This window comes from Primulina tabacum, chromosome 8 (assembly GCF_025594145.1).
Source record: "Primulina tabacum isolate GXHZ01 chromosome 8, ASM2559414v2, whole genome shotgun sequence".
NCBI classification, from domain to species: domain Eukaryota; kingdom Viridiplantae; phylum Streptophyta; class Magnoliopsida; order Lamiales; family Gesneriaceae; genus Primulina; species Primulina tabacum.
The window spans coordinates 11,788,320-11,849,285 of NC_134557.1; the positions used below are offsets into that span (position 1 = coordinate 11,788,320).

General features: G+C 37.2%; 1 protein-coding gene across 5 annotated transcripts; it reads right to left on the minus strand.

The window, feature by feature from the left end:
* Positions 1–849: 849 nt before the first annotated feature.
* On the minus strand, positions 850–35,510 carry LOC142553751 (uncharacterized). 5 transcript variants are annotated; one of them, XM_075664223.1, is made up of 18 exons: positions 35,183–35,510; positions 34,980–35,022; positions 34,143–34,264; positions 33,398–33,505; positions 20,170–20,314; positions 19,983–20,074; positions 11,706–11,799; positions 11,088–11,571; positions 10,353–10,495; positions 10,088–10,219; positions 9,879–9,994; positions 9,403–9,567; positions 2,464–2,754; positions 1,956–2,363; positions 1,815–1,874; positions 1,652–1,737; positions 1,281–1,368; positions 850–1,116 (listed from the first exon to the last, which is right to left on the minus strand). In XM_075664223.1, exons 1-18 carry the CDS (start codon positions 35,357–35,359, stop codon positions 1,039–1,041), a joined length of 2,832 nt encoding a protein of 943 aa, XP_075520338.1. In that variant the 5' UTR covers positions 35,360–35,510; the 3' UTR covers positions 850–1,038. The 5 variants fall into 5 exon arrangements, with proteins under 5 accessions (XP_075520338.1, XP_075520337.1, XP_075520340.1 ...); XM_075664222.1 differs by having other exon boundaries at positions 9,879–10,000; XM_075664225.1 differs by having other exon boundaries at positions 1,830–1,874; positions 9,879–10,000; positions 35,183–35,509.
* Between the last annotated feature and the right edge of the window lie 25,456 nt (positions 35,511–60,966).

Consider the following 60,966-nt stretch of genomic DNA (forward strand, 5'->3'; position numbering starts at 1 on the left):
TTAAATTTCATATGCAATACTCAATTTTAATTTCAAAATTTACTCCTACAGTACATGTACATTCACAAAACTCTGGGAGATTAGATGTTATGCACATTAATTGATATATCAAAGCGAATTAAGTAAGTTTGATGATATAAATTTGGGGGGAAGGCCTGCAAATAAAACCTACAAAATTCTCATAGCCTTAGTTCCGAATTCAAAAGTGAATCGGTTTTAAAACCTCAAATCATCAAGAATTAAAACCTAAGATCCCGCGTCCTTGGTGTCAAGGAATTTTGTCGCTCCCATCAAATGAATTGGGTTGGAAGTGTGAGCAACTTAGAATCTGAACCCTTGATTGATGTTTATTTATTCTTTTAACTAGTGCACTGACACATGCGTTGTGAGCTTGTATAATATTCTTTATAATTCATTTGGTTTATTTTTAAATGAGGATCATATAATGTAATTATAAAAATAATCAAAGACTACACTGGAAGAAAAAAAATACCTAAGTAGAAATTGATTCTACAATTTGAAGCTTATGAAACAAAGACTTTATTGGCTGAGCTACATGTGACTTGCATTAAAATTTTAACATTTTATTAATATATAATTATCAAAACAAAATGTCAGACAAAAAATTATTTATTCTAAGTGTTTTAAACTTAATAATATAATATAGATTAAAGGCGAAGACTCGAGGGGGAAAGGGGGAACCGCTAGGAATGAAATTTGAGAAATGGGAGGAGAGAATAAAGAAACCGTGATTTTGTTGAGGGGAGAAAAATTTAAAATTACGGTATAACCCAATCTTTTGATTCTTAATGTAGATTGAGGTGGAGGATAAATTTGGACAATCATATAAAAATATTAAAAGCAGTTTTTATAAGGATGCTCTTACTTTATTAAATAGTAAGAGATATAGATTATTTAAAAACAAAATTTCAAAATTGATTCTCCAGTAAGAACAAACCAATGGGATTTCAAATAATATGATTTCCCTCGGTTTCCACTTACAAAAGCAAGGGCTTGAGTAAGTTAAAACTGGTAAATTCAAGTCAAGCTACTCCTTATTCGCACTCTTTCAATAATCATTTGCCGACCGGACAAATCTTCTTCATACCCAACAACCTGAACAAGCAATGCGAACAAGCAATGCAAATCATATTAAAATACCTCAACTTTGATGTATCCCACGTTTAACCAAAATCCCATGTTCTTCACTGAGGATTCGAAAAACGTAAAATTTTCAGTTGGACAAAATGAAAATGCATCAACAACAGCAAGAAAAATACCTGAGAATCAGTTTGTGTTTCGCTGAAACCATCGTGACTGCCCTTCACTGCAGCATTTCCAAAAAGATTGACTTCTCCTTCGTTCGACCTGAAACAAACAATTTGCTTTACCAGTGTAGCTGGTTGAAATGAATCTGAAGTGACAATGTCTGATCACAATGTCATGATGAGAAAATCTAAGGCACCACTCATTCACAAGATAATACGTATAATGACAAAGACGAAAACATAGATGAGAACCTATAGTATATAAAATCATTTAATTCTCTAGATTGGATTAATACCACATGGTTTCTAGGGCATAAAAGAACAATGAAAATGCTGTATAACAAAATCGAGAAATAAAAAATTATGATAAGATGGAAGTTCACCTGTTTACCCAATGCTGTGCTGGAATAGCATCGGAATGGTGAATAGAAGACCTTTGACCAAGCAATATGGAATTGGAAGACAAAATCTGCTAGAATTTAAGGGGGTACCGTTAGCAAGAAACAATGTTTACTTACGAAGAAGTCTGGATAAAAAAGAACTAACAGGGAAAATGGATACGTTTTCATTGCAACCGTTTGTCTCCTGAAACTTCGGATCTTGAATCTGATAAACAAGAAGACCAGTAAAACATGAGGGAACATCTTAACAACCTTTTCACATGAAAATACGGAATTGACACTCTACCTTGCTCGTTTGCTCCAACAAATCTTCTATAGCTGCTGCAACATCAGGAACTACCAAAGAAGCTCCTTTTGCATAAATTGTTGTGCTGTTCTCTGCAAGATTCTTCATGTTGACAGACTTGTCATCTGTGGAGACACAAGATAGTGGGATCTTTACATTATCATTTCCCAAAACTTTTGCTCTCTTACTGTAATTATTTAAATGCTTGGTCTCATCCCTCCCCAGACATTTGTTGGATACAACTGTTTGTGTATTTCTCAAATCCTGTGACTTCATTGGTTGTGAAGCATCATCCTCATACAGCATCCTGACAGATTGCGAAGGATATTGGCTCACAGTGGACAGTGTTTCTCGGTCCAGAGAAGTTAGCTCTTTTGGATAAAATGCTTTCAGATCGACAACTTTGTTCTGTCTCATTATCAACAAGTTATAGTTAACCAAAAATGTGCATACTAAGAACAATAGATTGCGAGCATCATAGACCCAAAAAAATATATGATGAAACCACCTGCAAGACACATTCATGTATCCACTCAGCAGAAACTACTTGAATTCCCCATCGGCAGGCTGCCTCGTACTTATCACCATCAGCATATTTACATATCAGATGACTGGCTTTCTTGGTCAGTTTTTCCACAAGCTTAACTCCAAGAACATAGCACAAATTCCTCAGCAGCTGTCTTTCTTTTGTATCATATCGCGACACACAAAATCGATAACCTTCAAACCCAGGTAAAGGGATTCGGCATGGAAGTGGAGAATAGAGTAGATGACTACCAACTTCCAGCAAACGACCATTCTTCAAACAATAAGAGCTATGCAGGTCAATTTTTTACACCCAAACATACAAAAGTGTTGAATATGCAAAGATTAGATGATAAGATCATAGCTGTTAAAAAAAAGAATAAAAAGAAAACTCTTTGATTTGTTGGTAATTTAGCATTTCATACTCTATGTTTAAATTCAAATTAGATTAGATTAGATAGTAATTTGATTGGGCAGACCTTCTATATATTATGATGTATCGTTTCATTATTTTTAACTGAATAAAATTGTCTTTTCCCCACCTGTCTTTCTTCCATTAACGACATGGTATCAGAGAGGTAGCTGCCGATGACAAAATACGGCATGACATCTCCTTCTTCCTCTGGCGATCCATCAACTGTCAATCTTCGAATCCAGCATGCCTGAACACTGGGCTTCTCGAATCATGATGTTATTCATATACGGACGAGGGAAAGATGATTACCTCTCAGGTGTTGCGCTTCAACCTAAAGCCACATACTCGACATTCAAAACATGAAGATCCAAGAACAACATGGTTATGTCATGGTTATGACTTCCATGAGCCAAAAAATTGCCGAAAATTTCCTCATGTACATGACAGCAGAAGACATCTGGGAAGCCATACGTGATACATGTACCTCCAAGGATAACACTTCCGAAATCTTTGAAATTGAGTGCATGCTCCACGATTTACGACAGGGTGATGCTTTTTTGACAGCCTATCTCGGTCATGGCAGCAACTTGATATGTTTGAAGTTCAAGACTGGAAATGTCCGGATGATGATGCCCTCCGCTACAAGTCAATTATTGAAAAGAGACATACATTCAAATTCCTCTCCGGTCTAAATCAAAATCTTGACAAAAGTGGGCAATCGCATTCTGGGCAACAAGCCATTACTCAACCTTGGACAGCATTCTTCGAGGTAAGCCATGAAGAAAGCCGTTGCAAATTCATGTTGGGCTCACCCACTTCCAAACCACCTATCAACAGTTCAGCCCTTGCTTCTCATCAGGCATTCTTCTCGGATGATTCTGCAAATGTCCAGTCTTCCCAAAATCTGGTTATGGTGTGAAAAATGTAAGAAGCCAAACTATTCATTAGAAACTTGTTGGAAATCCATGGTAGGCCGGTAGATTGGAAGCCCTCAAGGTTAAAACGTGCAAATTCGGCTGCCACTGAGACCATTTCATCTGAACCAGCCCCATTTACTGCGACTCAATTGGAGGCTCTTCAAAGATTACTCTGCCAGGCCCAATCCTCGCCAAATCCATCGAACATTGCCAATGCCAGCACTGCACAAAGAGGTGATTCATCCTTTGTCAAAACACATACTGAGATTTATCCAGTGATTGGATAATTGACTCATGCGCATCTGATCCCATTACTGGAAATTTATCCCTTTTTCGAGCACACATTATTTGTATAGCAAACGGTTCTTGTTCCAGAGTATTCGGTTCCGGTTCAGTGCAGCTCTCTAGGGATATTTGTTTACATTCAGTTTTGTTTATACCTGGTTTGACTTGCAACGTACATTCAGTTAGAATGATGACCTGCAGTTCACAACTAAATTCTTTGTCTCAACTTATGTATTTTTGAGGAACTGTCATCGGGGAGAATGATTGGCAGTACTGATCTTCGTGCAAGACTGTACCTCTTCAAGATGAAGGATCCTCCATGAAGTATGACCTCGAGATCATCCATTTTTATGTTTTCCAATTCTGTTAATAAGGATAATCATAGCCTACTATGGCATTATAGGTTAGGATACCCCAATTTTTTATACTTGGAAAATTTTTCTCCTTTTTATTCAGAAAAATTTCCACTTTTAATTTTCAATTGTCCAAACATACAAGTGCCACATTTAAAACACAACTATACAAACCATCTTCATCTGTCCCTCTCATCCACATTGATATTTGAGGTACATCACATGTGCAAAATATAAACGGCAGTCGTTGGTTTTTGTTATTTGTGGATGACCGTACCCGTCTCTCTTGGGTGTTCTTAATGAAAGAGAAGACTGAAACTTCACAATCTTTAAAATTTCAACACCATGATCCAAACCCAGTTCTCACCAAAAATACATATCCTACGAACCGATAGAGCCAAATATTTCTTGAATTCCATCTTGGGTGATTAATTAATTACTCGAGGAATTGTTCGCCAAAGTTCTTGTGTTGAAACCCCACAACAGAATAGTGTTTCTGAACGAAAGAAGCGTCACTTGCTAAAGGATGCTCTCTCCTTGTTGTTTACAAATAATGTTACCCGCTATTTGGAAGTGATACAATACTTACCGACTCCTTGTTGTTTACAAATAATGTTACCCGCTATTTGGAAGTGATGCAATACTTACCGACATATACCTCATTAACCGAATGCTTTCCTATGTCCTTGACTACAAAACCCTTACCAGGCCCTTCTTGAGTTTTACCCAAACACCCATCTCATTCAAAATATCGCTCTCAATTTTTTTGGGTGCTCAGCCTTTGTTCACATCCACTCCTAACATCGAGGTAAACTTGAACCACGAGCCATCAAATGTGTTTTCCTAGGTTACTCTCCCGACCAGAAAGGATAGAATCTTTTGGCTTTCCCAATTCATCTGTTCCGTCTTCCTGGCATGGGGCCACCGGCTCGTCTTTTATTTTATTACGTCTGATTCATTTCCTGCAAACCTTCTGCAAGTGTTATTCCCCAGTCATCAGCAAGTTTTACATCTTTATGGAAATCACGTTCCTTGAATGAGAACCGCTTTTCCCCAGTTCCGCGATTCAGGGGGAGAATTCTAATAGTGAATCTCTGAATTGGGACCAATCACTATCTCATTTTTTGACTCCACGAACATCCCAATCCATACTGATCTATCATGTGATCTCCAACCTAATCATAATCCAACCCTCACCAATAAACCACTCCAGATTAATTCTCACATAATAGTTACTTCAACTTGGGAGCCAACATGCCCATGTGCAAGATCAACCAGCCAATAGCTCTTATTCGAAGTCACATTCCATGGAAAATGATCGAGGTATTACTTCTTCTGACTCACCTAAAATCGAATATGATGAAAGACCCATTGCATTAAGGAAAGAAGTCAGATCTTGTGTTCAACACCTTTTATAACCATTGATAATTTATTACCTGGATATCAAGCATTTGTGACTAACCTAGACCAGGTACAAGTTCCATCAAATATAATAGAAGCCCACCAAGATCCAAACTATAACGTTGTTGTCTTTGATGAAATAAAGGCACTGGAAAACAATAGCACCTAGCAGATCACCGACCTTCCATGTGGAAAAAGGACAGTTAGATGTAAGTGGATCTTCACTATTAAACATAAGGATGATGGGAGTATTGAACGTTTTAAAGCACGTTTGGTGGCAAAATGGTACACACAAGCATATAACATTGACTATCAAGAGACATTTGCTTCTGTGGCTAAACTTAATGTCGTCCGAGTTCTTTTATCAATTGCAGCAAATTTAGATTGGCCACTACATCAGCTTGATGTCAAAAATGTATTCTAGAACGGTGACCTTGAAGAAGAAGTCTACACGGACAACTGTTCAGGCTTTGAATCAGGAGCCATTTTCAACAAAGTGTGCAGGCTAAGGAAATCGCTCTATGGTCTAAAACAATTACCTCGGGCCTGGTTTCATCGAGTCACAAGTTTCCTAAGGGAGATGGATACAAACAGTGTCAATCAGATCATACAATGTTCATCAAACACTCTGAAGAAGGAAAAATCTCCATCATCGTTGTATATGTTGACGACATTGTTCTTACAGGAAATGATCGGCAAGAAATGACTCGTGTGAAGTTGCTGCTCTCAAGGAAATTTGAAATGAAAGACTTAGGGCATTTGAAATATTTTTGGGAATCGAGGTGGAAAAATCATCACTTGGGATCTCAATCTCCCAAAGGAAATATGTGTTAGATCTCTTAAAAGAAACGGGTTGACACATCCATGGACCCCAACGTGAATAATGGGGTGAAAAATGATAGTCCGCTGGTTGATAAAAGGCGATACCAAAGGCTGGTGGGCAAGTTAATATATCTCTCACACACGGCCAGACATTGGGTTTGTTGTAAGCGTTACAGTTTATGAATAATCCAATTGAGGAACATATGGATGTTGTGTATCAGGTATTGAGATACCTAAAAAAGGCCCTGGGAAATGACTACTCTTCAGAAAAACCCCGTGCAAGGACATCAAAGTTTACAATAATGCAGTTCGGGCGGGTTCTCTAATTGGTACTTGGTAGGCACTCCACATCATGTTACTGCTCGTTTGTGTTGGGAAATCTGGTTACCTAGCGAAGCAAAAAGCAGTCAATAATAGCACAGAGCAGTGCAAAAGCAGAGTTCCGATCCTTAGCTCATGGAAGATGCGAAGGACTATGGCTCCAAAGACTACTCAAAGAATTGCAACTGGAAGACATCAATCAATGGAATTAAAGTGTGACAATCAAGCTGCAATAAGTATTGCCAAAAATCCAATTCCTCGTGATCGAACCAAGCATTGAGGTTGATCGTCACTTCATCCGTGAGAAGATTGATAATAGAATTGTGGGTCTTGAGTACATCCCTACTCAGTTGCAAGTTGTAAACATCCTCACAAAAGCTCTCTTTAGACCCATGATCGAAGACATGATTTCCAAGCTGGGCAAGATTAACATATACGAACCAACTTGAGGGGGAGTCTTGAATATGCAAACATTAGATGATAATATGACTCTTTGATTTGTTGGTAATTTATATAGCATTTTATCCTTTAGGTTTAAATTTAAATTAAATTAGATTAAATATTATTTTGATTGGGTAGACCTTACATATATACTGATGTATTGTTTCATTATTCTTAATTGAATAAAATTGTCTTTCCCCACGTCTTTCTTCCATTAACGACAAAAAGCACAAACATAAAACACTGCATTATTATCTGTTGGAACAAAATTTTCATCAGTTTGGATGATGACAAAGTTTAGTAAATTTGCTCTTCTCTATTAAATTAACAAAGATTAACTAACTGAGACCGCTGAGCATCTGCGATAAATATTTGACAACAGGCAGCAGCAAAGTAGTTTAAGGAAGAACCAGCTGAATAATCATCCAATCTTGCCAGAATATAAGACAAAGCGACAGTGTCAAAGTGCAGCAGCGACAAAGTACAGACAAACAAGAGATATTGCAAAGGTCAGACAATAAATAGATATTATTCCATACAGAAGCAACCGAGACTCGACATAAAAGAGACACATGGCATACAATCAGATCTAACAGCAAAACTCTCTACCATAAGAAGATTTGAAGACCCTTGACCACTGGATATCTATTTAACTACATGACAAAATAGGAAAACAAAACAGGGCTCTATTTGCAGGTTTTTACCAGATTTCATTTGTAAATCAAAATAAAGTTTCACAATCTTACCTAACCTAAGAAACTCGAGAATCTACAGCTGTTTAAAGGATCTCTCTTGCACACAAAGAACACATCTGATACGAGACTGGAAGAAATAGGCCACATATTCCCAGAGAAGCTCGCTATCACACAAGTTTATTTCAGAAGAAAGAACAAGACCAAGGGGCCTATTCTGGAAAGCCCATTAGAATAAACAACAGAGCAGAGCACACTCGAGAGTGAAGGGATAAAAATAAGAGCATGGAATTGGTTGAGAGTTGGTTATGTCATCATTGTCTTTCGAATGTTAATAGCAGAGCTACGGGAAGGCAGTATTTTCCTTTGTACAGGGATTTTTCTGGGAACAATTCAATAATTCAGCTTTTATTTCATCAGATATAGAACTTACATTTCCTTTATCTTGAGGTGCTTTGTCTTCTTGCTATATTTCTATCTCACTTTTTAGGCCATTAGAACCAGCTAGCTATCGACATTTCTACATGCTTAAAAGCCTTAGAAGTATTTGAACTCAAAGAACCAGCACAGACATCAGACATGCACAGAAATTGGCTATATGTCAAAGAGGTTGGTTGATAACACTGTTGACATTTTAGCTGAGAAGTTGGAGTCAATTTCCTGTGACTCACACATCAGAATCTTGTCATTTTCAAGTGTATCAATCTGAGGGAAAAGTAAAACCTAGGCAAAATTTGAGCGCTTTTATGCTGTGTACTAGTACAGCCCCACCATCAAGTATGGTGGTCTGCAGAGCATTGTAGGTGTAAAAGGAAATAATGGATCCCTCTCTTGACAGAAAGAAAAAAGACCACATAACAATCATACTACCTGTGAACTTTAATAATTTATGTTCCATATACTTTCAGGTTTTGTTGTCTCACATTGTTATCTGAAGTCATATTCTAACAGGCCAATTAAGTTTTATAGTCCTTCATGTGACAAGAGCAGAGCTGAGTCAAAGCTGGTTCCAATATTTGCATGTGTTTCTGGATTAGACCCGATCAAGAATGGAGTTGAGCTGGAAGTTCAAATCTGGTCTCAAGATCAGAATAAAATCACTTCAAATTCTAAAATCTACGCAGCGCCCTCCACACCCATTTTCTCGGATCTAGCCGGGACCAGGATTATCACATTTTTGAACTAGTGATACAAGATGCTTTAGCATCCCAAACTTTTCAGGTTGGCTGCCCAACAAACCTACTAAACTGACGTTGAATTCATTAAAAGATATACCTCTATGCAAGAATGAATCCAATGACTGGATACATATGTACATCGGACATCAGTCAAACAGGGTACCACACCATGACGCTCAACAATGAAGTGCACGTTCTTTTTATCTTGATCTGGTGCAACCTCTCCTCCACCTTCTCCAACCCACTGCATAATTTCGGGTCTCTGGAGAGTATAACAAGTCGAGAAATGAAAAGATCGTTATTATGTAATCAATGTCAAAGCGAAATATATAAATTGAAAATATGTTGAATCATGGTAGTAGTAGCAGATGCCTCTTAACAAGCAAGATTAGAAACCAGACCCAGCATAGCATTTGGTTAAACTTATGTAGTTAAAGAGATGGTTCTTGGCATTAACATATCACTCAGTCAATGAAAACAGCGATCTTTAACTTATATGCAAAAACTCAAGGCTATGTGAAATATGTGCTGCATAGACACTTAAATCTCCCAAAAATATACGAAGCAGCTTACCTGTTCTTCAGGAAAAGAACTTGAAAAACGAAACAGCTTTCCGTCAAATACAGCTGAAGAATTCCTATGTTTTACCATGTTGCTCACATCACTTTGCAACTTCAAATCAGCGTCTTCTTTAGCTTTAAAAAAACATAAACTAACATTGATTATAATCATTCTACAGTAAATGAGAATTCATGCCAAGAAAACTCTGTTTTATCCTTTACCTAATAAAACTTCAGAGTGATAGGCTGAGTTTTCCCGGATGTTGTCATCTCCCACAGGCTGGGCACCAGTGAACTTACCCCGTTTCATGCCACTAACGCTTGTTTCGGTCTTTTTATCGAAGAATACAGGATCTATAAACAGATATATAAAAAATTAAAAATGTAATGAATATAGACTCAGAATCATGTCTACTAGCTGATAGATTTAAAGAACAGAATGTCAAGTGAGGTGCATTTTTAGGTGTTAACATGACTTCTTCAGCACCTTTTGGAAGAAGTAAATCATAAGCAATGTGCCTATGAAGCACGGAAACTTCTTTCTTTTTGCGAGTGCAGTCTTCAAGCCATGCTATTTTAACTACATGAATGATTCCATTAGCTGCTAGACTCCTTACCTCCTTCATCTCACTGCAAAAAAATCACACACAATATCAAATGTATGTTTCAGTTGAACAGACACTGTATCTGCACTAGTTAACCATTACACATGTAACGAATATAAACTGCTGCTAGCTCATTAAATTTTACAATGCCATCATAATTAAAGGAAAATAAAATATCAGAATAGTGGCCAAAGAATGTGAGGCTAGTAATAAATTCTTTTTTACCATTCATATCAAATACTTGATTGTTGGAATGACGAGCTAGTCAGCCGCATTTAAATTATACATATGAAATGACAACCACATTTGAGTCGACAAATCAGTATTATACTAAAACTTAGAGCAGGAGTAGATCAACCATGTGAATCCATTAATGAATATCACAGGCATCGACGTAACTACAAAATAAAAATCTATTGACACTTGGAGAACGCGGGTATTGTATACCATCAAATAAATTGAAGTGTCCGTGTAAGTTCACAAAAAGAATGTAAACATGTGTTTCTCGAGGCAGTGACACATTTTGGTTGCAAAAATAACTAGAAGCTTTTTTATTTGGAACAAATATCATGAGATACACTTAGACGTGTATTTCGTGCATAAACAAAACATCTTACGTCTCTGATGGATTTCCAACTACTAAATGCGTCAATTTTTCACTGAAGTACATGTAACGAGAACCACCACCTAAGCGAACCATGTCTACTAGCTTCCGTATTTCAGATGACTCAAAGCCTACAAGTAGAATTCTGCACTCAGACAAGTATAAATCATCATCCTCACTTTGAGAGTCATCAGCAACACAACAGTCAAATACAGAATCACTTTTTTGTTGATGAACAGGAGAATCATTCTCCTCTTTGGAAAATGGAAGAGCTTCGAAAAATGTAGAATGCATGGCTGGCTGAGGAGTCTCAAGATCAGGTTCAGTATCCTGAGCAAACAAATTAGCGTCTGAATCTGAGGCAGTGGCCAGTAATGATGAGGTATACTGTGAATTTCTGATAACTTTTCCATGACTGTATTGTTCCGTTGTCTTTATTGTGCTTACAGAAGATGCAGAACTACTAAGGACAGGATAGGAATCCTCAATAAGGCATGCTGCTTGTCCAAACAGCAACAGAAAAATCCACAATAAGAAGCAAGGAGAAAAAATTGTCAGATATAACTGGGCTCCGATAAAATTAGATTACAAGATAGTTAATGGGCACAAAACAATACACACATTGTGATACCTCTTCTAGCAACAGATTGTTGAAACCATTTTCTGGTTACTATGTGAATGTGACCCCATCGCTTCGCAACCTTGTATTTATCACCTTGAGGAGCTTAAAAAAAATTAAGGATGCCAGTTTGGGAACTAAGGTGCACTTAATGACAAGATCATGGGACATATTTAGGAAATATAGCTAAAGGATAAAGGTTATGCGTTGATATAATTGAAACATTGCAATAAAATATACAGATGTATTTACCTATGTAAATAAGGGATCATTCAGACGTATAACGTATTTGCAAGAAATAAATGCATGTTTTATAACCCTTTCGTCATGTTGCTTGTGAATGTCAATCAAAGGGCTGAACCACGTAGTGTTTGGCTCTTCCATCACCATTCTAAATGAATCTAACATGATGTCATAGAGTCTAATATTTTTTCCCACACGCTTTGTGATGCATGATTTTCGTTCCAATTATCAAGTCACTTTCAAGGAAACTTTGGTCGCAATATCTTTCAAAAACATTTGAGGAGTCATTTTATGCATATTTTCTCCAATTTGTGATTGCTTTATCCCATTTTCATCATCAATAATCATTTGTTGAAGAATTTCGACTGCTGAATGAGAATGGCAGCTCATAAAGAAATGAGTTGACCTTAAGCTCTCACTTGAATAAAAATCAAGCTCGGACTTGCAAATTAAACACATTCAAGCTGGCTCAACTAGATCTTGAATGGATGAATTCACCCTATATCCATTACTGCAAAATCAAATGTTGATCAAAGTGGCTTGGCATTGTAGGATCAAAGTTGAACACTTTGATAAACAAATATCATGTCAAGATGTCAACTTGATGGGAGCACCAAAGATCTAAGAGCTAAGACTTTGATGCCATCGGAACATCCAAGTAAAGTATCATCTCAGATAATCGATTTTGGAGTGATTTCCTCTCTTAAGTAATTTGGTTAATTATAATCCACCTATATTAATATTTTGATAATTTGAATGAACATATCAATAGATATATTCAAGTTTTTTAAAAGATTGTACTGTGGATGGATGTAAGCCAAATGGCCAGACTCGTTTCTAGTATTTTCAGCTGGTAAGTTGTTTTAATAATTAAATTAGATTTGATTGAATGAAATCTAGTAGATTAGGAAAGATTATTTTCCCTGATCTGTAGAGATTTTATTTTATTTTCTTTGGATATTTAAATGTATGCTCAAGATGACATTACCATTAAGAAATAAAACTATAAAAGTATTCTTTCTTTTCTGCCCTATCCAACATTTTCTGCGTGGTATCAGAGCCCGGGAATGAATTTTAAAACTGCCATGGTCGCTGCTAGGTCTATCTCTTCCGACTCCAGCGGCGGCACAGCCCCTTCGACCGGCAGTTCTCAAGCCCCGCTATACATCGCACTTTCTGAAAGTTCCCTTCAAATAATCATCCACAAATTAAATGGAAAAAACTATCTTGAATAGACTCAATCTGTGATGCTTGTGATCGAATTCGACGGAAAGGGTAAATTGGGGTACTCGAACGGCGAAGTGAAGCCACTGGAGTCGACAGATTTGAACAAGCAACGGAGATAGGAAAATTCCATGGTCATTGCATGGTTAATTAATCCATGTAACCCACAATAGGTTAAACTTTTTATGCTTTTACCCACTGTTTGTGAAGTTTGGGAGGCGTTTGAGAAACGTAATCCGATTTTGAAAACTACTATCAGTAATACGATCTCAATATTCGCTTCCGGGCTCCGGCATGTGCAACAAAGAGATCGAGACGTGACGTCTTATTATAATGAGTTGTTTACTATTGGCAAGAATTGGATTTGTTTGAAACCGATGAATGGGAAAGCATTAAGGATTGTTCTCGCAACAAAAAAAATCTTGAGCGAGGTCGTGTGTTTTTTTTCTTGGCTGGATTAAACAAAGCACTAGATGACGTTCGAGGCAAACTCCTTGGCAGCAAGCCTCTTCCAAGTCCGACACGATATTACAGATGAGCCATAAAGAGACAACTTATTGATATTTTGCAGATAGCAATGAAGTAATGGGATGCAAAAATTATGATGACTAACATGGATTGAGCGAAGCCAAATATATGCATTGTTGGAGCAATAAAAGTCCGTGTCAAAAATTTTAATTCATTTTATTGTTTAGGGATTTTATTGTTGTAATATTTAGTTATCGGGTTGTTTGTGACCTCAAATAGGTATTATTAGGCTTTTACTTAGTTTATTTTTGTAATTTTCGTAACACAATAATTTTGTGGGCATTTAGAAGGTAGTTTAGAGCTTATTTTAAGCCCATTATGGTTAGGTCAGGCTTGTATTGTCATATATATATATAAATATATATATGCATTGTACTTGTTATTTTATAGAAAAGAAGATCATTTTGATTGAAATTGATCCTTAGATTTGCGAGCTCCGACAATAATACTGGATTTTCATCCTGATTTCAGTCCTTATAACCAATCATGAACTTATCAAGGTAAATCCTTGTGGAGTTCAAATTTGGATACCTTTGGTTCTTGCCTCAATTATAGGCAATTGGTCAAGGTACGATTATGGAAACTTTTTGGTTCTTGGTTCATGTCTAAATTATCGACAATGGGTTAAGGTGGAATCATATACAGAGGTTCGTGCTTTGAATAACAGACGGGTCGACGTCCTTCTCAAAATATCTTGTTCTTGTCGTTTTTTTGTCTTGTTTTATATAATCGTTATTGTTTGTTAATTCAAGTCTTGTTTGATTTTTAAGTCCTATGCAAATAATCTGTTAAATATTATCATGTGTTTAGCTGTTTTGAGCTTATCAAATGATGTAATGCGAAGGTCGTATCAAAGTCCGTGTGAGATTTTTTCTCAAGTACGGGTTGAGGAAGCTCGACCATGTTATGTTACAGTGAGTCGATGAGCATAAATTGGAAATTGAGGGATCAGTGCTGATTGGTAAAGGCAATAAATCTACTAGTGGGTATCATGATGGAGGAAAGTAAAAACCTTGGTGTGAGAAGTCTAAAAAGTCATGGCATGCCGTGGAAACATACTGGGAGATTCATGAGAGACCAACACACTTCAAGAAAAAGCCGGATAACAATAATAAGATGGTAATGGTAATCATGCATTTCAAACAGGTAGTACTGTGTCTGGAATGCAATCATTGTCCTCATTTGTCCCGTTTCACGAAAGATCAACTAAAGCACTTGTCCAAATTGTTTCAATCTCATTTAGGAAAATCTGACCCTTCTTGCTCTTTAGCCCAGACAAGTAGTTACTCTATAGCAACTGTTGCATATGTCAATTCTAACAATTCTTGGATTTTAGATTCAGGGGTTACAGATCATATGATAAGAACATCGCAATTTTTTTCTAAGGCTATAAGTTTTTATATTAAGGCTAAGGCTATAAGTTTTTATATTAAGGTTCAAAAATATCATTGGGGAGAGGCATATTTTCACAACTTGTTTGATTAACAGATTACCTACAAAAAATTGAATTTTCCGCCACAAATCCAAATCTTTCAAAACTATTTTTTACTACTAGATTCATCTCCGATGTTCCCCTGAAGTTTTTTGGTAGTATAGCTTTTGTTCATAACAATGTTCTAATCGGCCTAGGCGGCCAAAAGAGGTAGTCGGCCAGCCTAGGCAGTAGTGTTAGGAAGTAATATGGGGAAGAATGATTGAACCTGAAATAACCGTTGTTTTTTTTACTCCGACTTCTGAAACTACGGCCACAACCCCGTAGGGATTGGAGGAGATCTGAACGTGGGATTGGGGGACTCCGAACGGGAGATTGGAGGCCTGAGATTGGAGTGAACTACTGGACATTTAGATCTAGCGTTGAGTATTTAATTATGGAGTAATGGGCTTGCTAATGGGACATGCTCATTTACATAGAAATGGTCCTAAGTCCCATCTACTCAGAGAGAATGTGTAATTTGAACACAATTCTTATTTTTTATCATTAATAACATAATTCCTATTTTATCATGAAGCAACCCAGTCCTCCCACCTAGGCGCTGATCTAACGCCCGACTGGCACCTAGCGAATTTTAGAACATTGTGATTAATAAAATCGGTTAAAAAAACGAACTAGAGGTCCATATAAGACGAAGTGAGATCTATAGTCAAAATAGATTAATATAATACTAGACCTCAATTCCTATACAAATCTGAGACCGAAAACGATTTGAACTCTACAATCCTCGAGCTCCAGCATGAAAGCCTGAATTTAATCTTGTCCTAGCACTCCTCAATCGAATCTTCATGATCTTCAAAGATCCTCATATTCATCTCCATCCACATGTACCAGCCCAAACAGTGAACCACCAAATTCCAAAATATTATGCCCCTCCTTCCCAAATCCCGTTTGAGATCAACCTCGAATAAATGTCAAGTCTAAATTAGTTAAAAATTCATCTTCACCACTACTGAGTCAAAGTAGGAGTGACCTTAAAAAAAGTAACATCCATAGATACAATTTTTTTCGTAAATAGGATCAAAGCATTTGTACCTTCGCTGATTTGTAAAGTAGCCAACAAAGATGCACCTATGTGCTTTGGGATCGAGTCTGGTGCGTCCTGGATCATGCTTATAAACCAAGATTCTAAAATTCGTTAGGCACTAGTCGGACATTAGACAAGCTTCTAGCGCCTAGGCGGGGACTAAGCGGCTTCATAATAAAAATAGGAATTATGTTATTAATGATATAAAAAACTAATTGTGTTCAAATTACACTCTTTCTCTAAGTAGACGGGACTTAGGGTCATTTCTATGTAAATGGGCATGTCCCATTAGCCCGCAATTAAATACTCAACCCAAGATCTAAATGTCCAATACTTTCGGAAATCTCACTCATTCAATCTCACGCCTCCAATCTCACGTTCGGAGTCCTCCAATCTCATGTTCAGAGTCCTCCAATCCCTACGTGGCAGTGGCCATAGTTTCATAAGTCAGAGTAACAAAAACAATGGTTATAACGGGTACCTCGCTCTTTCTCATAAATTTCCTCATACTACCGCCTAGACTGGGTGACTATCACTTTTTTGATGCAGTCGGCCGACGAGTACCGTCAAGGCAGCCCGCCTAGGATGAATTTTAGAACACTGATTAATAATTATAATATTGTTTCCCATAAAAAAAGTATTGTACATACAAGGAAGGGTCCATCACAAAGAGGTGGAAAAAATGTCCCACTACAAAGGCATTATTCAAATATCGGCTAAATCGTGACACTTGCAAAGATACTCTGATTGATTCTAATAATTCCACTCAAGGTATACCCAAGTAACCCCTTCCGACCATGTCTAAACTTCATATTACTCAGAGAATGTATTTAGTCATGTATTTTGACGCCCATTGTCAAATGTTGTATCATATGGAAATATGTCTCCCTCCTTTCATGCTCTTGTTTTTCGACTCGACTCGACTCGACTCGACTCTGTTAGAGCGCCTCTCGTCTTGACCCGGCGCGGGTGTTGCGCCTGGGGCAATCCCAAGCGCAACAATTTACTAAGGCGAGCCCAGGCGGGCCTTTAGGCGCGCCTGAGATTGCTTTTTTTAAAAAAAAAAATTCTGTAACAGAGAAGTTGAATTTTGAAAATGCAACTTCTCTGTTTTTCTTAATATTAACTTAAAACGTAAAAGGCCCAGCCCAACCCCAAACCCTAGCAGCCCAGTTAACAAATTAAATAAGCGACAAAGCTGTGCAGACTGCAACAAAATTACAGCGAACAACGTGACGACAGCGTGAATAAGAGAAAGGCCAAGAACCATTTATTGAAGAAGCTCAGGTATCGGTTCTTGATGTTGTCGATATCTTATTTCTATTTTTACTTTTTTAAACCAGAAGTGCCGGTACCTATTTTAGAATTCATGTTAAAGAATGTAGCACATGTGCAGAGAAAGATAGAGAACTGGGAGAAAGGCATGCAGAAATCAAAGCATATTTGATTGGACCGCCTTATTAAATTAAAATGAAATTTAAAACTACACGTCTTAAATCCATAAAACCACAGCTAAAGGGACACGTTATCAATAAGACCAATTGGACTGTTTTTAATATCTTCTAATATTTTTTAATATTTAGACAAACCAGGGATGCCACTTGATTTGGATGATTGAAGAATTTTAATCGTGTTACTTATTATTATGAACTTATTAATTATTTGTTGTTTTGTGTGACATTGTGACTTAATATTTCATATTTTAATATATTATTCTAAGAAAAATATATTTTTTTAAAAAATTAAAAACGTGCGCCTTGCTTCGGTAAGGCGCGCGCCTCGCCTTGCGCCTTGCACCTCAGGCTCCAGAGCCCTTGTGCGCCTCGGTGCGCCTTGCGCCCTTGACAACTATGGTTCGTATTCCTAACAATGTACAGGAAGCTCTAACGATACCTGAGTGGAAGGAAGTGGAGGAACTCTACCTAGGAGAAAGTCGATCTACCTAAAGGAAAGTCCACTACCTGGGAGAAATTCAATCTACCCAAAAGAAAGTCCATGGTAGGATGCAAGTGGCTGTTTACTACAAAATACAACTCTCATGGATCATTGGAGAGATATAAAGCTCGCTTGGTTGCCAACGGCTTCACTCGGACCTATGGGGTTGACTACTCGAAAACATTTTCTACAGTAGCAAACCTTAACACAATTCGAGAGATATTGGTCGTTGTTGTGAATCTTGATTGGCCACTTAATCGACTAGACGTGAAGAATGCCTTTATAAATGGAGACTCGGAAGAAGTGTTTATGGAGCTTCCTCTTGGATTTAATGATCAATTTGGATCGAAGGTTTGCAAATTGAAAAAAATCCCTTTATGGATTGAAGCAATCTTCAAAACATGGTTCGAGGGATTCACAAAATTTGTGAAGGCCGAGAGGTACACCAAGACAGTCATATCACACACTCTTCACAAAAAGGTCCCCCTCTGACAAGATATGCATTTTAATTGTTTATGTTAATGACATAATATTAATAGGAAACGATATAGAACATGAACAGGTTAAGGACGAACTTGGCAAAGGAGTTCGAGATTAAGGATTTAGGACAGTTGAAGTACTTCCTTTGAATGAAGTAGCAAGGTCTAAGAAAGGAATCATGGTGTCTAAAAGAATTATGCGCTGGATCTTTTGAAAGAAACTAGGATGAGCAAGTGCAAACTTGTAGACAATCCATTGGAAGTTAACACAAAACTAGGGGAAATTAAAGACGATATTCTTGTGGATAAAGGAAGATATCAAAGATTGGTTGACACGACCAGACATTGCCTTCGCAATAAGCTTAGTGATGAGTCAAGTTATGCATTCATTATATGAAGAACATCTCTAAGTTGTATATCGAATTCTCAAATACTTGGGAACACCAGGGAAAGGACTCTTCTTTGGAAAAAATGAGGAGAAATTGAAGTTTACACAGTTGAGTGGTCCACCTCTAGATATTTTACAGTTGTATGGGGTAAACTTGTGACATGGAAGAGCAAAAAACGAAGTGTTGCGGTGAGAAGCAATGCAGTAGCTGAATTTAGTCAATAGCTCAAGGTGTATGTGAGGTTCTTTGCTTAAGAGAGTTATGGATGAATTAAGGAGACCGACAAGTGCTTTTATGAGGTTGTAATGTGATAATAAGGTGGCCATAAGTATCACTCATAATCCAGTTTTGCATGAGCAAACGGAACACATTGAAATTGACAAGCATTTTATAAAGGAGAAGCTTGAGGAAGGAACAATCTGCATCCCATTTGTTCCAACCACTTTGCAAATTGCGTATATCTTAACTAAGGGCTTGTCACCATTTGAAGACCAAGTTAACAAGTTGGGCATTATTGATATCTTTGTACCAACTTGAGGGGAGTGTCGATAAGTTATTTTACTAAGTAAATTAGTTTAGATTGGATTTGATTGAAAGAAATATGGTAGATTAGGAAAGATTATTTTCCCTAATCTGTAGGGATTTGATTTCATTTTCTTTGGCCATTTAAATGTACTCTCAAGATGACTTTACCATCAAGAAACAAAATTATTCTTTCTTCTCTGCCCCTAGCCAACGTTTTCTGCATTTTCTTCTCTCCTCATTTTTCCATTCAAATTATTTTACATTAACAAAGAGAAATTCTTACACTCTTAAGAAAATATCGCAAAGATAATCAAAAATCCAACAAGCAATGACCAGAACTATCTAAAGCTGACATCTAATCTTGTGCTAGTTAAACTAGGGCTAACAAACACAAGATATTAGTAGGTAAATTTGGACGTAAGAGAACAAAGAAAGTATAGAGGATATATCGCAAACCAAATGTGAGCATCTTTTTGTCAGCTCAGCAGAATATTTGCCATTGTTCTGTATAACAAGCTTCTCTATTTCCTTCCTCTCGTCTAGACATTAATATCAAACATTAAAAGGACATAATAATAAGTAATAACGAAAAAATTAAACATGTACAAATTAAACCTGTGGACAAAAATCCGACCTGCAGGAATTCCAGTAACACAGATTGTAAGCCCGGAAAAAGGAAGAACACGGTATGACTCCTGAGGAACAACGCGGTGCTCTTTCCAGCATTGAATAAGCCAATGTAATGTGACAATTGGTTTTTTTAGACTGTTTAGAGCCCACTGAATCAGTCAAAGAGAAGATGAAACATAACTGATTAGGACATTGATAGCATGATGGTACACTTGGAAAGGAAAGACGATTAAGTAGAGCAGCAGGTTTTATAGCAAAACAGAAACAACGCTATTTCCACTCTTCTGTTTATCTTTTACTTTCTCTCAAACCGCTGTCCACAAAAAGCTAATTATACATTCACACGGTTTTGTGGAAGCATAAAAATACAAGTTCCAATAAAGAAATCCCTTTGAAGTATAGATTTTGTATTATTAGACACCACCTAGGCACGGAATCCTGCTAGTAAATATAGCAAAAACAGACCAAAAATTACAAATGAGAGAGGCTATACCAAAACCTCTTAGGAAAGATAACAATTTTGAACGAAAGGGAGTCGGTCCAATCCTATCTAATATAATACAAGCCTGGATATCGGCGTGAGGAACTGCCCCTTGAAGTACTGCTGAATTACATTTACAATAAAAGTGCCTGATTTACTAACGTATCAGTAACTATGTTACATTCTCTGTAACTTAGAGAAAAATGAAATGCAAGTGACCAATCAAGTCCATCATTTTGGTGCCTAACCATAAAAGATCCCATTTAATCAAATTGCTCGACTAAGCCCTAGAGAAACAATGAGTCAAATCCCTACCAAACTAACAGATACAATAATCAGAACAGATTTGAATCCCTTTTCACATTGCAAGCGTTTGGCAAAAACATTTGGACTCTGGCTAAAAGATTCCATAAACTCCAAGACAACGTCACCAAGATGGTCTCTCACAACCCACTGCCGCAATGCTAGGCGTAGAATAATGGATTAATATCAGATTACTAAGATTGATAGGATCTTATATGTATTATCTTTTATATTTTAATTATTAGATCCAGTTATCCCTTAGATTTAATAATTTTGGTAACTTTGGAGCTTATAAAGTTCATTGTATATGACCTTTATTTTCAATGAATTCAAATGAAGCATGGATCTTTCTCCGCTACTCTCTCGTAAACTACATGGTATCAGAGAGGCGAGTGACTTCATGAGTCATTACAAAATACGGCATGGCTTCACCGTCCGTTTCTTCCAATTCTTAGGCCACACCTATCTCACCAACAGTGTCTGAAACCACTTCACTCCCGATAAAGAATTACAAATTACACGGAGAAGGTCGCAATCCGTTCTTATGTTCATTCAAGGAGAAGGAAAAGGAAAAGGAAAAGAGGATTTCATCTCTAGCGCATCGGCATGCCCTGCATCAACAAATCCGAAATTTAAGGTGTGGAATTCGGAGAATAATATGACGACGGAAATCGGTACTTTTATACCGTACTGTGAAGGAGATATGGGATGCGGCTCATGACACCTATTCTTCCAAAGACAACACATCAGAGCTATTCGGCATTGAGAGCACCCTTCATGAACTCTGACGGGGAGACTCCTCTGTCACGACTTACTTCACTACCCTTACTCGACATTGGTAGCAACTTGACCTCGTTGAATTCTAGGAGTGGAAATGCCCAGACGATGAAAAGTGTTATCGTGCAACAAGTCTTCAAATTCTTAACGGGCCTTCACAACACACTTGATGACGTGGGTGGTCGAATATTGGGGACCAAACCACTGCCTTCTCTCTGTGCAGTGTTCTCGGAGGTGCGCCATAAAGAAAGTCACGGAAAAGTTATGGTGGGATCTCAGCAACCTATTTCGCCCACAGACACTTCAGCTCTTACTGCTCATAAGCCTTCGTTTCCGCATAATGATCACTCAGGTACTGCACAGTCTTCACAACCCTTTTAACAACAGTGGATATTTGTTGGAAAATCCATGGGAAACCCGCTGACTGGAAGCCGGCTAAAGAAAGAAGAGCAAATGCGGTTGTAAGAGAGAATCAGTCCCATGAACCCCAACCTTTTGTAAAAGAGCTGCTCGACATTCTCCATAAATTGTTCAACCAAACTAATTCAACACCAATCTCTTCACTTGTTAGCACTGGTAATGTGGTACATCGAGGTATATCTACAATTGCTTTAAAACATGAGTTATCAGACAGTTGGATTGTTGGGAAATTTGCAATTCTTTACACATTTTAGTTCTTGTAAGGATTCTCATTTAGTATGCAATGCGAATGGATCATGCTCCCAAGTGGCTGGTTACGGTTCAGTTCAGCTAGCTCCGGATATTTTCCTGAAATCTGTTTTATTTGTGTCTGATCTAAATTGCAATCTCTTATCAGTGAGCAAGCTCAACAACGACCTCAAATGCATAACTTAATTCCTTGTTGATACTTGTGTTTTTCAGGATTTGGCATCGGGGAAGATTATTGGCAATGCTAACCTTTGTGGCGGATTGCATCTCCTGGAGATGAATGTTTCCAAGATAAGCTTGAACAACAATCTGCCCACACCAATTTTTTCATATTTTGCTTCGACTTTGAATTTAGATAAAAATAGCGAGATTTGTTATGGCACTGTCATCTAGGACATCCAAATCTTTTGAACCTTGGCAAATTATTTCCATTTTTGTTCGATAATAAGAATTCTAATTCTTTCCAGTGTGATATTTGTCAATTGTCCAAGCATTCACGGTCCACTAAGCATACACGGATAGCGATTCTGGGTAAGCTACCGACCACAGTCCACTTTCACACCACACGGTCCACTTTCACACCACAAATTTCTTGACTTAAGCACAGAGAGAATTTTTTTAAAAATGCTCTCTCCCTCATTTAGCCTTCGCTCAATCGGGTTCATCCACTATTCAACCAGCATCTTCAATTCCTGAGTTTCGTCGACCGCACCTTCCCTCCGTCACCGGCGCCGGCCGTCGGCGGCCCTCTACCTTCACACCTTCCCTCGCCGTTCTCGCTATAGACACATTTGAAAATGCTTCGCCCCCTGCTCATTACCTATGCTGGCAGCCATCTCTTCTTCTTACTTTCTCCGACTACCTATTACCATCATCGACCATCACCTAACTTATTTGAATTCCTACCGCCATTTCAAGCCATATTTTTAGTTGTGTTTTTTTTTTTCTCCTTTTTTTGTCCGATAATGTCTTTCAGATTTAATGATGACGCAAACTTCAAGTGCCAAATACCTTCTACCCACTACGATCACTAGTGTCTTTCCTTTGTGATTATTTCCGAACCGAACGAGCAGATAGCCTAGCCACGCTTTCTCCGACCTGAACAAGCAGATAGCCTAGCCATTCTTTCTTACCTCATCGCGACTCCAAGCTTAGTCAGACCAGACATCTATACGACCCTCGTAACGACTTGAACATAACTGCTCTGATACCTAGCTACAAACCGAACACAGCCCAATATAGTAATAACAGACGCGATATCAGCCAAGAACAGAGGGATGCATCGAGATAATTTCAGGACAGCTTGCGAGGTTAAAATAGAGCAAAAATTGTTTATAATAAGCAGTGGTAGGAGGGGCTATACTATGTGTATGACAGAGAGAACTAGAAATGCAAGCTGTGTGTTGGAAGTGGAACTCGAAAGCTTTCATTGGATTTTTTCGAAACAGTTGGAATATATTAACAAACCACAATCATGCTCAAAGTTTAACAGATATAGAGGAAAAAAAGCAGTATTCTCTATGCAGAAATTTATCAATGGCCCAAGAAGCTATCTCGAAGTGTCTAAATTCATTTGAAGGGGCAAGCGACAGAGAATGATCATACCAAGTGGTCGATTTGATTGGGGATGGAAAAGTATGGCACACAACTTGTCCAAATTTATGCTGACAAAGAAAGACAATGGATGTATTCGACAGAAGAATGGAAACTTATGAAGCAAGGGAAGTTGGATCCGAAGTTCACTTTACCGGGGAATATAGATGCTTATGAACACTTCCCATCATGCTTGGTCAAGAATTGGAGTAAAGCACTCATTATCACTAGGGAGTGTGTCAATATTACGTGGGAATTGGTGCGTTTCACTCTTGGCAAGGCAGTCCAGAGGAACATTGAAATATTTCCATATCAAGCCAACAAAGCAATATGGTGGCCAGACGACGAAGAGGATGAGTCATTTTATTTGAGATTGAAGAAATGTTTTCTGGAAAAAATAGTTACTTTGTCTTTTTAGAGATGGAGGCAGCATATCAATAGTGAAGACTAAGTGTTTGAGTGTTGTAACTGTTGGGTGAGATTATTGGGGATATCTTGGGATTTATGGTCCGCTGATCTGTTCAAACGCATAGGAGAGCAATGTGGAGGATTGTTGGACATCAATCAAGACACTACTTTACTAAAAATTTGTCCACGTCCAAAATCAAAGTGGTGGGACTTGAAGGTGGATTCATAAACATCACCATGAAGATATTAACTCAGAGAGGACCAATGGTCATACGCATCGTTGTAGACTCAATCAACATAGCAGCGTATGATATTTATGAAAAACGATCTTATGTACAAGTGGTGATTAATGGACCTAGAGTGATGGCGGGTTGGGGAAAAGCCAAAAGTCTCAACGGAGATGTTAGCAATCTTGTACCTAGAAGTGATACTCGCAAGACAGAAACGGATATACCCAAAATTCAGCAACTAAGTGAAGAAGAAGGTTTTATTGGGCACACTCAGAATGGAAAAAAGTTGAGTTTGGAGACCAAACATCATTCGAAAGAACAATAGAAAAAGTATGCAACAAAATTCAGAATGACGTACTTGTGAATCTAAACCTTCATTTCGTAGGCGGAAATTCAAGAGACTTCAAAAGTTAAGTCCGAAAGGTGAGGCTGATTTTAAGAAAGTGGCGATCGAAACAGTGAATAATAAAGCGATGACAGTGGTACATCATTCAAATCTTGAGGAGGAAAGTAGGTCAAAAGAAAGAAAGTTTGAAATTGTGTATCGGAGAAAGAAGTTCAAGGAACATATTGATTCTATTTCTTCAACGGAGAGAGAAGTTCTGAAGATTAAGTTTTTTTTTTTGATAGGAAATATATTTTATTGATAGTAAAATAAAAATTACAAAAAGCAGATAAGAAATCCGCTCTAAATAAGGTAGGAGAAGTCAGACAACGACACCATAATCATGACATTACAAATTTCCAGTCCTTAGCTAAGTCTCCGATAGTAAGATGCTGATATTCACGCAGTATCATGGACCAACTCGCAACCCTGAATTTTATTTTATCCCAGACTTCGTCGACGGACTCCGACTTTTCTTCAAAGATTCTTGCATTCCTTTCCATCCAAACGGACCAAAATATACAATGAACAATCAGAAACCAGAACGTCAGATGTTTTCTTCCAGATTGCAAGCATGGTTCCAGAATAAACATTTCCTTTGCCTTCTCCGGAGAAACCCAAACCAAATCCAGCTCTTTCAGTGCCTGCTGCCAAATTATTGAAGTAAAAGGACAATGAAGTAGTAAATGATCTTGACTTTCCTCATTTCTTCGACACAAACAACACCATTGTGGACTTAATATACAGGCCGGCCGTCTTCTTTGCACTGAGTCGTTAGTTTGTAATTTGCCCAAAGCCACAATCCACGAAAACACTTGAACCTTCGGTGGGACAGGTATTTTCCAGATGTTATAGCAATAGATGAAGGGAGTAGAAGTAGATGAGGAAAAAAACGAACTATAAAAAGATTTAACAGAAAACAACCCTGAAGAATCTCCCGCCCAAGATCTGTAGTCCTCAACACCCCACTCCAATCTAACATCTTGTAAAACCCGTAAAAGATCATTGAACTCTCTCTCTTCTGTCTCTGTAAAATTCCTTCTAAAACGGACATCCCAATGAATCACTAAGTTAGCGCTGCTATTGACTAAATCAACAAAGCTTAAGATAGGTTTGTTAGTTAAAGTGCTAAGCCAAAATAGTAAATGAAAACGAACTTGGAACGAGACTCCCCCGACCCACTCATCCTCCCAAAACCGAATGATATTACCCTCTTTAAGCATCCCCCGTACCAACTGATGAAAAGCCGGGTAAGATCGAGAGATACATTTCCAAGGACTTCTGAAGGTCGTATTCCCCGCCAAACCCAAATCCCATCCATTTGCTTGAGTACCATAAATGCTTATGATCACTTTTTTCAACATATTCTCCCTTTCCACCGAGCCTCTCTACCACCATTTTCCAAGAAGCGCTTTCTTCCGTAAACGAATGTTACCCAATCCCAGGCCTCCTCTTTCCTTTGGTTTACACACTTGACCCCATCCTACTATGTGGCATTGATTCACTCCATCGGCCCCATCCCAAAAAAAATTCCTCATCAATCTTTCCATTATGATCCCCACCTTATTCGGCACTTTGAAGATGGACATAAAATACAAAGGCATGGCACTTAACACAGCCTTGATCAAAGTTAGTTGTCCCCCCCTTGACAGAAAAGATTTCTTCCAGCTTGCCAATTTTTGTCATTTTGGTTAAGACCGGTTCCCAGAACTCCATAGTTATTGGGTTACCTCCCAAAGGAACCCCTAGATATTTTAGCGGAAATGTGCCTCTATTGCACCCAATCGTCAATGCCATTCCATCAATTTCCTCGTCCGACATATTCAAGCCCAACAACGTACTTTTATCCAGGTTAATCTTAAGTCTCGCTAGTAAGCCGAACCTCTTGAGTAGTGCCAATATTTCGAGCAAGTGCAACCTTGATTGTGCAAAAAATAAAGTGTCATCCGCAAATTGTAAATGTGAAATTTGGACTTTTTGTCGACCTACCTCAAGCCCTCTTACTTTGTTGTCATCCTCTGCCTTATCAACCATCCTTCCCAACCCGTCAACAACTAAATTAAAAGGCAATGGTGAAAGGGGGTCCCCTTGTCTGAGTCCTCTCTCCCCTTTAAATTTACCCCGTGGCCTACCGTTGATAAAAATTGAATATGAAACATTAGAAACGCAACCCATTATCCACTTCCTCCACCTATCTCCAAATCCTTTCTTTTGTAAAACCAAATCTAAAATCTCCAATCGACGTTATCATAAGCTTTTTCCAAATCAACTTTAAACACCCATCTCCTCTTTTTATTTCTTCGGCAAAGCTCCACCACCTCATTAGCGATTAGACAACAATCCAAAATTTGTCTACCTTTAATAAAGGCACACTGATTCTCCGCAACTGTGTAAGTAATGACTTTTTCAATCTGTTTGTCAAGACCTTAGCCAAAATTTTGTGCAAACTCGTTATTAAACTGATAGGTCTTAAATCTTTTATCTTGATTGCATCTTGTTTCTTTGGAATGAGACATATATAAGTTTCATTTATAATACCATTAACAGTACCACTGTGAAAGAACTCAGCAAACACCCTCACTACATCATCTTTGACCGTGTCCCAATTATGTTGAAAGAAGGCCATTGTGAACCCATCCGGCCCTGGAGCCTTACAACCATCGCTATCAAACACCGCATTTTTAATCTCTTCCTCCAAAAATGGTGCCTCCAACTCTTCTGCCTGATTCATATGTATCTCACTCCATTCCAAACCACGTAATTCCTCCACATCTCCGCCGAAATTTCCGTGCACCCCTTCCGATTTTCTATACAAACTTTGGTAAAATCTTATGATCTCCTCTACAATCTGTCTCTCCTCAGTGACCGTCGACCCGTCCTCCAATTCGACTTTGTCTATCATTGCTTTGTTCCTTCTGTTGGTTAGTAACGAATGAAAAATTTCGTGATGGATGTAAGAGCCCGGGGGCGGACGGTTATACTTTGGCGTTTTTTCAAGAGTGTTGGGAAATAGTCAAAGGAGATTTAATGAAGGTTCTCGTTGAGTTTTTTGAAAGCGGAATCATAAATTTTGTAACCAATGAAACATACATTTGTTTGATCGGGAAGAAAAATGAATCGATCAAAGTGAAGGATTTCAGACCAATTAGCCACACAACAAATTTGTATAGGATAATATTAGAAGTTTTAACAAGGATTAATAATCTCATAGCAGAAACAATATCCGAATCTCAGAATGCGTTTGTTGAAGGAAGACAAATATTTGATTGTGGCCTTATTGCGAATGAATTATTGGAAGAGGGTAGGAGGAAGAAGAAGAAAGGATGGGTAATGAAGGTGGATTTTGAAAAGACATATGACAATGTGGACTGGGATTTCTTGGATTTTGTTTTGAGGAAAAAAGGGTTTGGAGAGAGATGGAAAGATGGATAAAAGGATATTTGTCAAATGTATCATTTTCTGTTATGATCAATGGAAGGTCAAGGAGTAAATTTAATGCTTACAGAGGGATTGGAACTTTGTTTTCGATTAACGCTTGGGTTGTACTTCGTTTTTAATTAAGTAGGAGCATCCATTTAGTTTCACGGATTACTTATCCGCCACTTGTACTAAAACTTTTTTTTAACCATTAATATAATATGTTTCTTATCAAAAAAAAAAATCAATTGGGCAAAGAGTACTTTGTTGGGTATTCATGTTGAAGAAGAAGAACTTGAACTGTTAGCACAACAAATTGGAAGTACTATGGAAAAGTGGCCAATTAAGAATTTGGGTGTGCCTTTAGGTGAAAATCCATTACAAGCATCGTTCTGAGAACCTATTCTGTCTAAGATGTCGAAAAAATTGGCAAGTTGGAAAAACGCTTTTTTGTCAAGAGGGGGAAGATTAACTTTGATAACGTCTGTTTTAAATGCACTTTCGATATACTATGTCTCTTTTCAGGGTACCAAAAGGTATAGTGGAAGAGATGGAGAAAATTTCAAGGAACCTTTTATGGGATGGAGCGGATGGTGAAGTTCATAATCACTTGGTTGCGTGGGAACAAGTGTGCAAACCCAAAGAAAAAGGGGGATTGGGTATTGAGAAAATTATGTTGAGGAACAAGGCTATGTTGGGTAAATGGTGGTGGAGATTTTACGTGGAAGAGGGGACGTTGTGGAAGAAGGTAATAGTGAGTAAATATGGGTTAAATGAGAAAGGGTGGGATGCGGGATTAGCAAGAAGCGTGACATTTAGATGCCATGGAAGTTTATTTCTCGAATATACCCAACTTTTCAGCAACTAGTTACGATTAAGGTTAGAGGAGGTAACAAGGCTAGATTTTGGGAAGATATGTGGTGGGGGGATTACTCCTTCAAAGAACTTTTTCCGGCCTTATTTCGGCTTTCTGCGGTTCACAATTTGCCTATATCACACTTTGTTCATTTTGACAATTTGTCGTCTACCCAATCATGGGATTTGCATTTTAGAAGGGTCGTGAGAGATGAGGAGCTGTTTCAGTTGACGAAGTTATTAGGTTTCTTAGATAGGACAAGGATGGTTGAAGGGTAGATGACTATCGAGCGTGGAGTGGGGATCTTTCTGGTCTTTTGAGTCGTTTTTTCCACATACTCGCTTCCCAGTTTTTCCATTTTTCCATGTTATATGGAAGGTTCTGGTTCCAACAAAGATTCAGGTATTTTCGTGGACAACTATTCTGGGTAAGCTACCAACCTCGGAGATGATGCAAAAAAAAGGGCCCTCAATTGCTATGAAACCCAATTGGTGTGTTGTGTAGGAATCAAGCGGAAATGCAGGATCATATGCTAATTCATTGTGCACTCACGAATGGCTAGGGGACTAGAGCTTTGAAATAACTGGAATTGGTTTGGGTGGTGCCTAAGTCAATGATTGATTTATTTGCTATGGATCTAGGACAACTAACAGGTGCGAGGGGAAGATTTTTTTGATAAGTGGTGGTGCAAGGTATATGCTGGACAGTATGGCTAGAAAGAAATCAAAGAATTTTTGAAGACAAAGAGGACAAAAGAAATCCGTGCCCGGAAAAAATCAAGACAAAAGTTGCTTTGTGGATCGGCATTCATGATAAATTCAAGATCGTGACGATCTTAGATATTTTGAGAGATTGAGCCTATGTGTATCATTGATACAGCTTTGATATTATGCAACTCCTGTTGCTAGTGGACAGCTAGTCCACTGTCATTTGTGGTTTTTGGCAGTGCTCTTGAATTCATTTTGTCAAATGTCGAGATTAAAGATAAATTTGGAAAATAGTGCTTTGTGAGGCCTTAATTGTGCAAAAGTAGAAGAGGAATGGTTAGCTCAAGAGATTGGTTGTGGGAGGGAAAGTTGGCCCATTACATATATGGGGGTTCCACTAGGCGGAAACCCGATGAAAATTTCATTCAGGGAATCTGTTTTGTCTAAGATGTCTAAGAAGCTGACAAGTTGGAAGAAAGCGTTTTTTCTGGGGGAGATTAACTTTGATATAAGAGGTGTTGAATGTGATACCAAAGTACTTCATGTCTTTTTTAGGGTCCCAAGGGGTATAGCGAAGATTATGGAGAGGACTGTGAGGGATTTTCTATGGGATGGAGTTGATGGATATTCACATTAGCATAGGAACAAGTCTGGAAACTGAAAGAATGAAGGGCTTTGGGTATTGGAAACATTTGTATGAGGAATAGGCCCTTTTTCGAAGACCATCCGGCTTTTCGCATGTTAATGAAGGCAGTGTCTAAAGGGGGCAATAAGATCAGGTTTTGGGCGGATAGGCGGTGGGGGATTCTTTTTTTAAGGATCTTTATCCTATTTTAGTTCAGTTAGGATCGGTTCATAATAAACCCATTTTTCTTTTTTCCAGTTCGAGGGTTTTTCGTCCTCATCTTCCATATCATGGATATACAGAGGGACCTGAAAGTTAATGAGTTGAGCGCTTTGCTAGGGTCTTTAGAGAGAGTCAGATTGGTTGAGGGTGTTGATAATATCAGGGTTTGGGGCGGGGATCTTTCAGGATTAATCTCAGTCAAATCTTTCTATGAATATTTTTTCCGAAAGTAACTTTCCTTTAATTTCTCTATTTATTGTCATTTGAAAGGTTCTGATCCCAATGTTCAAGTCTTCTCGACGACCATGGTGTTGGGTAAGCTCCCAACTTGTGAAATGATGCAAAAGAAGTAACATTCGAGTGCTCTATGTCCGAATTGGTGTGTGTTGTGTCGGAAAGAGGTGGAGAATCAGGACCATCTACTTATTCATTATTCTTTCACGAGTTGTCTTTGGTTCAGAGCTTTGGAGACTATGGGTTTGGTTTGGGTAATTCCAAGATCTTCGCACGAGCTGTTTGCTGCATATCTTGGACGCGAGCTTGGCATGAGGGATGGAACTTTTTGGATAATGATAGTTCATTATATTCGCTCGTCAATATGGTTGGAGCAGAATAGACGGATTTTTGACAGTATAGACGAGTTAGTTGAAGAGTATTCGGACTTCGGACAATATTAAGATTCGAGCATCTAGCTGGAATTATGAAGCATGTAAAATTTAAGGATTTATTGATCATATTTATTGAGGGATTGGATTTATATATGTTGTTGATTGAGGGATTGGATTTATATATGTTGTTGATTTGAACAGGGTTCTTGTCTTTCTTTTTTGTTACTGTGTGGATCATTTGTCCACCATCTGTGATTTAATTAATAAATATAATATAGTTTCTTATAAAAAAAACATTGAATAATCATTAAAAAAAGACATAATTATGTGCTCTGAGGTTACAAAGATGTGAATGATCAATAATTTGCAATAGGACCCAGAGCCAAAAAGGAAATTACATAAACAAAACCCCAACATTGTTTTGACCCTCTAGGAAGAGGTTATAAGCAAATCAAGTTTCCAATTTAACAAGTCCAACATAACAGGCCCCTAAAAAACTCTTACATGCAAATTCCCAAAACCCGGTGGTTTTTCGATTGCAAAGTGTTTAGCAAAAACATTTAGGCTCTGAATAAAAAATTTCATAAACTCCAACACTACACCACCAAGTTGGTCTCTCATGACCCACAGACGCAATGCCAGCAAATCTTTTAGCACATCCATACATTCAGTTTGAAACACTTGCCAACAATTGTTGAAAAATGTTTAGTAATCTCAACACTAAACCGCAAAAATCTACAACATGCGGTAAATCCTATCAATGGATTGGGCCAAGACCATGTCCATACTCCATCGTCACATACCTCTAAAAAAATCTTATATGCAAATTCCCAAAACATCGTGATTTTTCAACAAGGATTGAAAAATATATTATACTAATTTGGGAAAAAAATTATTTTGGCTTGGCTAGATTTGTTGTGGATTCTATTTATTATGCTGAGATCATGCCTTCTTATAAATTCAGGTATCCAACCGATATAAAGAGTAAGATTAAAACATCTATCTATCCACAGCGCATATAACGGGTACAAATAACTCCACGATTCTATTTTCACTTACTAAAGTGAAAAGGTGGTCATTTATAGCTTCATGGGATGATATAGAATTTCCAAGCTAATTATTGTTAAAATAAGGTACATTCATTTGGACCTTACATCCATTGATCTGTTTCCATGTATGTTAAAATGACCAATAACAATTAGCCCTTCCAACGTATCTCAATTTTTGTGGCGTAAGGAATTTGATTATATTTCTTTAGAAAATTTCCTAATCACGATATTAAGATGATTAGTTTACTTGCATAAAAGATACCTCAACTAATATAAAGACCTACCTTTTGACATTCTTATATCAAGAGTACATGTTAATGGTACATATATACCATTTTCCCCAAATTCTTTACCTTTACATAGTATAGGGATCGCATTCTATGCTTCACACTTCTCAGGTCAAATACAACTGGACATATATATTTCATGTGGATCACATAAAAATAGATGTGGGTAGCAATTCGAGCCACATTAACTATAAACGTCTGAGATACAAAGTAACAATCAAATAAAATTCTGAAAAAGAATAAACCAATACAAAAGTACCACAGAAAATTCGAGTCTATTAGGAGAAAATCTCCATGAAACAAGAAGAAAATAAAATATTATTTAAATGTTCAAGACACCTAAATTTTTCTCGATCAAGTGCCATCCAAATTTTAAATTGTCTTTCTTATACTACACAATAGTTTCTAGCTGAATCACATTTGTCCTGCATGACCCCTTGATGATCCACACTTAAATCCCCATAGTTTAGTAGTTTATTCATTCAACTTTGCAATAAATTATCAGAAATACTTATTTGATCAATAGAGTTGGGAGATGAATTGGTATATGAGGGATAGAGGATGACATATGGAACATCAACACAGCTGCTCAATTGAAACCAAATAAATAGAAACCTTGTATTTTGGAGCCAAAACATTCTTCGCAATTATAAAACTGACATCAGATGATGTTTTTGCAAGCAGCACTCCACCCATGGCGGTAACCATCTTCATAATATTAACCTCCAATACATACCAAAACAGAAATCAGCAGTAGTTGCAAACGTAAGATTAACAGACTATTATATAGTATACATGGAGTCAAAAGCAGTAAATTCCATCAATAAAAATTGAAGTTTGATGGAAGTTAAAAAATATCATGTGGTGGTACCATGGTACATATTTGCCCTGGCACTAAACTTACGGTTCTATTACAGTATATGCAGCACACTTTCTGATCATGAGTTATTTTAATTTGAAACTCACATGTTACAGAAATGAACATATTAAAGAAAAATTCAAATAAGGGGCACGATTTTCTATGCCACGGCTGTTCATCAGTCAACCCAGTAGCTTAATCAGCAAAGGCAGACCTAAGCAGCCCGTCGAGATTATGGCAGCTAAACGAGATATCAGTAGGGTGGTAAAAAGTAGAAGGATGAACAGAAGATGAAGAGGGATGTGTCTTCTCGTAATTTGGTAACATCAATAAGCACTAGAATAAGAGCATGTATGACAAGCAATGAAGAATATCACCTTTAATGAGAATGATATACTAAAACCTCTAATATTTAGAGAATACAAATTATGAACGAGGCAGAGGAAAGAAAGAGATGTTCTTAGGTTGACGATAATGAGTGATAGCTAAATGGCACCATACCTTTTCATCTTTGTCAAAACCAGAAACAAGTATGTTAACACCATCCATTGCAAGGCAACAAGTAAAACCTTGATTAGGCAGAGATCTACGTTCTTTCGCACACAACAGCACACACTGAGGACCTGATTACAAGATAATTACAAGGCTAAAATCAGTATGATACAAGATTGCTAGACAAAAAAACACATGTTCAACATGTCAGCAATCCAAAGAGGAACCCAAACGCCAACCATAGAAAGAATTGAATCACACCTAAAGTTCAAATCTAAATATCTAACATAAATTTAGACATTGCATGTAGTCAATATAAAAATTACAAAGGGATTGTTTTTCAACCAAGTCAGAGTAATTACTTAAGATGCAGTGACTAATGATATCCACGAAATTTTTTATCTAGGACTTTACCAATTTGCACCAACAAGTGTAACCCATTGACCTCAGGATTGATAGCTAATTCTTCCAAAAAAAATTATCAAAATAATGTAAACTAAACAAATTATTGATGCACACCTAATAATAAGTAATGCAGAATATTCTACTACATATGCAATTTGAATCAATCATGCTTCCTTAGCACAACCATGTCCAGCATTCGAAGACAATCTGTCAAAGTTAATTTTTTGCCAGACAGAAGCTAAATACAGCATGTTTCGTTATGTAAGGAGCGATAACAAGTTAACAACAAAGAGATGGCCCATAAGCTCCATCGACATGATTACTCTCCTCTGACGCCTGTCTTTGTACCATAAAAATATATAACTTAGAAGGTCCAGTTTAGTATCAAGTTTAAAACGTTAATCGACGACACCAATCCAACGAAATTTTCTCTAAACGTACCAAGCATCTTGCAGCCTTTTGATCGAAGATCCTCAAACTTTTCCTGCGGGATTCAACTCAAACCAGTAAACTTCAAACTAAATCCCATGGCGATATTAGTGAAATGCAACTTTCAATTCAATATAGCCAAAACAATTAAATTAAAACTAGACCAAATGCAACTCAAGTGAAACTGAACTTCGATTCTAAATCAGTAAAGTTACATGCTCGGAAGAGGATATGACGTGATAATCATTCGGCCCATTACGCGAAGGATCGCAGCAGAGGAAGACCTGCGCTCCGTTGAGCTTCAACGCATCGTGAACAGCGTCGAAGAGCTCCGGTTGAACCAGATTACGGGAAATAAATGCATTAACTCCTGCGAAAACCTTTGTCGCCATCTTCTACTACGTAATTTGTGTGTCTACATGAATAAATGACTCTACACACTCAAATTTTTTGGGTACGATTTCTACAAAATTTGGGAATTAGGGTTCCTATTTCCTACGTGACGTTGAGCGCGGGAAATCGTTTCCTTTTCCTTGTCGTTCAATTTTTATATTTTATTCTGCTTTTGTGATTAATACATAAAACAGATTTTAATCCCTTTTTTTATATAATAATTAATATATAGAATAGACAATTCTAAAATGTTTAGCCCAAACATCAAGAGTCTATTAAGTTAAAAGAATTCGACGGTTTCAGAAAATAGACCAAACTCACTCTCAACAAATTTCATGAATTTTCACCTAATTATTTCGTATATTTCCGGTAGATTCAATGGTATTTCTTTCATATTTTAGGCATATTTTATTCATTGCAAATATGTTTATTTCAGTTCATAATAACATAATTGATTTTTTTTGTTTTTCATGATTTTTCTTTCAATTTCCTTATTTATTTTCTTAGTTTTTTGGCTTATCGAGAGAATTATAACTAATTATTAGTTTGAGGCTCATATTGTTTGCTTTAGAAGTCAGATTTTACATTTGGTACAATCTTGCGCCTGGCATGCCCACGCTTTTATTTTTCTGTGCAAACAGTTTGGCACGTTCGGTGGGACCATACCGCCAAGTAAGCATGGAAACACTAGAATGATGAGTGGAAGAATCAATAATAAGAGGAAGAGTATTTGCAAAGTTTTTGTAATACCTTATAATTAGGTATATGCAATATTTAATTATTATATAGTGCTAATAAAAAATATTGAAATAACTAAATCAAATTTTTAAACATATAGTATATACACACACACATATATACACATACATGCCTACATAGGGAGATAATATCATCATCATCATGTTTGTTTAACCAACACACCACTTTCTTTCTTGCCCAACCGATGATCGGAAGTTGTCCAACATGAATTGGAGGAAAAGGCTTGGTTCTTTCCTATAAAATGAAGTCATTCACTTGAAGAATTTCAACAGTTTCTTAGCATAATTTTCGAGTTTTAGGGGCTGGTTTAGAGTAGGGTTGTAATGGTGTGAGAATGAGGCTTTAAAATAGTTGAAAAAAGAGGGGAAAAAAATCATTTATATACCTCCAAATCCTCCAAATATTCTAGAAAACTTCCACTATACTCTATGCTTACCCAGAAAGCTATCAGAAAAGGAGATGTCGAAATTAAGCAATTGATTTTTCGTTAAAATTCAAAAACCACCACTACTCGAAAAGGAAATAGATTGTTTTCACTTCCCATTTTTCATATCTCTGATGACCATATTATACCTTAGTCTTAGCATGAAAGTTGTTCATTATATGTCATACTTCTCATAATGTTTTTGGTTTCTCGGAATCGGAAATAGTGTTTTCCGACAATCAAAGTAATGGTATGAGTTTTACTAGTTATTTCGTTTCTGGCATGTTTCGGCTGTAAATTTGAGAAAACTTTTAACACAAGAATTGTAGGAAAAACATTTTTTTCATATGTTGGAAAAAATTGGGCCGCACATGTTGGCCAAACGTCGGCCACGTGCGCGTGTACAAGTGCCGGTGAAAAACAAAATTTTGCTTTTTCGAACCTCGTTCTATACTAATCTAGTCTATTGTGTAAGTTTCATGAATTTTGGATGAGTATTTCATTTTCTGTAAATTTTTAAATGTTAATACTATGATTTTTGGATATAATATGATACTTGTATGACCATCTGAATCTTTTTATACATGTTGCTAGTCTACAATACTTTAAAAATATATCACTGGAAGTAACTATGAAGTATTATAATTTTTGAACTTACAAGTTATTTATTATAATTTTGTTAGTGATATATTCGTTACATAGATAAATAAAATATAAAATAAAAAATATTATTATTATATTAATTTTGGAATAATATTTTTGTAGACGAGTCCAAATATTTTATATATGCTTATTACTATGGTATTTCACGTCACCAATAAAGTATAAAGTTATAGGTTAATATTCGTTATTTTGGTTATTTTAGAGATAATCTATATTAAAATAAATTAGAAAGTGTTATACTATAGTGATCATAATCACCTTGGTCAATAGGATTGGTTTGAACTTTGGATTCTCACACTCGATCATCTATAGTGAGTCACTAACTTGAGGAATTATTTTTACCGTTCTTCCTATAATCTTGGCATTTGGCCAGAAAATTATGATATGATATTTTCTTAAATGATATTCATCATGTTTTATTGATTTCTTGTGTCTGGGCATAATTATTGTATCTTTTAATCTCGTTTATCCATAACCTCGATGACCACTCCTTCTATCATAATAAATCATCAATCGTGTCGATATCCTTCTTACCGATCGAATCTATCATCTTAATTGCATCGTATTTAAAAATTTATTCTACTTAATTTACTCATTACTGTTATTATAAAAAAATGAAATGCTTTAATGAAAAGTTCTCATTGTAATATCATCACACTAAGTGTGATTCTTATCGAGCTTTCACCAAATAAGGTTTTGGTTAATCATCAAATGAATGAATGAGTGATTGAATGATAAAATTATTGACCAAGATAGAGCCATGGACAACGGACTTTGGTTTGGAGATTGAATATATTGAACAATGTGACCTTGGTCCAGGTATATTAGTTCAGCTTGGTCCGTTATTCTTTGCTAACCATTTTTTTTCTCGTGCATTCATATAAACGAATACTAATCATATTGTCCATTATATCATTCTCTTAAATTTAACAACATATTTATTATTATTTAATTTTCACTAGTCCTTAAATACTTAAACTCTCTATTTTCTTTATCTATTGTAATTTCCAGATGCAGGTATATAGGAATTGAATAAAGAAGGAAATGTAGGTGAATGATCTAGCAGTGGTTGTCTAAAATATTTATAATAAATCTTTGTCTTTTTTATCTTATGTTTTAGTTTGGTCTTGTAAAACTCCATCGTAATTTACTAGAACTTTGTTCGATTCGCTTCCGCTAATAAAGTTTAGAAGTGTTTTTTTACCGCCTACAATACATCAAAGGAGCATTTTTGCACAAGATGCTATTAGGTATGGTGGCATTTCTCGAGGGCTAATTCCTGAGTTGGGTGCCACAGAGGTGATAAAAGAGCCAAACGTTCATTAGATCTTATTTATAGACAGATTCTAACTGAAGAAACAAAAGAAGACGAAAAGACATCAGTCAACAAAACGCAATTAATTTATCCAGACTGAAATTCTCTTACTCTCTCATACTTATACGCATTTATTTAGGGGGAACATCGATTAGTTAACTGATAAGACATTCGTCAGTTGGTCTTCAACTGAACTGATTCAACTCTCAACAGATCACTCAGTTATTGACCTAACTGATCTTATCATATAAGTTAACTGATTCATCGATAAGTATGCCATATTAAATGATGTTACTGTTAAAATTACGCATTTAATTTATGTCATTCATTGAATAGTAATATAAAACGTGGTCTCACGTAGTCCATTAAACTTTTATTCACGTTTTCACCGCACGTACATACATTTTTACTCAAATTTATCTTGGACTGACACGTGTCCAAAAATTTGAACAGTCACAAACATAAGTCATTGTACCACCTCATTTCAGTTCTTCACGAGCATTTCAATTTCCAGAGCTTATCACACACACAAAGTTCTTTCTTCTTCGCAGATATTCAAATCAGGAATGGCAAGCCAAGTTCCGGTCTACATGCTCAATGATATGGCAATTGATTTCGACTTAGTCCTCTATGTTAATGCCTCAGCCTTCAAAGTATCTTTCTGAAGCTGGAAGCAGCAGGTTTGAGGAAATTTCTTGGGACATCTACTCAAGAAATTTATTCCAAAGAAATTCAGGATTTCTATAGCAACGGCTTCCTCTCAGCTGAAAGAAAGATTACAACTACTGTCGACAGCAAGTTGCTGACTGTTGATGAAGAAACCTTTAGCTCCATCTTCCAACTACCGTCTGATGGCCTTTCTCACTACTCTGACGTGAAAGCCGCCGATTTGGAGGAGATGCTCACACTTTTATTTGCTGATGGGAGGAAGATAAAAGTTTCTGATCCCAAGAAAGAGCTAAAATATGAATATCAATTGCTGGCAGATATAGTGGCAAAATGTATTCTAGCCAAAGCGGGCTCTTTTGCTACCCTCACCCTCAAGAAATTTCAGATAATGGTTGTTCTGGTGAATGGACGCAAGCTGAACTAGTCAACCATTTTGTTCAACATTTTGAAAAACATGACTCAATCGACCAAACAGTCCAAAGGCTTTGTTGTGCCGATCAGCTTTATTCTGAAGAACAAAGGTTTGGTAGATGATTCTTTGGAGAAGTCATCCAAATACAAAGTCTTCACTGATAAGAATGTTCAGCCACCAAAGACCAAGCTGGACATATCTCCCGAGCATTTTGTCAAAGTAAAAAAGGAGATTGGGACATAGGCAGCTCCCGAATCAGTCAAGAAGACCAAGGCCTTGGCTCAGAAAAAGGCAATCAAAAGGAAGCTGGTTGTCAGTGAGACTAAATCGGAGAAAACTCCATCTCCGAAACATATGAATAAGCCAAAGACCCAGAAAACCAAACCAATAGCTGGTTTGGAAACCATCCCTGCTGACAGGCTTGAGGCAAACTGGAGCTTAACAACCTATCAATGCAATACCAATCACGGCAGTTCCAGTTGCATCCTCAATTGAACAACAGTTACCTCCTCCAATTGCTCCCTCCAAGAAGACCATCACCGAATTTGGTGATAAACAGAAACAAGTTGGAGCAAAATCACCACTGATCACTATCACCAGCTTATCTGCACTACATTTTTCCAGACCAAAGGGAATGGTGATACAAGATAAAGTGGATGCAGCTGTTTCAGGGCTGAGCATTTTTCATGCCCTCACAGACCCAAAAAGTAAGGGCAAGATGATTGAAGATCCCAGACCAACTTACCCGATTCAGACTCATATTGATTTAATATGGGAAGAGGTAAATGAGTTTTCTGAATCAAATTTGAAAACTTACAATGAATTGGTCAGATTTAGGACCGAAGTGTTTGCCAAGGGATTGTTGATGAAATCAGTTTTGAACAAATTCATCGCCTTGGAAACCATAGTCATGAGGGTAGTCAAAGCTGCTACTATTATTCAAGCACTGGAGCGAAGGAATTACTTCTTTGATCTGATGTGTGCCAAGAAGCTTACTCAAGTCATAGCTCAGCTACGCAAGAACTATGATCCTATCAGTTCAATTGCCTTCAATGACAAAGCACTTTTTGTGACAAGTTGGACATGGATCTTATCTCATTGCAGATGAAGATAAAAAATTGAGAAATAGATCAAGAGTTGACTATTCCAACAAATTCCCAAAGTTCTTCCTCAGAAGAGCAGGCTGAACCATCAACTCATCAGCCAGAGCCATCCCAGGAAGCAGTTGCTGAACAAACTGAGCAAGTAACTACTCTTTCTTCAAAATATGCTCAACCATCATCTTCTGCTCTGGTAAGTCTTCAACTCTACACCGATGCAGAGTTGTCATTGGCAAATATCGATGAAGTAATACAGTCAGTTGCCAATGACATCCAGCTGAATGTGATAACTGGAGAATCAGTTGAAGACCCAAGCTTATCTGAACAACCAGCCTCAGAGCCATTAATATCAGCAGTTGAAACATCAATTCAGTCGCCTGCCACGACTGAACAAGTAGTCCGAGCAGAAACTGAAGTGGCTCAGTTGCAATCAGCACCAACTGAAGAGCCAGCCGACATATCAGTTGCCAAACCAAGTGAAGAGCCTACCAGCTCAACTGCGTTTCAGATTCCCACTTCTTCTCAAGAACCTCAACAGAAAATAGTTGAAGAAATTGTTTCATAAATGGTTGAGACTGAATCACCAAATAGGGCCTTGGTAGTTTTAATGAAGCAGACGAGGAGCAAGAATCGGAATCATCTGAAGCTCTGTCTCCTCAGATTCCAATGGCTACTGATACTATGATAGAAGACATTCAGTCCAACCTTCATAATCTTATTTCATCTATTTCTGATATTAAGTCAACCCAATTGTTGCACACATTAAAGATGGACTCTATGAAGGATAATACAACGAAAAACATTCACCAGGTTACAAAGAATATCACTTCTCTATTTCTCCAACTTTATCAATTGAAGAAAGACCGAGTGACAGTTCAAGTACATTTCCAGACTCGAGATATGTTTAAAAATTGCATTGAATTGTTGGAAACAATAGTAACAAAGAGAATGGGTCTGATGCAAGAACAATTATTGTATGCTATATCTAATGTCATCTCGGAAGTCCGTGCATTATCCAGCAAGGTTGATGGGTCTGACAAAAAGGGAGAAGAGGAAAAAGAACATCAGCAGTTGTCTAAGAAAAGACCAAGTCAACCAACTGATCAGGGACCAGCTGATAAGAGAGCAAAGAAATGAAGAAGTCCAGATCAGTTAGAAGACAGTCTTTATATTCAGTTGAGAATTTTTGGCAGATTTTGAATTTTTTAGTAAGTAGAAGATTCTTTTATTCTTTGTACGAATCTGTATATTGAAAGAGTTGTCAATAAAAGATTATTTTATCTACGAAGAGTTCAGTTTGATCAGTTCGTATATTCTAAGTTTTGTCATACACCTAAAAGGGGAAAATTGTTGGAAACTTAATTTCGGAGTTTGACAAATTGAGCGTGAAAAGACTGAACAACTGATCAAGAACACTGAAGGTAACTGGTCTAAAAATTCGTAAATTGTTAGTTGCCCGAACTGAAGATTAGTGCGTATATAATCAAAGACAAATGAACTAAGCTAATGAACTATGTAGTCAACTGGATGATCAGTTGAAACTGATCAGTTACACTACAATCAGTTGAGAACAATCAGTTAATCCTATCGGCTTTTGTCAACTGATAAATCAGTTTGACACGTCATCAGTTAAGGAATGTAGCTATCAACCGACAATTGTACAAGAGCAGACTGCAACATGTAGTGGGAACGTCGCATTTCAGAAAAGCAACAATGTATGATTGACATAAGAATGTTGACGTGGCTATACAACGGATATAAAGATTCAAAATTCATTCATTGTTATCATTGGAAGCAAAGCCTATAAATAGCCGATAAAGATCAGCTGAAGAAGTATATTAATCAAGCTACGAAATTATTCAAGTTATCAAGCAGAACTCTGTGCATACTCTTTCAGTTTAAAAGCTCTCAAAAGCTCACGCTTGGTATACACATTCATAGCTTTCAGGCTATACCTTGAACTTAACAGCACAAACACTTACTGTTATATTGTTCGATCTTGTAGAGTTCAGTTGTGCTAAGAAAGTTACATATCAGTTGAGTACTGATAAATTGTATTGAATATAAGAGTTTCAGTTTTGGTATTGTTAAGTCCAAACTGAAGTGGGTTTGTACAAATCTTTGTATAGATCAAAGTCTTTTAGTAAATATCATATCTTTGAGGTATAAGAGGTGACGTAGGAGTGTTTGAAATCTCCGAACATCCACAAATCTTGTGTCCCTTAATTTCAGTTTTATTCTATCTGTCATTCAGTTTATTTCTGCACTTTCATTAGTTAACTGATTGATATTGACAATAAGATTCATGAATTCATTTTATCACTAAACTGACTCATTATTCGAAAAAGTTGTGAAAACTGTTGTGTGACGTACCGTACTTTTAAACTACTTAAAATTTGCGGAAAAAAAATTTTCTTAAATAAATAATAATCTTTCAAATTGCAATAAAAATGAACTGCTCGTCTAAAATATTTGAAATAAAACTGATTACAAACAACGTTTGTCAAAAAGGTATATGTTTAAACATCGTGAAATAGTTTCATAAAATCAGATTAACTAAATTAACATGCTTGAAAATTTCTTGAAAACATAGGCGGTCCTAGGGTTTAGCCTCCGTGCAGTCCGAGCCGACTCACTGGTCCCCACCTCTCGCCTCCTCAAACTCGTCTTCACCTGCATCGATCAAGTCTAGTGAGTCTAAAAACTCAAGATGTATAAACTGAGAATAACAAATAATACGTAATAAAACCACATGCATTTTAAAGTAGAGCGTACATACTTAAACTTGAACGTACTTTCATAAACATAGACGTGCCATCATATCGTAAAACTTTTCATAAACATTTTCGTAAATGTACTTGCATCATACATACGTGAACATAAATAATCATCATCATTTTGCGTTGAGATATGTTTCAAAGCAAGTGACGTATACATAAATGCGCCTGATCAGACTAAACCACAGTACGGGGCTGGCAGGGATGTCCACTACCACATACATAAGATCCCCGGTCATACTTTACCGGGTAGATTGGTCTCTGATCATACTTTACCGCTTTCAATCCTGATCAAAATCCGATCATATTTTACCGGGGTGGAGAGGTCCCTGGACACGTTCTCCTGGCTTCCAAACCCGTTCATAGTTGGTCATAAGAATTTAGCATACCTAAAAAATAAAACATTTTCTTTTTGCACGTCGAACACACTAAAAAACATCGAGGGCTTCGTTGGAACGCTCTGGACATGCTGCCCTAACCACATCAGCAAATATTCAAGAAATCCCAACGAAGCCTGCAACCAAAACTTGAGAAAACATGAAGAACATGCACATATTTTCACAGTTTGAGCGGTTTTACGATAAAAGTCATATCTCTCTCATTTCTTATCAAAAAATTACAAATTTGCTATTGAATCGAAGATAACACAGAATACTACAAATTATATGTTGAAAAAATTTCCATAAAACCAACCTATATGTTGCATAATTCAAAATAACAGGGGGTGATGGGTTTTGTGACACAGAAATTTCACAACTTTTACGATTTTACGATAAAAATCATATCTTCCTCGTTTCTTATCAGAAAATTACGAATTTGCTATCAAATCGAAGATAACACAAAGTACTACAAATCATATGAAACATTTCCAGAAAGCCAACCTATAAGTCGCAGAAATCAAAATAACACAGGGTGGTGGGTTTTGTGACACATAAATTTCACAGCTTGTGTGATTTTACGATAAAAATCATATATCCCTCGTTTCTTATCAGAAGATTACGAATTTGCTATCAAATCGAAGATAACATAGAGTAATTCAAATCATATGTTGAAAACAATTCCATAAAACCAACCTATATGTCGCAGAAATCAAAATAACATAGGGTGATGGGTTTTGTGACACAGAAATTTCACAACTTTTGCGATTTTACGATAAAAACCATATCTCCCTCGTTTCTTATCAGAAAATTACGAATTTGCTATCAAATCGAAGATAACATAGAGTACTACAAATCATATGTTGAAAACATTTCCAGAAAACCAACCTATAAGTCGCAGAAATCAAAATAACAGAGGGTGATGGGTTTTGTGACACAAAAATTTCACAGTTTGTGTGATTTTACGATAAAAATCATATCTCCCTCGTTTCTTATCAAACAATTGCATATTTGCTATCAAATCAAAGATAACGCAGAGTACGAAAAATCATATGTTGAAAACATTTCCATAAAACCAACATATAAGTCGCAGAATACAAAATAACAGAGAGTGACGGGTTTTGTGATACAGGAATTTCACAGCTTGAGCAGTCCCACAAAAATGATCATAACTCACTCGTTGCTTGTCCAAAAATTACGAATTTACTGTCAAATTGAAGGTATCAAAGATTAATACGTTTTATATGTTAAAAGTATCTCCATAAAGTCGATCGAAAATTCACAGTACTCGAAATGACAGCAGACTTGATTTTGATATCTAAAATTTTGATCCAAAATCGTTTTAAACTTTTTTTCTCAAACTTTTGCATAACATACAAAGATTTTTCATACAATATACATCAAAATACTTACTACGACAAGATCGATGTAAAAATAAAAGAATATACATGCCTTTGATGATTAAACTCACGAAACTACGGATAACGACGCGAGGGAATGCGAGACTCGATCCGGGACGACTTGTGGCACAATTTTTTGCTAAAATCAGACGAGAGTTTGCTGGAAATTTTTGAAGGGGAAGTGTGGCTGCTGGTGTAGCTCAAGAACCCTAGCTATTCCTCTCAAAAATGAAACGTGAGTGTGTGTGTGTGTGAGGCGTGAGTGTGTGTTAGGTGAAAACTTGCTTAATTAATTAATTAACTAACTAATTAGGGCTAAATGTGCTTAATTAAATAATTAGTAATAAAAATAATAATACTCTAATTATTCAATACTACACAGAGATTAAATAAAATAATTAAGTACCAAATTTCAAGATTAAAATCTCCAAATTTTCAAATTGGTATTTGAAAAGCTTAAAATCTTAAAATCAGCTAATAAATTAAATTAGGCTATACAATGCTTAAAATTCCAAAAAACACTTAAAATAACAATTTTCTTGACTTGAAATAAAATACCACATTTTCATAAATCGCCTAAATCTCACGGGTCTCTTTTCCCGATCTCGCATCGAATATTCGCCTGAAACACAAAACTCAAGAAAATATTTTAACATGCATCACAATAACATGTAATAATTTAAAATATACAAAATAATCAATCATACCTCACTAAAATCATTTCAAAATTAAATAAATAATTTAGCAATTTAAATAAATGCAAGGGTTTACGTGTACAGATTTTTGGGCTCTACGTGTTAAGTGTTTATTCAACCCTCCCCTTCTAAACACTTTTTCACTTCTAACCGATCTTAACACATGACCACAAGCTGCGGTAAAAATCTGCATGATTACCCCTCGAAACCCTAGACGTTCACTTTCCATATTTCGATCCTAGCCTACAACCGACGGGACCAGCCACGCACCAGCCCCTCCTAGCCCACTTTAGGACCCTACTGGACCTACTTAACCCTAACTCACAACCCCATAACAGCTGCATCACACAAACAGCCGAGACTCATCTCAAACCCTTCCTCGCGGCACTCCTTGAATTCACGACCCCAACCGAATCTCAAGCCAAGCCCAGCAATGTGCGACCACTCTAGACCACGACTGAGACCCACCCGGGTCTGGTCCATGTCCCGAAATAGCTCATCACATCACCAGCGTCACTCAAACACACAAACTACACCAAACCGATCATACCTCAACCATCAATCACACGGTCCCTCACTCATCTACACCATAACTCGACACCAGCCTTAAGACACGATCCTAACGCCTTGAGAAGCCCTTAGAAAGCCCAAAAACAGCATACCCTTGCAACCGTACAAGAAAACGTGAGATGGAGTCAAAACAATGCAAGATTTTCATGTCAAACTCATTCAAAAACGTAAGCATGATGTAGATCATAAAATTTTCATACAAATACATAAACTTCAGCATAATTATGGCGTGTACGAGGAGAAAATGAAAATACAAGCGTGACTTTATGTTTTTACGCTTGAAAACTTGAAGATGCGGGCGTAGGATGAACACCAGAGGAGCGGGGAAGGGCTTTCTTGCAAGAAAAGGGGATGGGCCGAAGGTTGCTGTTCTTGCTGCTGAAAGTGGCGTGGGAATGCTGCTATGAGGGAGTGGGCCTGATGCAATTGGAGGAACTAGGTATAGGGTTAGCTTAGTGGGTTTTTAAAATAGTTAATTATGCACTAATGAGCCAAAAATAAAGATTAAGGGATACAAAAAAAAAGGTGTCGGGCTCATTAAGCACTAAATCAAACCCAACAAGCCCAAATATGTTCCCGAAAAATATTTCGTTTTGGTGCGTTTTTGAAAATATCGCACGAGTCCCTCGAAAAGTCCTCTGAAACGTTAAAATTTGCATTTCGGCTAAAAATATAACCCGACGGGTAAAAATACCCAACCAAGGTCCATTTTTTTTAAAATCATACTTTAAACACCTCATATTAAATAACTAAAAATAATCATGTAATAAAAATATTTTTCCTGATAATCCCCGGTCTCCGTTACTCGTCCGAGCGTGAAATGCATCTAGAAACCCTAATGTGTTAACTTTTAAAAATATCGTGAAATAAGTCGTAGACATGTAATAATTATACATTAAATGCATAAAAATAAATAAACACATGATTTAAATAAAACCCTAGATTGCATGCATTCAGGTTATGTAATTTAAATTTCATGGACCTTACACTACATTCAAAGCATTCAAGGCGACCAATTGTTGGTATATCCAGTTCTAGCATGTATAAACTGACTGATATTTGATATTATTAATAGCTATTTCCTTTACAAAATTTGGTGTACTTAAATGTATAAAAAGGGCCTGTATTTGATTAAATAAACATCATTTTATCCAGTTAGTTTCTAGGTAACTGAACTGCTATTCACATAATTGTTGTCTAAACTGCTTGAATGTTAAAATGATGATGAAACTCATTGTTAAAATCACAGTAAATTATTATATTTTTGATGGAGAGTTTTAATTCAGTTCTTGAGGGGGGGTTTTCTTTAAAATTATCCCTCGAACTGAAAAATGTTTTAAATTCGTTTTTAAACTCGTTTTTAAATTCAATTCTTGAGGGGGAGCTTTCTTATCCCTCGAACTAAAATTTTTTCTTTTAATCGTTTTAAATGTTTATGATTCTCACAAAGGGAGGAGAATCAGTTAAATTTTAAAATTTTAAATCGCTTTAATTGTTCAATTTTTGTGATCATCAAAAAGATGGAGATTTTAGGAACATTTTATGTTCGCAATTTTGCTTGATTTTGATGTTAACAAACCTTGTTATTTTTTTACTAATGAACTTACTTAAAATGTGCAATTAGATGAACGTAACTAAAGCTATTGACGAATGCAACTGAAAGTACCAACTGATTAATCGAACTGAACCAGCTCAACTGATGAATCGTAAACCAGTTCAACTGATATGTGGTTCAGCAGAAGACCTTCAGAAGCCCGGCCAGCTGATGAAGAGTTCAACTGATGAAGAGCCCAGCTGACCAGTTCAACTGAAATAGTGAAATCAGTTCAACTGATGAGTTAACTGATTTCACTAGCCCAACTGAAGATCAGTTCGGATGATCGGTTCAGAGCATCAGTTAGAACCAATCAGTTGTATAACACGACAATCTTATTCAATGGAATCCAGCTGTGAACAAAAGTACAAAAGAAATTGTCCAGTCAAAGGACAATAATAGACGTTGCATCAGTGTTTAAAGTCAAAATGTTCCAGAATGGTTGTCGGAAAGTAATAGACAAATATCGAGGAACAGATTTAAAATGCAACATATACAATAATTGAGTCTCACTGTACGATCAAGCTTCGTGCCTATAAATAGAAGATGAATATCAGTGAAGACCGAGGAACTAGAAGTGTGTGTGAAGTTCTAAAGAGAAATAAGGCATGCCAACTGCTTAGTCCAGAAGCAAAATTCTCAGTGTGTGAGAACACCTTCTCATTGTATTCATTGTTAAGTTCTCACAAACACGCACACACAGTCACTCATATATATCTGAGAGTAGAGCTTAAAATATCAGTTGAGTGAGTCTTGCACAAAGACATAAAACTTATGTATGTAGTCTTTGACACACAGACGTTAAACAAGTGTTGGCTGGAAGGTGATGCCTTTAGTCTAGGCTAGGAGTTCGGTTAGGCAGTAGGGTAAATCTTAAGCTGAGTGGATTTGCACAAGGCGTTGTATAAATAAAAGTCACAAATTGTATGAATCAAAGTCTTCTAATGAATTATACCCGATATGGTAGAAGGGGTGACGTAGGAGCAGTTGAAGTCTCCGAACATCCATAAACATATCTTGTGTATTAAACTGCTTAACTTTTGTTTTAAACTGATTTGATTAGTTCAGCTGATATCAGTTTAGTTCTCACCATAACTGAATTGATACAAGCTCGAACTGATTCCCCTTAAATCTATTAATCAATTTACACAAGCTAAAAGTTTTTAAAATGTATTAACTTCCTTCACAAAGGATTATTTCGAGTATTTTCCGCTTGATTTATAACCAAAATCGATCTAATTCATCGGTGTTTACATTTTTAGAACACGAGCTATTGCAGCTCATTGAGAATATTATGTTTGAAGCACCTTTGCAGGTGCCCGAACCGATCCATAATTTAGTGTCGAGAAGCTTCGGAGCTAGTGTCGACTCGAGGAGGGGTAGGTGAACCGGGACGCAGATCGAGACATCATCAGTGGACTGACAATGGAATCATGTATAATTCTAAAGCCTTAAATAGTTATTTATGGATCATTAAGAAGAACTTTGAAGCATATTTGGTAATTCAGGATCTGACTTGATAGTGATTTCATTATGTTGGTATTTTCTAGGTTCGAATGAGTAAGATTTTCTGACAGATTGTTTTAGTGAAGTACGTGATGTACTGACTGAGATATCCAAGTGTAGTATACACACTCATATGATGCATATTTATTTGTTACATGATACATGCTTTATTGCTTTGACATATTACGTTGAGCATGATATCTTTTGATATATACCTCGTTTGTTGGGGCCGCTCAACCCTGTTCTATATTGTAGACGGTCGGATATCAAGAACTAAGTGTCTGACAGGAACCGCGGGCTCTAATGACCCTGGACATTGTTGGTCCACATTTTGATGATAAGTGTGAGAGTCAAAACATGCTAGGATAGATCAGAGACTACACACTCAAGCGTCATTAGACTGAACATGAGATTCTTGACTTGATCCTTGATATCCGAGCTTATTGCATTTCACATGCATCATATTAGTTTGTATACTCGTACATTCTCGTATTAGGAGATTGTCGCTCACGTCCTTATTTTCATATTGGGCACCCCATTCCATGGGACAGGTATTAGGTTAGACAATTCGGACGGCCAGGGCAATGACTAGAGCAGTTGGGTTTTCGATGGTGATCCAGTTGATGTTTTATTTGGTTTATCGTATTCTTGGGCATGATTATGTTTTTGATATGGTTGTATTAACGTTTAAGACTAAGATTATTGCTATGTTTTCGTTTGGGTTGTAAGATGATTAAATTATTTGGTTTTTGTTGTTTAATTGTTATCAATTTTAAATTTTGTATGCTTATTAGTATATTTAGTAGAGGCTCAGGTAAAGGCGCTACACTTTTTCGCAACAAAAGGAAACAACAAAAGCTTAAGATGGAAAGACTGGAATGACCAAGGAAAAACGAAGAAGGCGAAGGGCAAAATAGAGATGGCAAAAGGCACAACAGAGAGCACAATGCCGAGAAGCCTATGTCTAGACCCATGATGGATTATGCCCAACCTTCTCTTGATGGCACACTTAAGCATGGTAAGACCGGTCGTGCATGTGAACCAGTTCGAAATCAAGCCAGCCATAATCCAGATGATTCGAAACTCAGTCAAGTTTGGGGGAACGACACTGGATGACCCCAACACTCAAAAAGAAAATTTTCTTGAAATTTGCGACACTTTTAAACATAATGGAGTTTTCTAATTATTCTATTCGTTTAAGTCTGTTTCCTTTAGAATTTTGAAATATTCTTTGATAGTGAAATGGTTGTTGTTCATAAACTTACAGGAAATAATTAGAAAACGAGTATATAAGAATTTGATGTTGTGCTCAAGTGTTGTCAACACCAGTACACAACACTGCAGCGGAAATTAATTTTTAACACACTAGTAAACTTAAATAAACAGACACCAGATTTCAATCATTCACAATTACGAATATTTGTGCGATGTCTCACGGCACGAAAATTCACTAGAAAATTATGTAAATTGTTTTAACAAACCAGTACTAGTGAGAATAACAAACATAAATTCCTTGACATTCAAGGAAGCCAAAATACATCAAAATTAACTAATACGAAAAACTGTATGCATAAAAACAAAACGTATTGCTCAAAGCCAAACACAATCACTCTTCAATCAATTCTTCGAGTGTTGTCAACACGGGATAGCAACACGATGATTATGTGAGTCAATCACACAAACTCTTCATGCAAATCTTCAATACTGAATTCGATCAGGTTCAGCAAAGCTCCAGTGGCCGTAAGTAATTCTTCTCCCGTCGTCTCCCATATTCAATATTCGATCCCCATATTTATATTCCTTCTTGACCTAAATCTCCATAGATTTTCCATACCTAAACAAGGAAACAAGAGTTTAATTGGAATCAAATCTATTCAACGCTGATATCATATATCTTATGGATAAGTTCTCAAATTACATTGAATAATTCCCAAGAATAAGATTATCTATATCTAGGGAAACAAATCTTATTGAATGATTAGGTCAATTCAAATTAGTATAGAAATGCAAAATAATATTAATTTAATTGGAATACAGAATCAATTATTGATCGATTTGGAATACAAGATTCCTTTTAGATAGATCTTATATATTTAATTAGGTTCTTAAGAATATTGGTAATTTAAGAATTTATATCGATATTGTCTAAGAAATTGTAATAAATTTATCGATTTATAAGATACTCAAAATAACATTTAATCAAAATATCATTAAATTAATATTCCTCAAGAATATTGTCAAGTCTTGGATCTTATATAAATATTCTTCATGAATATCAACAAATCTTTGATATTTTGATCAATATTTCTTTTTAAATATTGATATATTTTGATATAGATCTATCTTTCAATAATATTTATCGATCTTGGATCTGATATAAGATCTCAATCATGCATCTTTTTAGATGCTCAATATTTAATCATGTTGTGCTACTTTAGAGCCATCAACATCATGATATTCATGGGCACAAATATATAAATGATGTCCCATTTTTGGCGATGTATCCCTGAGCTGACGTATCAGCACCAGCGTCTCCAGTTGAGGTACCAGTACCATCATGTACCATTTTTGGCGGCTCATTTCCCTCTTCTTGAGCAGAATGCACACCGACCTCGGGAAATTGGTGATAGTCAGCAATTTGATTTTCATAATAGGCGATGGCATCCTTTGCATGTTAAATTTTCTGGAGCCCAAAATCTATTTGTGCATGGATCTCAGAAGTGGTAAGTAAGATAAACCCTTCAGGAACGGATGATGATGAGGGGGTGGTGTTGCCAACACCCGGGGCAACACCAGTAGCAGATGAGGGAACTGTGTTGTCAGCCTTCGGGGCAACACCTGTAGCAGACCAGAGAAGATCCACTATCCGATTTCCTTTGAGGTGTGAATGGGAAATTTTTAGTGATTCCCCTATATCTATCAACTGATCTCCAGCTTGTGGGACAAACCCTTGTAATTCCAGGAGGCTATATATCAGGGAAGGAAATGAGAGCTTTGTTGATTTCAATCCTCCTTCAGTAAACTGTAGAATGGTGTTGAACACCAACTGACCAAAGTTAAGTGGTCGACTCGTCACAATCTTAAACAGAGTGATGGCTTGTGGTCTGGTGACCACATTAGAGTTGGTTGAGGGAGTCTAATTTCTGATGGCGGTCTTGTGCAACACAGAACAGAAAGAGGTCAGGTTTGCTACTGCCAGTCGCTTGGGAAGGCTAGGAAACTCCGTGAGGATACCCCCGGTTAGTACAGCGGTGATAGAAACAATACCCGGAAGATCACCTGAGTCTTCACCGGCCGGGGTATTGTAGAATTCATTGATGGAGTACGGTGAGAAGTCATAGATAGCATCTCATACAATTACGCATCCAAACTTTGCAGACCTCCCATCACCAACACTGGAGGTTAGATTGCAATAAAATTCCAGAACCGGCTGCATCGCATAGGGCATAACAGAGTTCACTGTCGAACTGAACCTGCAGCTGTGGAGAAAATTAGTGAGATTGTACTTCCCATAGGCTTCAAAATCAATATTGCGTTCTTCCACGAACTCTCTATTGGCATACAGACACCATTGGCCTACAGCAGATTCAGAATAAAACTTAGTAGAAAAAGAGGTGGCTAGTTCACAGTCCTCAGAGTCGGCATTGTCAACACCTGGCTCAACACCGGTCTCAACACCTTCAGCATCTTCCTCAAACTCAGCTGCTCGATCAGAGCTATTATCAAACCTTTCTGCTTCAGACATAGACTCAGATTCAGATGGAATCTTCTCGGATGACTCAGGTTGGGCTTCACCCGCTTCATGCACTGATTCCTGTCGTTTTTTGGTTTCTCGCAGGCTGTTAAGAAAATTAGACAGTGATTGTTCGTCCTCAGAGGAGAAACATACCTCTTGAGGGGGATCAGGAGATTCCTCATGTGGAGCAACAGAGGTAGATGAGGAAGCAGATGTCTTTTGAGTGAGGGCATGCCTCTTTCGAGCAACCAACTCATAGTTTTCATCATTGGAATCATCTCCAGATGAAAAAGTCCGGATCAAGTGTGAAGTAGGTGGCAATGTGCGGTTTCTTCGGAGCGGAAAAATCAGGGCTATACCCTGTCTATCTCTTTGAGCGCCTTCGAGAAATTTGAGGTTGTGGGGCAAATGCCCTCCGATAGGCCTCGTTATCCGGAGGATTCTCGAGATCGATGGGATTCCCATGTTCACCCGGAGTAATTTCCTCTAGTGGAATGGGCTGTGGAGCAGCAAGCACCAGCTGTAATGGATTTTCAACAGGGGACTCTGCAGGTGGTGTTGCCTCAGAGGGCAGAACATCGCCGCTTGCCGCCATTTCGCTTCGAATATCTGATGGGTCAAATTGATTATCGGCCATCTGTAGAGGGCAAGAGGGGATTAGGTGAGAGTTTAAAAATCACACAGAGAAAGAGAGAGTGAACGATTTTGAATAATCAGAGAGAATACGCAAGAGTAGTAAACACGGGTTCACTTTGATAAGGATAATTATAACTCTTGCTTCAACGGTAAGATTTTCTTCCAGAATCGTACAGTAACGGTAAGAAAAAAACGTAATTTCAGAACAGCCGTTCCTAGCCCCAACGGTAACTTTTCAGAAATTTTCCCGCAACTTAATCACATTTTTACCTCTAAATCAAACGGTGACTAGAATTTTGGCATGTGTTTCAGCATTTCCAAAAGGTAATCCAAATCAAGCCTACTTCGTTTACACCCCATGAACATAAGAAGTCACTTCTCTTCAAAATGGGTAATTAAGGTTTCATCAACTACTATATGTTAGATACAATAACCTGATGTTCACGATGGATTCACGAAACAAATATTCATGTCCTAATTATGCCTCAATTAAGATGAAGGATCAAAGTGTCAGACAATGTGTATGTTATACTGTGTTGGCACTTAGTGTTGACAATACCATAGCGCAACACCGCTGATTGTGAGACAATCCTTCCATGAAAATAATTTGTCTAAGACATGGTAGCTCCCACACTAGAAGAACGATCTTCAAATGACTCCTCTAAGTAGTTTTTTCTATCTCTATTTTGAATGAGAAGTGATAGCTCCCACACTAGAAGAACGGTCTTCAAAGGACTTCTCTAGGTAGCTTTTTCCATTTTCTTCTAAATTTAAAAATACTCTTTGTTCACCTTTTCTGTTTTTCACCAAAAAAAGATTTAAGGGACTCAAATCACTTCTTTCGTACTGGACATATTCAAGAGGTTCTTGAAATTCCACACTTTTGTTTGATGATTGAGAATGAGTATAAAACACTTACACATTAAAATAAGATGATTATGATTATGCAGAATGCCTAGTATCCTAAAAACGGTCATGCACAAACAGGTGTTGTCACCGGTGTTGGCAAGACCAATGACAACACTGAAATATGATTAATGTACGCACATGCTGAGAGACTTCTGAAGATTGGAGAATCTCTCAAAGTATAAAGGTTTCGTGAAAATATCAGCCAGATGGTTTTCAGTCCTAACAAATTCCAGTCGAATTATGTGTTTTTCAACCAAATCTCGAATAAAGTGATGTCTTATGTCTATGTGTTTTGTTCAAGAGTGTTGAACAAGATTTTTAGAGATGTCTATAGCACTGGAATTGTCACAATATACAATCATTGTATCACTATGAAAGCCATAATCCTCAATCATTTGATTCATCCAGACAAGTTGTGAGCACTAACTAGCGGCTGCCACATATTCAGATTCAGAAGTGGATAGAGATACACAATTTTGTTTCTTACTAGACCATGATACAAGGTTATTGCCTAGATAAAAGCACCAACCCGATGTGCTTTTCCTATCATCTAGGTCACCGGTCCAGTCAGCATCAAAAAATCCTACCAAGTTTGTGTTTGTGTCTTGTGTGTACCACAATCCTAATTCTAGTGTATCTGCAATGTATCTAAGTATACGTTTCACAGCTTTTAGGTGTGCTATTTTTGGATTCGCTTGATACCTAGCACATAAACACACACTGAACATGATATCGGGGCGAGTAGCAGTTAAGTACAACAGACTATCAATGATGTTGCGGTACATGGTGTTGTCAACACCATCGACAACATCGTCTTTAGACAGTTTTTCACTTGACCCCATGCGAGTTTTCATATGCTTAGAATTGTCATTTAAGAACCTTTTAACCAAATTCTTAGCATACTTGGATTGACACAGAAATATACCATCATGCAATTGTTTTACTTGTAATCCAAGAAAGAAATTCAATTCTTCTACCATGCTCATTTTGAATTGCGAGAACATGCACTCAACAAAGTTATTAACAAGTTTTTGAGATGAAGCTCCGAAGATAATACCATCTACATACACTTGATAGATCAAAATATAATGTTTCAGCTTTTGAATTAAAAGGCTTTTATCAATCTCACCTCGTTTGAAGCTTAAGTTTATCAAATACTCGGCCAACCTACCATACCATGCTCGTGGAGTCTGTTTCAGTCCATACAGAGCCTTCTTCAGTTTGTAGACATGGTCCAAGTGGTGGGGATCTTCAAATCCTTTAGGTTGACTAACATAAGATTCCTCATTCAAAATACCATTCGAAAAGGAACTTTTTACATTCATTTGATGCAATTTAATACGCATATGGCAAGCAACAGCAAGCAACAGTCGAACAGACTCAATTCGAGCTACAGGAGCGAAGGTTTCATCAAAATCCACCCCCTCAACCTGCGTATACCCTTGAGCTACCAACCGAGCCTTGTTTCGAATAATGTTATCAGAGTCATCTGTTTTATTCTTGAAAATCCATTTTGTTCTAATAATATTGGTATCTACGTGTCTAGGAACTAAATCTCATACATCATTGCGCACAAATTGTTCAATTTCATCATGCATTGCATTAACCCAGAATTCATCTTTTAATGCATCATTAATATTCTTAGGTTCAATTTGAGACACAAAACAAGATTGACTTACCTGTGAAAAAGTGGAACTCATACAGGCCAGTCCAATCATTTTGCGATAATCCACTTTGTCTTTCTTTCTTGTTTGAACTTCATCATGCACCTTGCTAATGATCTGTGAGGATGGATGGTTATTCTGAATCTTACTTGGAATATCCTTGTAACGTCCCGAAAATCCGAAGGTCCACGTGAACCACATGCATACAAGTTATTAAACTTCTTGGGTATTTTATTAAATTGTTTTAAAGCATTAAATTCTTGTTTATTTCATTAAATGGTGTTTAATTATTTTTATGCATTTTATGCATAATTCATGCATGATAGGATTTATTTCATGAAATTTTAAAAGTTCATGGATTAGGGTTTCTAGATGTATTTCGCGCTCGAACGAGGAGCGGAGACCGGAGAATTTTCAGGAAAATTATTTTATTACACGGTTTATTTTTATTAATTAATTTAAGGTGTTTTTAAGTGTATTTTTTTAAAAAATGGGCTTTATTGAATCAGGGGATTTTTTGAGGCTTTATTGAATGGAGCACGCAAATTTTATCGAATCGGGGGACTTTTTGAAAGTTCGGCTAATATTTTCGAAAACTTTCCAAAACGAAATATTTTTCGGGAGTGTGTTTGGATTTAATAGGCCTAATTTTAAGCTTATTGGGCTTAAAACCCTTTTTAATTCCTTTCATTTAAAACTAGGGCCCATTAGCTAAATTAATTCTATCTAATTACCCCACTAATCAAACCCTAACCCTACCTTCCCCCTCACCAACCGACACTCCTCTCCCCCACCACCTTTATCTCTCGTTTTCAGCATTAAATCCACCAACTGAAGGTCTCGGCTCTTGCTTGTCTTGCAATAAAGAAATTCCTCCGGCTTTCGGCTCGATTCCCTCGCACATTTGCATCATTCAGGCACGCTGTGTACTCTCTTTTCGCATCATACTCGTCATAAGCATGTGGTTTTGTATGCCATGTATGAAGCTTTTGTAGATCTTTCATGATAGTGTGTGGTTGCATTGTTTCTCTCGGTTTTGTGCATGATTCTTGTACAACTCACGCTTCTTTGATTTCATGTGCAAGGGGCTGCGGTTTATGGCTGGTGAGTGACTAATGTAAGTGTCAATATGTGGTTTGAGGATTTAAACCAATCGCCAATGCTGTAGGGTGGGAGATCGAGAGGTTGCTTCAAGGAGATGGCTCGGTTCTTGGGGGTCTTCGGTGCGCAGGGGTTAGCTAGTAACACCAGGACCTAGCCAAGCCTTAGACCAGATTCTGGTGGGTCTGTGACAAGGCTTGGAAGGGCTCAAGGTGCGCTGGAACCAACCTCAGGCGCTGGTGATCGGGAGGGAAGGAACGAGGCTCGAGTGGAGCGTTTGTGAGTGTAGTGTTCGGGGTGGGGGCTGTGGCTTGCATGGGTGAGCAGCCATGAGTTCATTGGGTTCAGAGGAGTCCTTAGGGGGTTTAGGAAAGGCTGAGCCATACTGGTTCCATCGGTGTTGGGCTAAGACGCAAAAATCGGGAGGGTGTGGACTAGGCTAGGCGATAAGGGAAGGGGCTGATTTCCAGCAGCTGGTAGGGCCTGATCAAATGGTTTAAGGGACAAGTATGGATATTTTTAGGGTCCTTTGAGCGTGTTTAAGCTGTGGTAATGAGTTGGGAAAGTTTTGGTTAAGTTTCGGTTCCATTCGGGTTAAAATCGGGACCCCGGTCCAAGTTTTAAAACGAATCGGTTAAGTTGCGAATTTGGCTCGAGTTTACGTCTAGGAATGCTTTTAAATATGTTTTGGGACATTTTAAGGATTTTGGTAAGCTTCGGGTCAATTTTAGAGGTCCAAGAGTAAAACGGTAATTTTTGGGTTTCTAGGAGCAAAATGGTCATTTTGCACCCGGGCTGAGATTTTGGCCCTGGCAGCGCCCTGAGCACAATTTTATCATAATTTAAACGTTCATGCAGCATGATTCATGATTTTTAAGATTTTATGAAAATATACGTTGTATGTTTGGATTTAAGGAAAATTGCATGTGTGCATGATTTTTATAAGTTATGAAAATGATGATGTTTTGAATGATGGGAATTAGTTGTGGCTATCAAAGTATATGTAAATGTTTTAGACGTATATGTAAATGCTGATGATGAGGGCTAGGCACAGTGGATGGGTTATCCTGTCATTGATGTCCGACAGCCGCCGGGTACCACGGTTCTATGTATGATGGATCCATCTTAAATGATGATGTACGATAGTCACTTCTAAATAACTGAATTCACCTAAGGAAATGATAAATGATAAATGACGAATAATAAATGATGAATGATGAATGATGAGTGACGATTAACGATGAGCTGTTTTGACACGTCACGATTTAATATGACACGTTTACATTATGCTTTTAAAGTTCATGAAAGGTATGTTGAGTATGCTATTTTTCACTGCTGTGTGCTATGTATATGTACTCGTTACTTCTGGTACAGGTGTGTTGAGTCTTTAGACTCACTAGGCGTGTGTAATGCAAGTGAGCTTGACGTTGAAAGGACTGGAGGTGCCGAACTCTAAGTAGGCAGACCTGGTGGGGCGACACGACCCGAGGACCCCGTGTTTTCCGCACATCATGATTTTATGAGCTTTGAGTAGACACGAGCAGTTTACACATTTTTATGATACACTGTTGATTTTCAGGATTTTACTCGTTTTTTTTATTTATGCATGATTGTGGGCCGAGTAGGCAATATTTTAAACTGCTATATTTTTACTGTCAAATATTTGCGATTATTTTAAATGGCATATTTTTCAGTAGGGTTATATGCATGCAAAATATTTAAATGTTATTTCGAAAATGGGAGCTTTTTAAAAAAAAATATTTCCGCACTTTTAAAACTGTAGACGCTACAATCTTTCCCTTCATAGTTAACCCCATCATCACTTTCCTCATTCTCTAAAGTTTCCGTTGGTGTTGTGCTGGGTGTTGCCTCACTGGTCTCAACACCAGCTTCAACACCGTTTCTGGTCAGCGGCTCACTTACATCTAACAGTCCTTCAGTATCATACTCCTATGTTTTTCCCGTTAGATCAGCAAAATCATCAAACACCACATTAATGGATCCAATAGTTGCCCTAGTTCTCAAGTTGAACACATGATAAGCCTGACTATTCATTGAATATCCGAGAAAAAGGCACTTATCACTTTTAGAGTCGAGTTTTTCAAGATGGTCTCGATCATTTAACACGTAGCACACACAACCGAAGATATGAAAGTATTTGAGGTTTGGTTTCCTTCCCATGATGATTTCATAGGAGGTCATGGTGGATCCACTCCTTAGAAATACACGGTTGAAAATGTGACAAGCTGTATTCAAAGCTTCTGCTCGAAAATGTTTTGACACACTTTTTGAACTTAGCATGACCCGAGTCATTTCCTGAAGGGTTCGATTCTTCCTTTCGGCTATTCCATTTTGTTGAGGAGTTTTAGGAGCTGAAAATTAATAAGTGATTCCTTTCTTTTCACACAATGAAGTAAAATGTGAATTTTCAAACTCCTTACCATGATCAGTTCTTATTTTAGTCACCCTCAGATCATGCAAATTAGTTATTCTAGCATGAAACTTTTTAAAGACATCAAAAGTGTCATATTTTTCTCTAATAAAACTTACCTAGGTAAAACGCGAGAAATCGTCAACACATATAAATGAGTATTTCTTATCACCCAGGCTCTCAACATCCATTAGATCCATGTGCAAAAGTTTAAGGTATCGTGTTGTCCCGAAGTGTTGCAACACGGGATGCGCAACACGGGTTTGTTTAGCTCTCTGACAAGGTCCACAGACATAGGTATTACCTAAACTTAAATTGGACATACCTCTCACAGCATCAAACTTACACAGATTCTTCAAAGTTTTGAAGCTCACGTGACCCAATTTTTGATGCCAGATATCTAGATCACTCACTTTGGCACTACGCATGTCATCACCTTCTCCCAATTGGTAGCAATTATCAGCAGATCGAGCACCTAACATTATACATATATTTGCATTATTGTAAACTTCACAATTATTTTTATTGAATCTAACATGTAAATCATCATCACAAAGTTGACTTATGCTTGTTAAGTTTGAGTTAAGTCCTTCAACATGTAAAACATTGTGGAGATCTGGAAGCCCATCAACATTCAGGGTTCTTTTGCCAATAAATTTTCCTTTAGCACCACCACCGTAGGTCACACACCCACTTTTTACTTCAACATAATCAGTAAGATGTTCTTTGGTTCCGGTCATGTGGCGTGAGCACCCACTGTCAAAGTACCATACACCTGCAATGTTAGTTTTTAACGAAGTATAAATGACATTGCATTGGTTTATAGTTTTACGTACCCATATTTTCTTAGCAGAAGAATTCTTGGCTG

Bases quoted from the DNA above. Each gene is read 5' to 3' on its own strand.
- LOC142553751 (XM_075664222.1), bottom strand. From the start codon at position 35,359: ATGGCGACAAAGGTTTTCGCAGGAGTTAATGCATTTATTTCCCGTAAT. The intron at 20,075-20,169 runs GTCGGATTTTTG...ATTAATGTCTAG, and splicing joins TGTTACTGGAATTCCTGCAG to ACGAGAGGAAGGAAATAGAG. The intron at 1,738-1,814 runs GTTAGTTCTTTT...AAATTCTAGCAG, and splicing joins AAAACGTATCCATTTTCCCT to ATTTTGTCTTCCAATTCCAT.